General features: G+C 40.6%; 1 protein-coding gene and 1 pseudogene across 1 annotated transcript; both read right to left on the bottom strand.

Moving 5' to 3' along the window:
- Nucleotides 1-40,863: 40,863 nt before the first annotated feature.
- On the bottom strand, nt 40,864-54,489 carry Kbtbd8 (kelch repeat and BTB domain containing 8). Its single transcript, XM_052721003.1, has 4 exons — nt 54,401-54,489; nt 53,649-53,859; nt 47,728-48,842; nt 40,864-44,055 (listed from the first exon to the last, which is right to left on the bottom strand). The coding sequence occupies exons 1-4, from the start codon at nt 54,414-54,416 to the stop codon at nt 43,592-43,594; spliced, it is 1,806 nt and encodes a 601-aa protein (XP_052576963.1). The 5' UTR covers nt 54,417-54,489; the 3' UTR covers nt 40,864-43,591.
- A 7,219-nt stretch (nt 54,490-61,708) lies between these two features.
- Nucleotides 61,709-64,467, bottom strand: LOC128099838 (heat shock cognate 71 kDa protein-like; annotated as a pseudogene).
- Between the last annotated feature and the right edge of the window lie 7,622 nt (nt 64,468-72,089).

Here is a 72,089-nt window from a genome sequence, read left to right as displayed (position 1 = left end):
CACAGCTACTTCAGAAACCAATCTAATCACTCACAATGTGTCTTCTTGGTGATTAAGAGTGTAAATATTACAGCGTCTAAGTCACCCAGCAGTGAAGGACCTTTTAATGTTGTTTAGCACAGAGTGTTCCAGCCACACCACTTTTTTCAAATCTTCTATCCATTCTTAGGAATGTTGCTTAAAAGATCACTTCATATACAGGTAGTCTTGTGTTCCAATGGAAAATTCCCCACATATTCTACGCTTCCCCCAATCTTCTTCAAAATAGGACAAAATTCTCTTTTTACCTACCTACTTATTTTCTGCTTATTAATTAGAGTTTTTTTCTGATGTGTAGGTTCTTTCTGTAGGAAATGAGGAAGTCATGGTTGGTGCAATAAAAAAATCTGGTGAGCTGTGTGCTCTGAACACACAGAAATAGCCACTGTGTTCACATCTGTGCCTACCATGGTACATCACAGCACCTATGGAAATGAGTTAATACTGATGCTTTAAATGTGCTTAAAACTGTAAGGTATTTTAAGCTTCTTTAAAATAACCTACAGGAAAGCAAAATGCAGCTAGTGTTCAGTGTTAGAAAGTTTGAAGAGCAGTGATTATAATCATAATAATCCATAAAATTAGATAGCACTTCTCTGTTTCCACTACACATATGTTTCTCATTTATTTGACAATCTAAAATTAACAAAACCATCCCTGGACACTTTCTATTTTAAAGAACAACTTTAAATTGGTTTTGGATTTTAAAGTTTTGTAGTTCATATTTTGTCTAATGAATCAGACAATATGTAATAAGTTTTTCCACATTTAAAAATTATTATTAGTGTGTGTGTGCGTATGTGTGATGTGTGTGTGTCACTTTGCACATGTGGCAGTCAGAAGACAGCTTTGTAGAACTGGTCCCTTCCTTCTACCTTTACATCGGAGGACCAAACAACTGTGTTTCTGATGAGAGTCACAGAGGTTTTATTGAAATCTTGAGCAAGCCCAGTGGTAGTACATGAATTTCAATTCCCTATTAATACAAATTAGTTTTGCAGCTGACCATAGAGTGAAGGAAACATTATCTATCTTACAAATGATAACTGCCAGGTTTGCCCAGCAAGCAAGCCCTTTACCCAATGAGCCATCTCACTAGCCCCATACTGTATAGGTTTTCAAAGATTATTTTTATCTTTATCAATACAAATGTGATTTTTAAAGGAGCATCTGTAATAAAGTATTCCTACTTTTATTTGATACATATTTTTAACCAACTTCTCAGGGTATGTGTTGGAAAAGGAATCAAATTATGTTGTAACTTGGGTTAGAAACTTAAAATTGTTGATCGCATAGCAATATGAAAAATGAAAGCCAAAATTACCAAAAATTCAGAGCTTTTCTAGCGACTAAAAATACCCGCAATCTAAAGTATCTGTGATTGTTGGGAGCACTGGGCTGATCTGCTGGAATTCTACCTAGCTGCAATAATGAAGAATTCATCCTAAGGTACCTCTGATATGTCGGGACGACTTGTTGACTCCCTGGGCCCCTGATATTTTGGGACTACTTGTTGACTTTCCTTAGAGATCCATTGATTATGTGTTTCTTGTAATCTCAGTGATCATCTCAGTACAAAGAGTGTGGCTGATTTGTGTCCTATTTCTCAGTTCAGTATGGTACTAATAAGCTCATTTGGGAATGTGATACTTTGTTATAAAATTCAGATGTATGACATATTCAGTCCACAGTGACTCCCCTTGGACAGTACTTGGAAAATATCATAATTTTCAAGTAAATGTCAGTGCTTTATGTGTGGAAACACACTTTTAGGAATCATTAATAGTATAGTCATATTTAACGAGGAAATAACTGTCATTAAGAAGGAAGTATTTCTAAGCATGGTGAAGCTTTCTCTGCATTTTGCCTTCAGAAACTCATTTCAACTTAGTTTTAAATCATTCTTTGTACAAAATGAGGTGGCACACACACACACACACACACACACACACACACACACATTTCTTTTAGGTAATATTTTTGTCATCTCTGTCAGAAATTCACTTTCCAGCTGTAATTTTGTGCCCTTTCAACATTATTTCTCACTCATTTTTAATCACTCTGTTATTATAGACCATCATGAACAGAAGAAAATTTCAGAATATCACCCAATTATGACAAGATGAATAAACACATGACTGTAAGATTCACAATGATCTATATTCACTCTTATGAGCTGCAGGAAAAGGTTTAAGTTTAGTGGGTAGAAAATGTTTCAAAAGAAAGTACGAGATTTCTATGTATCTTTAAAAAATGATTTCTTTTGTTTCTTCTTATCTCCTGGTTATGGTATAATATGGAAAAGATATGACAAATTTAAATTTCCTCCAGTGAGTTATGTCTTAGTATCATATGGTAAATTATAAGATTAATTGACAGAATATTTTACTGTATAATTTAATATCTATTTTCTAAAAGACATGTAAGTATAAACATAAAGTAAATAAACATAAGAAATCCAGGAAACATACACCTTGTATATCACTCTGCAAGAACCTCAGCTTTCTAAATTAATTTAAAATCAAATGCAAATCTGTTTTGAGTAAACATCATAAAAAATAAAAATTTTAGAAATGTGATTTAAAATGTGCTTATCACAAATATAATACCACCCATTCTTCTGCAAATATGGGTAGCCATGGACTTACAAGTGTACGATCCATGGCCACCAGCTTTATGAATCATTTCATTTCCTTCAGGAGGCAGATGAAGGATCGGGCTCTAAGATGGGATGGTGTAAGGCATCTGAAAGGCACTTTCCTATAGGGCTCAGACTTTCTACATGCACCAGACCATCTTGTTTGTTCAGTTGACTATTTATTTATCTAGTGTGGGTGTGAGTGTGTGCATATCCACATGGCACACCTCTGAAAGTCACAGGGTAACTTTCAGGAGTCAGTTCTCTCCTTCTGCCACATGGAATCTGGGGCTCAAACTGAGTACTTTTATCTGCTAAGCCATTTTGCAGGCCCAGTATCAGATAGTGTTATAGACAAAGGCCTGCTGTTTTTAATCCTACTGATATGTTAGTCTTCTGTGAGTGGTGGAGCAGATCACATACACTGATGAGTGGACTTCTAGAATGCGTTGTGTGGCTAGACTAAACACTGGGGCATAGAGAAATTCTTTAAGTGGAGGTGTCCTGGCCTCTGGTTTGGGAGTTTATACCCTAGGTCTGCAGCTTTCTCACTGATGTGGGAGTTGCTCAAGTTATTTCTGCATGAGTAAAATGTGCATGACAACAGTAATTACAATAGTTTCAGAGGTTAGGTAAATTCCTGTGAAGCAGGGATAAGACTATTCAACACAGATTTTTCCTACCACAGTTAGCTGCTGTTGCTGTTTTATTGATATTGTCTTAGACTTTCAACCTAAAATACCTGCCCTCATCATGAAAGTGTCCAAGGTGTGGACTGTAAAGGTTTGACTTGAAAATGCAGGTGGCTACCATGATGGATGTAAACATCTCCCGTATATTTAGATGGTCAGTCCCTTAAAATAATTTCAGATACAATACAACCAAATGTGTCTGTTTGTTAGACAGTGAGACTCCCAAAGTCTGTGTTTTGTTATCAAAAATTCTACTCCAATGGATGTTCTGGTTTAAACCCCAGCTGTTTCTGCTCTTGATTCAGTAAATATAACCACTGGAGACTTAAAGAGGAAACCTCGAACTTGAATGACACCGTGACCTATTAAAGCTACCTGAGTCTGGCTGTCATCCGGTGTCATCTGGCTGTCATCCGGTGTCCTCTGGTGTCACCTGTCCTGCTCACCCTCTTTTCTCCCAGTTTCTCACTATGCATTGCTGAGGGGTTATTTTTTAGGTTAATTAAATATCCCAAGCTCTTCCCAGGCTTGTGCCTCTATTCATGCTCTTCCTCTGACTAGCAGGCTCTCTAGAGTGGCCTAGGCTCTCCTCCTTTAGGACTCCTAACTACAGGAGATCCAAACCCTCTCTTTTGGCCTCTTCATGTCACTCATTTCAGCTTGCATTTCAATGTATTCCTGCTGCTTTGAGGGGGATGCAGTAGAAAGAGGAGCTGGACATGACAGCTGGACATGAATATACATGACAGCGATGTATATTCTTTCTTAAATCATCAGGGAATAATATATAGTTTAGTGCTCAAAAAATGTTCAATGAATGGATAAAAGATCAAATAACTATCTTGAAAACTTTGGGCTAGTAAAAAGTTTGTAAACTAGGACTTTTCTGAGATGACATAATGAATAAATAATGATTTACATCAACATAGTAATGACTTACAAGTCCTTGCAGTTTAACTTTCTTTCTGAGGATTTACTTATTCAGTGGATTTGTTTTATACATGTGTTTTAACATTAAAAAAGCAGCAGTGCACTTTAGTTCACCCTTGAGGGAATATATACATCTGAAATCATTGTTATCTGAGTCTACAGAATTAACTTGGATAATTACATAACCTCTCTGAGTTCCTAGATTATTAAAACCACATGTCTTAGGTAGTAAGAGCCAAAGCTTGCTCTTCTCTGCAATGTATAAATTGTATGGCAAGATTAATTATCTTAAATCACAGAAAATATTACCCAACAATTGTCTTTTTTATTAAAACATGTCTTGATGATGTCTATCATTTTTATTTTATGTCTATTAATAATTTTTTGAGACAGGATCCTCAAAGCTCCGACTGGCCTCAAACTCACTATGTAGTCCAGGATGGCCTCAAACTTACTACCTAATCCAGTTTCAAATTTATAATCCTCCTGCTTCAGCTTCTCAAGTGCTTGGATTATAGACATATATCGTCATGCCTGTTATTTTTTATTTTTTTAATATTTATTTTTTATTATTATTTATGTGTGTGTGCCCAGTTGTCCAGATATCCTCAGGGTCATAAGCAGGTGTCCTGTGGAGCTAGAGTCATACACTGTTGTGAGCTGCCTGATGGGGATACTGGGAATTGAATTTGGGACCCCTGCAAGAGCAGAGTTTTTATCCTCTGAGCCATCTCTATAGTTTCCTACCACTTTTAATATAATTAATGTCTTGAAGACCAGCCTGGTCTTTAAAAATGTTTCCCATTTACATTACTAAGCCAACATTAATTTCAAGTCAATATCTCATCTTCACATATTGCTATTTTAAGAAAAAAACATAGCTATTGACTTTTACAGTAAGAAAGAAGCAAGAGCAATTATTTCACCTTCCCTCTGACACATACGGAAGTTTTTCATTGACTTTTGTTTTAAAAATAACAGTATTTTCATGCTGGTGAAATTGCTCAGCAGGTAAGAGCAGCTGCCACTGAGTCTGATGAATCTGAGTTTGATCCCTGGGACCCACATGGCTGAAGGAGAGAACCGACTCCCAGGAGTTGTTCTCCAACCTCTATGTGTGCTCTGTGGAATACACAAGCACACACACACACACACACACACACACACACACACACACAATGTGTAAGTAGATAAAATAATAAAACTAATAAACCTTTGCAGAAAACCATACGGATCTGAGAATAATGATTGAACCTGTTTTTAAATTTGAGATTTTGGTTTCATCCTTGTGTGTGTTTCTGATTAATGTAGTGAGTATGTTCTTTTATTTTAGGAGAGCTTCTTTTATTTGGTCTCTATATTTAGCTACAATTATGATAGGAGAGAAATAAAGTTTCAAGAATGGGTAGTTGAGGCTGGAGAGATGGGTCAGCAGTTAACCTGCGATGTTCTCTTCCCAGCACCCACTTTGGGCAGCTCACAGTCACCTGTAACTCCAGCTCCAACACCCTATTCTAGGCACCACAGGTACCTGTACTCACATGTACCCATATTCCCATGCACATATATTACTACTACTAATTAATAATAATAACTTTTATTTATTATTATTTATGGTGTGTGTACCCAGTTGTTCAGGTATCCTCAGGGTCATAAGCAGGTGTCCTGTGGAGCTAGGGTCATACACTGTTGTAAGCTGTCTGATGGGGATACTGGGAATTGAATTTGGGACCCCTGCAAGAGCAGAGTTTTTATCCTCTGAGCCATCTCTAAATAATAAAAATAAATATTTTTAAGTAAAATTTGGGATGGAGAGATAGCTCAACTGATAAAGACTAAGGTCACAACCAAAACTGCAAAAAGCAAAATATTCCCTAAAAGGTAATTCCCATCAGTGGTTATAGATCAGGAAGCTTTCATTATGGCTGGGAAATGGTAGTCAGCCCATCATACCAAAATAGATATCACTGATACCATATCAAACAGAGAAAAGAGTTTGGAGATGGTGACATGAGGTCCCCCAAGACTAGTCTTTCCAATCGATCATAGAGGACAGTGGCGGCAGTCATGACAACCAATTTTCTTCAAAACTCCATGTATTACCCAAACACTTCAATAAACCTTTGTGTGGGTTTAAGCAAGAACAGCCAGTTCTCACTAGGAACCACAGACTAGGTGGGTTTTATGTTTCCCTAAATTCCTCATCGTCTCCCCAGCCTTACTCCAGCCTTCCTCAACAACACACCCACGAATCCAGTAGCCATGGAAATCCCCTTAGCAGCTTAGCAGCCACTAGAAAAAGACACAACAGCATTGGGTTCCTAGACAAAGCACTGTCTAACATGCATGAAAACTCCCCGGGGAAGCTCCATTTGTAAGGCTTGTCTTTACTTCAGTGTTCAAAGCTTACTCCATGGCAAGAGACCCACGACTAGGGCATTTTTACAAATAAATTTAGCAGTCATTATTTAACATCATACTTAATTGAGGTGACATAATCAGTAGAGGCTGAAAAGAATCCAACAGAGCCGGGCGGTGGTGGCGCACACCTTTAATCCCAGCACTCAGGAGGCAGAGCCAGGTGGATCTTTGTGAGTTCGAGGCCAGACTGGTCTACAGAGCGAGATCCAGGAAAGGCGCAAAGCTGCACAGAGAAACCCTGTCTCAAAAAAAAAAAAAAAAAAAAACCACGGAAAAGAAAAGAAACTAGGGAATCAGATGAAAACCTCTGGCATTCATAGAAGTCTAAGAGAACACAAGCATTTTCAAGCCTATGTGCAGGCTGAGAAAAGACACAAGCCAACCTATTTTCCTCACCTTTGGCTGGGCCTGGGGATCCATGCAAGTAGGAAGTAAAGGCTAAGGAGTTGCAACCTTCTGGTGGAAGCCAATATAAAACAACATAGAAAAAGAAATTGCTTTTGGCCTGCTTGTCCTCACTCTTGCTGACAAGTCCATCTAGCCTGCTGTTGTAACAAATTCCTTTGCCAATGTTAGAAATAATCTCTTTAGGATTCTAATGAAGGCTGAAGACCAGCAGCTCTCCAGTACTCCTCCAGCCCCAGATTGGGACTGCTGAGATGACTAGCCTTATGGACTCAGAAACTATCAGGTTCTCTGCCTTTCCCAAATAAGACAGGCATTGTTGTACTACCTGCACTATAGCCTTTCAGCCAATATAATAAATCCCCTTCTGATACATATATTTCTAAAGGCACAGAACTGATAGATGATAGATGATAGATAGATAGATAGATGATAGGTAGATAGATAGATACAATAGATAGGTGATAGACAGATAGATAAATAGATACAATAGATACATAGATAGATACAATAGATTAGATAGATAGATAGATAGATAGATAGATAGATACAATAGGTAAATGATAGATACATAGATACATAGATACATAGATAGATACAATAGATAGATAGATAGATAGATAGATAGATAGATAGATAGATAGATAGATAGATAGATAGACAGACAGAATAAATAGATAGAAATAGAATATCTATCAGTTATATTTGTTCCTTTTGAGAACCTTGACTGATAAAGTCTTTCAACACAGAGAACCCCAGTAGCCAAAGCTGGGAGGCTTATCTTTTCAAAGTATGTAATCCTTAATACTCAATTAGTAAACTAACAATTACTTACAATTCACTAAACTAACTCAACACAAGCTTTAGTCACTCCACTTAGGTGATTTTTGTATAAAGTAAGCTTGGGTCTTCTGCACATGGATGTCCAGGTTTCCCAGTTCCCTGTGTTAAAGAGGCTGTCTACCCTTCAGTGTGTGGATTTGGCATCTTTGGAATCAGTTGCTATAGATGTGTAGGCTTATTTGGGGGGGGGGGGGCGGGCATCTATTCTATCTTGATCTGCATAACTGTTTTAATGCATTTACCTGCTGTGGCTCTGTGGCGTGTCTTAACATTTGGTACTGTGACACCTACAGCTTTGTTCTTTTTGTTCAAGTTTTCTTTGGTTGTTCAGGATCTTTTTGTGCTCCCATGTGCATTTTAGGATTTGGGATTGGCTTTTCTAGTTCTGTGAAAAATGACTTTGGTATTTCCATGGTGGTTATATTGAACCCATAATCACTCTGGCTACTATGGACAGATTAAAAATATTAATTCTTCTAACCCATGAACCTGGGAGGTTTTTCCATTTTTTTCATGAGTCTTTTTTAACCAGTATTTTTTTTTAAATTTTCATTATAGAAGTGTTCTGTTTCCTTGATTAAATTTATTTCTAGTTATTTAGATCTTATCATTATTATGATACTGCTTTCATAATTTATTTCTCAACCATCTCATTATTAGTGTGAAAAAAAGTTGATTTTATGTAGTGATTTTGTATTCTGAACCACTGCTAAATTCATCTCTCAGTTCTAATAGTCTTTGGGTTTTTCTATATGTATCATATCACTGCAAACAAAGATAATTTGACTTTTTCCTTTTATATCTATGCCTTTTACATCCTTTTCTTGCCTTAATGCTCTTGTCTAAATGCCTGGTAGTATAATGAATAGAAACAGAGGGAGTAAAAAATCCTTATATTACTCCAAATATTAGAGGAAATATAAGAAACCAATCTTAAGTATGTATAAACACATAGATTAGCAGTTAATGGCAGAAAAAGACATACTAACACCAGGCAGAACACCAAAACAACAAAAGGAAACAAAGGTATTGATGATAAAGTTTTATGTAGTGATAGAGATCAATTCTCCATCACACCACACTCCATACCCCCCCCCTGCAAAAGAATTAAAATAATCCTGGCAATAGAACATCAAAATCTATATGATAGAGATGAATCAACCTAGAAAGAGAAACAGAAAATCTGGTATTATAGTTGGAGACTTCAGTCATAAGCAGATAATCAGTAGAGACCTAGCTGAACTAAAACAACACTGTCAATCAATTAGATGAAATCCATATTAGCATACCACTTCATTCAACCACAGAAGAATGCATATTCCAAGATTGTATGTGGTATCTTAGACATTCAAACTACCATACTGTTACCACATAAAATTCAAAGCTGAATTCTATTTGACTTTGCCATTGTTCCAGGACAAGGTCCGAAGACTGGATTTACCCAGGCACTAAGATTACAAGAATTCACTTTACCCACTGATGTTTTGTCCCGGCCTAAAACATCTTTTAGCAATAGTTTTCCTTTGGAAGGAGATACCTTAATTTTTTAGATTTAATTTTTTTATGTATATATGTGAACATATGCAATGTGTATATGGGTGCCAGCACAGTACAAAAGAGGGTATTGGATCCCCTGAAGCTGGAGTTTCAGGCCATTGTGAGCCTCCAATATGGGTCCTGGGGCTCGAACCTGGGTCCTCAAGAAGAGCAGCAAGTACTCTTAACTGCTCTCTAGCCTTAACCTAATTTTTTAAAAATATATTATGTTTAGATGAAGTATGTCACTGTGGAAGTGGACTTTGAGGTTTCCTGTGCTCAGGATATCCACCCAGTGTCTCAGGCCACTTCCTGTTGCTTGCAAGATGTAGGACCCTCAGCTGCTTAGCCAGCACCACATCTGCCTGCATGCCCCATGCTCTCCCATCATGATGATAATGGACTGAACCTCTAAAACTGTAAGTGAGCCACCCCAATTAAATGTTCCCTTTATAAGAATTGCTGTGGTCATGGTGTCTCTTCACAGCAATAACTAAGACACCTCTTAACTAAAACACCTATGAAGCTGTTTTCTTCTTGATGTGCAAGAATTTATTTACCTGTAGATCTTGTGGTTGGTTGTCTTTTAAGTTAATGTGCACCCACTGTTAGCAGACACAAATCTATAATTTTCATGCAGCCATACTTAATGATCTTTCTATTACAATCTTCTCTTGCTCACAAGTCACAAAACTGGTGCCCTGGTATCTAAGACAATTATTTAACAGTTTTGCTCTTTCAGACTTCAGTCTTTGCCCACTTTTTAAAAATGTTATATAAAGCAAAGGGAGGGGAAAGAATGAATAAAATCACCACACCTGTCTATTACCTGTCAAAGATGAAATGCCTGGTGTACAGGCAAGCTTTGGATGGGGTGTCTAATCCACTAGCTAAGTCTTACCTGCAAAATATCATGACAGATTACCCTTTAACTATCTATTTAAAGGTTTCTAAATATACAGAATTTTTTTCCCTTGAAGATGGAGTACATGCCAAAGTACGCCAGTATCCCTACATCATGGACAAGCTAGAGAAATAAAGAAAATGAAATAAAGTCTCTAATGGCTACTGCTTTTCTGTGAGCAGCAGGGAGCCGCGCTGAGTTTGTCAGCATAGAGAAAGCAGGAAATATAAATTCCTTTTCTTTTGAGTAGCTAACATGTACTTTTATTATCTTTTTTAGTAAAGCAAATTCCCAAATTGAAGATCACATTCAAATATGTATGCTCAAATATAATCCAAAAACAGAAATGATTGTCTCGCTGGGATAAGTATGTGGTAGAGCCTTTCTTGTGTGTTTCATTGGAAAGGGGCGCGGGGTAGGGGGCGGCGTATTTTCTACAATTTAAGAATCTGCTTCTGCAATTTCTTCTCATATCTGGGTGTGGAAATGGGCTTACTTAATAGGAATTTCATAAGCTTTTTCTGTTTAGCTGGAAAACAGCTCAACAATAAGGCTGAATTTGACTGATCAAACTAGGTTCTGTATTTAACTTTAGCACAGCAGTTCTGGCATCTTGGCTAATGACTCCTCTAAACTGTTCTTCAAAAGTCCTTTTGCCTTACAGTATAACACTATTCACCATGCCCATGGGGCCACATGCATCCCAGAGCCTCACCCAGCCACTAGAATACAGAGGTAGAAAGAATATAGCACTCCACCCAGTAGTAAACAATTACTGTAACAGAAAATCTTGTTGAAGGAATAGATCTCCTGTTAAATGATTTTACTATAATTATAGATTTTTTGAGTCAAGTTCTCATGTAGTCCAAGCTGTCCTCGAACTCATCACATCACTTCTGGTTTTATAAATTAAGAATCATTCCACATGCTAACCAAGTACTCTACAAACTAACCAACATCACCAGCTCCCACTGAAAACCTTTTAATCTGAAGATTGCTTTTGGCAAGATGGCCATTTTTTCTATGTTAATCCTACGGATCCATGAGCATGGAAGATCTTTCCATCTTCTGATATCTTCTCCAATTTCTTTCTTCAAAGACTTGAAGTTCTTGTCATATAGTCTTTTTGGCTAGAGTTACCCCCAAAATATTTTATATTGTTTGTAACTATTGTGAAGGGTGTGGTTTCCCTGAATTCTTTCTCAGCCCTTTTATCATTTGTATATAAGAGAGCTACTGATTTTTGAGTTAATCTTGTATCCAACCACTTCATTAAAGGTATTTATCAGCTTTAGAAGTTCCCAAGTAGAATTTTTTGGGTTGCATATGTATACTATCTTGTCATCTGCAAATAACGATACTTTGACTTCTTATTTTTCAATTTGTATCCCCTTGATCTCCTTTTGCTGTCTTATTGCTCTATCTAGAACTTCAAGTACTTTATAGAACAGATATGGAGAGAGTAGAAAGCCTTGTTTTGCTACTGATTTTAGTGAAAATGCTTTGAATTTCTCTCCATTTAATTTGATGTTGGCTGTTGACTTGATGTATATTGCTTTTATTATATTTAGGTACGTTCCTTGTATCCCTGATCTCTCCAATATTTTTTTATCATGAAGGAGTATTGGATTTTATCAAAGGCTTTTTAAGCATCTAATGAGATGATCATGTGATTTTTTTCTTTTGTTTTGTTTATATGGTGGATTATATTAACAGATTTTCGTATGTTGAACCATCCCTGCATCTCTAGGATGAAGCCCACTTGATCATGATGGATGATCTTTTTGATGTGTTCTTGGATTCAGTTTCTGAGTATTTTATTGTGTATTTTGCATTAATGTTCATGAGGGAAATTAGTATGTAATTCTCTTTCTCTGTTGAGTCTTTGTGTGATTTGGAGATCAGGGTAACAGTGAACTCATAAAAAGAATTTGGCAATGACACTTGCTCAACTATGTTCATAGCAGTTTTATTCTTAATACCCAGACGCTGAAAACAACCTAGACATCCCTCAACCAAATGGATTAAAAAAAATATATGGTACATTTACACAATGGAGTATTACTTAGCTGTAAAAAAAAAAAAAAAAAAACACTGACATCAGGAAATTTGAAGGCAAATGGATGGAACTAGAAAAAAATCCTGAGTGAGTTAACTCAGACCCAGAAAGATGAACATGGTATGTACTCACTTATAAGTACATATTGGTTGTAAAGTAAAGGATAACCATGCTACAATCCACAGACCCAGAGAGGCTAGGTAACAAGGAGGGCCCAAAGGGGGATGCATGGATCTTCATGGGAAGGGGAAGTAGAAGAGATCTCCTGAGTGGGAGTGGGAACTTGAGGGATTGGTTTGGGAGTGGATGGAGGGGAAGGGTACTGAAAGAGATGACTGGAAGGGGAGGCATATTTCGGGATCAGGTAGAAACCCCATACAAGGGAAACTCCCACAAATCTACAAGGATAACCCCAGCTAAGACTCCCAGCAATAATGGATATGTAGCCTGAACTGACCTTCTCCTGTAATCAGATTGGTGATTACCCCAATTGTCATCAGAGAGCCTTCATCCAGTAACTGATGGAAACAGTTGCAGAGATCCACAGCCAAACACTAGACTGAGCTTGGGGGATCCTGCTGAAAAGAGGGAGGAGGGATTGTAGGAGCCAGAGGGGTCATGAACATCACAAGAAAATCCACAGAAACAACTAACCTGGTTCATAGGAACTCACAGAGTCTGAACCAACAACCAGGAAGCCTTCATGAATCCAACCTAGTTTTGTCTACTTGTGGGACTCCTAACAATGGGAGCAGGGGCTGTCCCTAACGCTTTAGCAGGCTCTTGGGAACCTATTCTTCATACTGGTTTGCCTTGCCCAGTCTTAATACAAGGGGAGATACTTAGTCTTACTGCAACTTGATTTGCCACGTTTTGTTGTTATCTATGGAAGGCCTGCCCTTTCTGAACAGAAATGGAGGAAGAGGGGGTTGGGGAGGGGGCAGAGGGGAGATAGGGAGAGGGAATGGGAGGAGAGGAAGGAGGGGAAATTGCAGTCAGGATATAAAATAAATTAAATAAAAAAAAAGACACCCAATAAATAATAATAATAAACACAAAAACCTTTTAAAAGGGATTTATGTCTTTGGGTCCTTTCACCTATCAAGATTAAGACAAAACAGGATGATAGAAGAAAGTAAACACAGCTCTCACAATGAGCCTATATCAGAGGAAGTCGGAGTGTGGTATTAGATTTCATGGGATGCTTGACAGGTTATCATAATGAACAAAATGAGAAAAGGTTGAGCCTCCACGGCTAAAGTCATTAGCATGAATGCCTTCGAAGCCACTCACTGTTGTACATTGCCTGCTTATGCAAATGAGGTAAGTGCAACCGTTTATTCCAGAAGGGTAACAGGAAGAAGAACAAACGGACTTGACGGTGTTGTACTTTTCAATGGGTTTTACTTTGTGAATTGACACAGAGACCAGACTATTCTTATAAGGCCTTCATAATGTGCCTCTTCAAGTCCAATCAGTCCTGCAGAGGGTACCTGCATCAGGGTTTTTACACTAGGAAAGTCAAGGCATTATACAGAATGGTTTGTGCATGACATCTCCTGAGACAATCCTACAAAATGTGCCCTGTTATTTAACATCTAGAAGGATTTATTTCCTAAAGGCTGGCATTCTTTAGAAAATAAATGTAGTCTATCATGACTAAAAAATATGCAGATAAAACATCATAGCAGAACATTCTGGAGAAATAAACTTGATGCAACTGTGACATCGGACAGACTTGGGCTACAATATTGATTTACAAGTATACCAAACCTGTCCTCTGTGGAGCTCTAAAATGCCCTAATTTAACTCCAAGAATCACTTTGATAATTCTCCCAATGTAAATCTAGATGAAAGACTGGTCCAGGAGTAGACTAAAAGATTTGTGGGTTTTATACACCAATGTGAAAGCTCAGGATTATAGGTTTGTACTAATTGTTTACAACACCAAGTTCATTAGTGAGATATGTTAAAAGATATTTTAATCTCTGACTCCACTATTAAGATATGTTAAAAGATATTTCAAAACTGTGTAAGGAGTCCTGCAATTATTTAATACACCTACTACTTCAGACATCTGTAGACGTGATCTGCAGTGTAACACACACTTATTTACAGGTGTTAACATAGCCATTCTTAACACACACAAAAACAGCATTAACACCTGACACTGTGCTGTCAGGTGAAGCCAGTTAGGTACACATTTCAAAATGTTTGCTTTGACATCTCTTTGCATATAGTTGAGCCTCCTATAAGTATAATTATTAAGTTGAAGTGGCTTTGCATACACATAATTATCCAGGGTCATGGTTATCCTGACATTGCATTATGCACTTTCCATCTGTCTTCTCAATAGTTTTTACAATATGAATGGATTCACTAAGGTCATTAGAATGCAGCGGTGCACCATCTTGAGTAATAAAACTAACTTTTGAACTCAATGGAAAAGACAAAATCCACTTGGCTATTTTGAAATTTTAGATGACTATTTGGTTCAGATGAGCATTGGAGTATACGAAAGATTTTGAATCATGTCAGTTGTCACATTATGTTATGAAATAAACTTTGTATGATATATTTTCCCCTTTATCAACTTCTCTGAGATTTGAACACTCACTCAATTACATGGACAATCGTGAAGAATATTCACAAGTAAATGTAGGAAAACAATCCACCTTCCTCAGGGGTTTTTGGCAACAGTTTGCATTGTCAAGTAGCCAGAGAATGCAGAATAGGTGGATTCAAAGTTGCAACTTGATCACATTTAGTAATTAAGATTTTCCTCCTTGTTGTACAAAGAAAAAATATATAAAAGTAGATGTCAAAGCTGACAAAGACTACAATTGCTGCTAATTATTCTAAACAGGATAATCCTTGCTCTCAAACCATGACTTTGTCAAAACAGGCTATTTTGTCTGACTTTAAAAATAAACAGTTTTATTTTTATAACAGTTTATAATTTATAACAGTTTAGACTGTTATAAATGTGAAGCTATGAAGTAGGTTAGCGCAAAGTTCTATCTTTTGTTTGTTATCTGTATCTAGATTCTGTAGAAGACAATATTTGGGGGGAAAAACATCTATTATTGCTTAGAGGTTTGGAAAGTTACTGTGCCAAATGAACCGATAAAGCTCTCTGGCTTTCCAGCGTACAAGTCAGCCTGGAGAGAGACCCTCCAGCATCCCGAATTTCTGTTTGCTTCCCTTGGTTTCCACGCTCTAAAGATGGAAGATCTAGTTCTTACTTTGAAAACTGCCTGTGGGAGCCATGATCAGTCCTGACCAAAGCAACAGACACAAAAGGTATGTTCACCAAGATTATTCTGTAGATCGACGTGTTCATACTCACACTTTGGTGACCTCTAAATTTCTCCTAATCCTCTGCCTATTTGAATTCCCTGTTTTGGGACAGACACTGCCACCCTGTTCACAAACTCAGGTCTGAATTGTCAGCCTTCCCCACAGGCATGACTAAGTAAGTCCCAGCATTTAGCAAATCCTTCCTCTCAGACTCCCTCAAAAACAGAATTCTCTGCTAAACAAGAAAGTGGATGCATGAAGAATGCTGTCTTAAAACAAAATACACAACTTTAGGGGAAAACAGGCAAACACTAAGTACACTTGGGTATTTTTTTCTAATTCGGCTGTAGCTCTTAATATTCCTTGTCTACTTTGACCTTGGGTTTCTCTTCAAAGCTTTGAGCGATTCTTTTTCTGTGGGTCTTTTTTTTTTTTCTCCCTTCAGTTTTTTTCAGCATTTCTTTAAGGGATTAAAATCTTATCCACCATGGTCAGTTAATCAAAAGCTTTGAAGCCTTTGTTGTTCCCAGGCCCATTTATATTGTAATCTTGTCTCAATTTCAGCCGGCCTCTTTATACTTAAATATTAGAAAGGAAAATGCTTCTTTATTCATTCTCAAGTTACTGGCCCCATTTCTCTGCTTATTTTTATGCTTTTTACCCAATATGGGGGTGGGAGGGCATCACAGTAGTTCTAGAAGGCTGGGTCCTTCCAGGGACTATTGTTTAATGGGAATGGTATTTTATTCACTCAGAGGGTGCTGCATCCTCTGGTCTCACCCTCTATGAATAATATTGGCCTTTCAGAATCACAATTTGCCCAGTTTGAAGAAATACAGTCCTTTCTGTCCTCTCTCCCAGAATTAACTCTTTCAAGGAAACTTAAACCCAATATGAAATGGTTTTGATCAGAATTATAGGGCAGATCTAAAATATTTCATTAACCAAAATTACCATTTATGTCCCTGACTCCTAGAATAGTAATTATCTCTCCCCCTAGCCAATTTCTATTCTGTGTCTTTTGAAATGTGTTTGAGTACATAGGATTCTTGAGAGGCAAGAGTTCAAGAGAGATTCACTGAGACCAAAGGAAGAAAGAAATTCAGAGTGAGGGTTCTGGGCAGTGCTTGGGCAACATGTCCTTCATCTTTGCTAACTACAGCCTGGACACGATTGACTTGCTCAGTTCCTGGCCTCAAAGTCCAGCCTGACTCATCAGATCCCTAAATTTTCCTACAGGATGGGAAAAAATTGACTCAAATTTGAGGTCTTTGCTCTGGCTCCAACCTACTTTTAAATCCCACATGTCCCATATTTGACTAGTCACCAGATGTCCTTATTTCCTCCCACCTTTGAATTTCTAAGCACTCAGATAAATGTTATCTGAAATACTCCTACCTCCATCTCCGCCAAATAAACTTATATCCATGGTCTTAAACCCCATCTAAAGTATGTCTACTAGCTCCAGTTAAACAGCTGTTGCATGGTCGTTCTCTTCAAAATTGTTCCCTCATAGCCCTTTACCTATAGAACTGTACAGGAGACAGCCCTCCTGTGTGGTTAATGTTGATAGTCAACTTCATAGGATCTAGAATTACCCAATAGACAACTTTCCTGGCATACTAGTGGGGGCATTTATTTGCATTAGGTTAGCCTCCGGCCATGCCTGTGAGGGATTATCCTGATTAGGTTCATTGAGGACCTCGCCATTCTCTGGATTTGGGTCATGGACTATACAGAAAGGAGGAAGCTAGGTGTACAGGAATATTCATTGTTCTCAGCTTTCCAGCTGCAGATAACGTGTGACCACCTGCCTCAAGCTCCTACCACCAGGACACCCCTGCAGGGATGGACTGTACCCTTAAACCATCAGCAAAATAAACCCTTTCTCCTTGAAGTTGCTTTGATCATAGCAACAGGGAAAGTAACCAAGTTACACTCTTCCATGCCCCAGGGGATACACACCCTTATTCTTGTAATATATGAGTATGCTGTGTCACATGATCAGGGACTTTGCAGAAGTTAGAAAGGTTAAAGACCTTATAGTATACAGAGTAACCTATCCAGGGACCCACTAAATCATTCATGCCTTTGGAAGCAAAAACCTTTCCCTAGCAAGAGTCAGGGAAATGTTGCAGAATGTGAAATGGTAAGCTTGAGGATTCTGCCCTGTGGCTAACCCACAGGTAGAACCTGCAGTATGAAACACATGAAGAGATGAGATAAAGGAATAACCAATAACCAACAAGCTCAGGATACTTGGGCCCTAAAAGAGAACTAAAGCTTGATTTTTGACCAGTGTTTCCATCCGCCTGACATGTATACACTACACAAAAGCCCATCCTGAAGAACATCGGGGGACATTTAAACCATTACAATGGAAACTGGGCATGGTAGAGCATACTTTAACTCCAGCAATCAGGAGGCTGAGGCAGGAAGATCACAAATGTGAGGCTAGCTAGCCTAAGCTACATAATCAGATCATATTTTTAAAATCATAATGGTAATAAAAAGAAATTGTTAAAATGGTTGGACTCTAATAAGCAGTTTGAATGACCAGAAATTACTGCCAGAACTGGAAAAAAAGCAGACACTCGGATTCTCTGCACAGAGCAAGCAAGTAGAGAAAATAATGGCCATGTTGACAATCAGGAAGGGGAAATGCATTGAGTTAATGGTGATAGAAACAATAAAGATAAGTTTCTCTAAATAATCACATATAGTCTCTTCCAGGGAACTAAAGGGATGTGTGTGTGTGTGTGTGTGTGTGTGTGTGTGTGTGTGTGTGTGTGTGTATGCCTGTATCTGTCTCTCTGTCTGTGTCTGTGTGTCTGTTTTCTTTCTCACTCTGTGTCTGTCTGCCTGTCTGGTGCTGGTATTGAAGAACAGTCTGTCAAGAAGAAGGGAATCAGAACATCTGTGCTGGAAGAGAGTAAAGAAAATTAAGTTTGATATTTTATTGCAGAAGAAAAAAAATGATGAACTGAGGTACATATCAACCTGTACTTTTTCTCCTTCATAAAACAATGAGACATAATCAGAATGATCATTATTTTTGAAGAATGCAATGATCCAATGGAAAAAGATCAGCAGAAAGTACACAGCTCACAGAACTTTTCATCACAGAGGTTATTGGAGCCAGAGCACATACTGTATCCATTATGGATCATGGGCAAAATTACTCTCATCCATAGACATTTTTGTTGTGATGCAATGTTACTTAATTTTATAAGATGATGAAAATGATTTCTTCATCAGCAGTTTGGAGGGAGTTGCTATTGATCAAAAAATGCTAAACTTTCTTTGGGTGATCCTAAATTATGCTTTATTTGGCAAATGTCTGTGGCTATACATCTGGACACTGGATATTTCTGAGAATATCAGCATCATATGAGAAGCCATGGTATCTCTACTGGGTCTGAACTGAAACTCAATGATTGAGGGTAGAGAAGAACATGCTATAAAGTCAGACCATGTCTTAGAGTTTCTATTTATTTCAGCTTATACTTCCAGGTAACTGTCCATAACTGTGGGAAATCAGGACAGGAACCTGGAGGCAGGAACTAAAGCAGAGATCACACAGGAAGGCTGCTTACTGGCTTGGTCCTCGTGGCTTGTTCATCCTGCTTTCTTATACCATTCAGGACCACCTGCCCAGAGGTAGAACCACCCACCGTGATCTGAGCCCTCCCACATCAATCATTAATTGAGAAAGGCTGCCCACAGGTTCCCTCTTCCCAGAAGACTCTGCCTGTGCCAAAGTGACGTAGAACTAGCCAGCACAGGCCTCGAGTGTCATCTAAAGTTCAAAACAGAGACCAGTGAGATGGATCTCAGGGTGAAAGCTGTTGGTGCACAAATCTGAGGACATGGGTGCAAGCCCCAGACCCACATAAAAAATTCAGGAGCAGAGGAACCCATCTGTAATCCCAGGAGCAGAGGAATCCATCTGTAATCCCAGTACTACCACAGAGAGATGGGGATGGGAAATGGAGCTCTTAGGGCCAGCTAGCCTGGAGTACAGGGCACAGAATCAAGCGAGTAGATGCTGTCTCAACAAGGTGGGAAGAGGGAGCTGACTCCCAAAAGTAGTCCTCTGACTTCCACATGCATACACACACACACACACACACACACACACACACACACACACACACACACACACACACACACTGAAAACTAAAAATAAATTTTAAAAGTGTCTGAAGCTAATTTTTTTAATTAAAAAAAGTCTTTGCTCGCATTATTTAAGTTTGGTGGGTTTTGGAAGCAACTTAGGCTGGTCTCAAACTCGCCCTCCTCCTAGTCAACCCACCAAGTGCTGAGGTTATAGGCATGTGCCACTGTGCCCACCTTACAAGGATTTTGATTGACAGATGAAACTATACTTTTTCTCTTGATTCTCAGAAGTGCTATAGAATCACGGGAGTTGACCCTCATCCTTGACCTTGTACAGCTATAAGATAAAATAGACATTGTATACGTGTTTAAAATAAATTTGGACTTACTTTTAAAAACCAAAGAATAAATAATTTTTCCTTTTTTGTTTTTAAACTTTCAGCCATACTTCCACAATGATGCTGTTCCCCTCTTTATAAGGCTGGTATATATATATAATTCATACTGGGCATATTTAACAAATGATATCAGTGGGCCTTAAAATGTTTTAAACACCTAGTTAAAGCCATAATAATAAGAGAGTTGCACACGGACAACCAACATGTGCCTCAAATCCTCCTTTCTAAAGTGCCTAGAGCAACCCCAAGCCCTTCAGTTAGCTGTGTGACTGAACCTCACCGGGCCCATAGGATTATCTTATCAGGGTTTCTTAGCTGAGGCATAATCGACTTTGGGGCCAGGGCAATATTCTTATTGTGGGGTGTGGTATAGCAGTTTCTTGCTAATTGAAACATTCCCTCTTGAAGGAAGCATGGAAGCTTGTCAGACTCAGGAAGCTCAGTAAGTTGAGTGTTCACGAGGCTCCTTCCCAAGGGTACAGAAGCAGTGGCCATTGCTGGGAAAAGAGACTTTCCAGCCTGGCTACGCGCCTCCAATTTGCACAGGGAGCTCTAAAGATGCCACTCTCGGTAGTCCTTGCCCACGTTGGGGTGGGCTTTTCTGTGACACAGCTGCCTTTGAGTCCTCCGGTAAGTATCCCCAATAATGGCTCACATAGGTGGAATCATTCCTCTGGTTTGTCTTTGGTACTGTGTCTGGGGTGAAGAGACCTTTGTCTCCCGGGAAAATGTAACACAACGTAGGTGCAGCCATATACATTACGGAGTGTAAACGGAATCGCGGCCCCTTGCCTGCTGGAGGCCAGCAGCATGCTCTCTGTCATTTGTGACATCTCTCTAAGCATTGACAAATGCCCCTGGGGGCCAAAATCTCTCTGATTGAGAGAATCACCAGTTTAGAGCCCTCAGCCATCTGGAATGTGACTCACTCACCCCAGAAAGCACTTTCCATGTTAGAATGCATACCGTTCTCTTTTACATGTGTGGGGTGTGTCTGTAGCTCCCCTTTTCTCTTCAGGATGCGGTTTAGCAGTCGGAGTTAGCTGGGTACAGCAGCCACCAGCATTTCTCCTTCGGCAGTTTGACCCTCCTGTGTGGGCCAGAGGAGGGGTTATCTCTCTCTGTCTTCTGTAAATCCTTACATTGCAGAAGGGCAGCATGAGCTGCTGAGGCCTCCCCTCCATGACTCCATTACCTGGCAGGGGTAGCTGCAGACCAGAGTGTTTGAATCACAAACATGGGGTCCTGTGCAAATATTAGCCATCAACCCCCAGTGTTGTTCTTTTTTTTTTTTTTTTTTAAATACACTTCCTAATACAGTTATTAAGCAGTAAAAGTTCAAACAAACAGCCTTCGGGGAAACCTGGCACAGCATGTGTCAAAAACCAATCGCTGCTTCAACTTAATTCTTCCTGTGCTTTTGACCTTCATGAATCTTCTTAGCTTAATTCATTTTCTACTTAAAAACTGTATTTCATCACAGTTTGGCAGTTTTTTGTTTGTTGTTTGTTAACACGAGAAAGGTCACACCATTAGATAAAGCCCAGTGGCAGGAAAACACAGTCATTTGCCAATGGGAAACATAAGAAAAGTGACTTCATTTTTTATGTTGTCCTATAACTTTTACCTTGGGGTTGCTTTTAAATGTTATCATTCAAAATTGAAACTTGGGTCTAAAATAAATGCTGCAAAGTGCACACACACACACACACACACACACACACACACACACACACACACAAATTACCTAGAACTCCAAATCTAAAGTCATGGTTATTTTATACAAATAAGGTTTAGGAAGGTGTTTAAAATAGTTACCTTGGGTTTGAAGAGCTAATAAATGAAGCTGCTGCAGCTTATAGACACTAGTATTTGTGTATTCCTCCCTGGTTTTTTAAGAAAATTTATGAGAGGGAGGGAGGGACACAAGCAGGCAGGCAGATGTGAAGATCTAGACTTGATTTTACAGGCTCCATTTTAGGAAAAGGGCCACCATCTCAGACCACCTGCTGTACTCAGTTCCAGAAAAGACCTCAGGAATGTGCCATGACAACTCAAACAGATACAGGGCAGTATGCTCCTGCAGACATTCTGTCTGTGGTTTATGGCCCTTGTAGATATCCAGATAATCCTGCTGAGCAGTCCAGATAATCCTGTTCAGCAGGTTGTAGTTCCTCACCAAAAGTCTAACCCAATGGTTTCAAATGTGGTTTCGTGCCCAAAGTCTTGACCAATAGTTAAAAAAAAAAAATCATCTTGCCCCATGTCCCTTCTACCCAATCCCACGTTGCCAATTCCCGGTTTGTGGTTTTTCCCTATAAAAACCCTCTACACCTGGGCTAATGGCCACTGCCACATTTCCTTCCATCTGCTGTGCCGTGGCCCAGGTTGGACCTGAATAAAAGGACCCTTATGTGCTTGCATCGGAAACCAGCTCCTTGGTGGTCTCTGGGGGTTTTGAGAAACGGGTACAACAGACAGACAGACTATGAATGTGGGGTGTGTGTGGTACATGCGCACGTGTGGAGGTCCATACCAAAGGAGGCTGCGGTATCTGTTGGATGGCTTGCTCTGTCACACTCCATCTTATTTTCTTGGGACAGGGTCTCTCACTGAACCTGAAGTTAGAACCTGAAGATAGCCTGCAAGCTATCAACCGTCAATAACTCTTCAGCTCGGGGGGGCGGGCCTTATGATCTGCCATTCCCAGGCTTCAATGTTGGTCTTGTGTAGGTCTTATACAGGAAACCAGAACTTCAAGTTCCTCAGTGCACATTTGTCTTTTGTCTGCTCTGGTCTTTCCTGGCCTCTGGCTCTTTTCCTTGAATGTCTAATCCAGCATTTCTCAACCTGTGGGTCACAACTCATTTAAGGGTCTCATATCAGATATCCTGCATATCAGATATTTATATTGTGATTCATAACAGTAGCAAAATTATAGTTATGAAGCTGCAACAAAATAATGTTATGGTTGGGGGTCACCACAACATGAGGAACTGTATTAAAGGGTGGGACCATTAGGAAGGTTGAGAACCTTCTGATTAATCTAATTAAATCTAATCCTCTTACTTCCCTCTTCCAGATGTTAGGATTACAGCACTCACCACTGTTAGAACTCTGCCCTCACCCCTGCACACATGCAGTTTGGGGTCTTGTGTCTTACATCATGCAGTATGCAGACCTCACCCTCTCTCTCTCTCTATTCTGCTCCCCTCTTCCCCCACCCCACCATCTTTCTCTCTCTCCAGGCCTGGCTCTCCTCTCTCTCCCTTCTCCACACCCCTTCCCTCCTAATAAAGCTCTGAAAACTAACACTGTGTTCTGTCATGACCGTGATCTTTCCACACAGTAACCAGCGCCACAACCAGCACCGTTTATCATCCTTTCCCCACCACACCTGTTTTATGTAGTGCTGGGTATTGAACCCAGGGCCTTGTATATACCAAATAAACACTCTACCAACTGAACCACATCAAGCCAGTTAACTTTATTTATTCTTTGACAATTTCATATATGTACACAATACGTTTTGATCATGTTTATCCCTGTTATCTTCTCTTATCTCCTCCCACTGAACTTCTTCCCAGCAAGTTCCCTTCCTGTGTTCATGGTGTGTGTGTGTATGTGTGTGTGTGTGTGTGTGTGTGTGTGTGTGTGTGTGTGTGTGTGTGTGTGTTCATGTCCCACTGAGCCTAATAAGGGTTGCTTGCATAAGAATGGGTCTGGAGGAGTTTTAGACTAAAAATTAAGATCAGCAGCCTCTGGTGAGGGCTAACAGTAGGTGATGTCATGGTGGAGTCTGTGAGAAGCAAGACCTTACCTGGCTAGAGAGTGAGACAAGGTTCTCTCTCACAGCCAAGTCTCACAAGAACTGCCTCAGTCTCTTTTAAAATCAGCCCACCCCACAGAGGCTTAAAAGCCTACCACTAAGCCTGGAGATGGTGGTGCAGTCCTTTAATCCCAGCACTCGGAAGGCAGAGGCAGGTGGATCTTTATGAGTTCAAGGACAGCCTGGTCGACAAGCAAGTTCCAGACATCCAAGGCTACACAGAGAAACCCTGCCTTGAGAAAATAAAACAAAACAAAAACCTACCACTAGCTGCCACAAAGTGTCATGGCACGGGTATGTGGGTTCATGTGAATCCATGGAAAGAAGACTCAGAGGCACCTTAGGAATGAATTTAGCCTTCGTGGCTGCAGAAGGATCCAGTCTCTAAGGACTGAAACACTTTCCCTTCACCCACCACAATTTTATTTTTCTCAATATTTACACTTTAGCCAGTTGACTTCCATATGTTCAAAACGACCTGAAAGAAGCCTCCAAAAATACAATGCCAAGGGAAAATCCATGGATTCATAGGGTACCACAGTTTTCCAGGTTTCCTGAACCAAGTTTTGCATAGACCTTTGTATCCTTGGGAGACTCTGAGACAAGACTCGCATTAGGGCAACAAGGGAAACACAAGGTGTCTGCTAAACAAAAGATGGATCAGGGCTAGGTGCTACTCTCTGGAGCCAGGCCAGGAGTAGCCCAGCAGGAATGCAGCCACAACTAGCCCTTACTAAGTCAAAGTCCCAGCAACCCACTCTCACACACTGGAGACCAGCCCTGCAACATGTGAACCCTTAAAAGACAGGCACTGATCTAGCATATACAAGGCCCCGGGCACAGCAAAAAACAATGTTACATACATACATACATACATACATACATACATACATACATACATACATACGCATGAGGAATTCCACATACATTATTTTTAAAACAACAGATGTTTTCATTGTTTGGCTAGTTTTTGTTTTGTTTCGTTTTCCTCTTCAAATAACTTGTTCAACATGTGGCAGTGAGGGACAACGCACAAAATTAAAGAGCAATCAATAAATGCTGGGGCAGATTAGACATATGAAAAGCTAAAGGTGAGGGCTGGGGGTGGCCTTCTCTGGGAGAGCACTTAGCATGTGCAAGGCCCTGGCTCTGGCACTGGCTTTAATCCCCAGCAGAGAAAGAAAGAAAGAAAGAAAGAAAGAAAGAAAGAAAGAAAGAAAGAAAGAAAGAAAGAAAGAAAGAAAGAAAGAAAGAAAGAAAGAAAGAAAGAAAGAAAAGAGAGGGAGAGGAAGGGAGGGAGAGAGGGAGGGAGGGAGGGAGGGAGGGAGGGAGGGAGGAAGGAAGGAAGGAAGGAAGAAAACAAAACAAAACAATAAAACAGAACACAGATGTGGTAACACACACCCTTAACCCAGCCAGACCCAGGAGGCAGTCTCCCTAGGCCAGCCTGCTGTACACAAGGAGTTCCAGATGGACCAGCCGGGGCTACACACTGAGACACCCCCTCAACCAAACAACAAAAGGGACAAGTAAACTCAATATTGTCTCGATTCTTTAAAATCCAGTGGCTCTTTCCAGATAGTATTCCACTTTAAGTAGTGTACCATATTTTCTTCATTAAATTTAAAGAACAATGAGAAAATTTACATGAAAGCCCATTTATTAACTTAAGAGATAGAGATGTGCGGTTTTATGAGACATGAAAGTACCACTTATAAAACATTTCAATTTTTTTTATTTAAAATCTGATTGATAAAAATTAACTACTAATAGAAATAATTTAGGATAAATACTTTCAGAACCATTAAACCCGTGCTCCTATTTTATAATTGTGATTACTGTGTGCTGAGTGATTTAAAATGTTGTCCATATTAACGTGTCCTTTCACAGCTCAGTAAGTTTGGTGTCTTTATTCCCGGAATACAAACGGAATAGAGACACTGGCAGTTCAGATGATTGGCCAGAGAGTGTGGAAGCCAGGAAGTCGGAGAGCTAGATTCAAATTCAGGGAGTTTTAGTGTTAGCTTTGTTTGGTGTCTATGATTAATTTATACAGTCTCTTAATTTTAAAAGGTCAATAGCGGACATTTAAAAAAAAAGTTACCGAAAAAAAATTCCTCAGAAGTGTATCTAATGAAGGACTGGGGGTGTAGCTCTGTGGTTAGAGTGCTTGTCTGGCATAGGTGGAGCCCTGAATTTAACCCCTGCTGGAAAGGGGGATGGGGTGGGGTGACAGGGGAGGGGGGAGGGGAGGGAGTAGGGGAGGGGCAGGGGAGGGGGCAGGGGAGGGGCAGGGGAGGGGGCATAATCAAAGGAAACAGTAAGAGCACTTCTCTGTGTTAGTCCATAGAAGTAAATACTGTGATGTGTATAGCTTATAGATAGACATACAGACAAGGTGTCCATGTTCACATACTACATTTTTACAAATATCGACATACACTAATATAGCTCAAAGGTACCTGTCAGGCATGGTGGCACATACCTATCATCCCAGCACTCATGAAGCTGAGACAAACAGTTTATGTCTAAAAAAGTATAGATAGATAGATAGATAGATAGATAGATAGATAGATAGATAGATAGATAGGTTTTCCTTAATTTCTAAAATATATGTTTCTTTATTTTTAAAACACACCTAGGGGCTGGAGAAATGACTCAGCAGTTAAGAGCACTGGCTGCTTTTGCTGGAGATCCAGGTTTGTTGTACTGGTTTCACGAAACCCCCAGAGACCACCAAGGAGCCGGTTTCTGATGCAAGCACATAAGGGTCCTTTTATTGTCAGGTTCAGTCTGGTCCACTGCCAGGCAGATGGAGAGAAATGTGGCGGCGGCCTCGGGCCCAGGGGCAGAGAGTTTTTATAGGGAAAAACCACAAGCTTTGGCATCTTGGGATTGGGTAGAAGGGATACAGGGCAAGATGATTTAAAAAAAAAAAAAAAAAACTATTGGTCTAGACTTTTGGTGCAAAACCACATTTGAAACTATTGGGCTAGACTTTTGGTGAGGAACCACAACTTGCTCAACAGGATTATCTGGACTGCTCAGCAGGATTATCTGGATATCTTCAAGGGTCATAAACCACAGACAGGATGTCTGCAGGAGCATACTGCCCTGTATCTGTTTGAGTTGTCATGGCACATTCCTGAGGTCCTTCCTGGAACTGAGTACAGCAGGTGGTCTGAGATGGTGGCCCTACCCTTAGATGGAGTCTGTATTACCCTCACAGGTTCAGTTCCCAGCACCCATGTGGCAGCTCACAACCATCTCTAACTCCAGTTTCAGGGATCAGATGCCTTCTTCTGGCCTCCATAGGCACTGCATGTGCATGATATACAGACATACATGCAGCTAAACACACCCATACACATAAAATAAGAATTTATAGTGCCAGATGGTGAATACCTTTAATCCCAGCACTTGGGAGGCAGAGGCAGGTGGATTCCCTGTTTGAGGCTATCCTGGTCTACACAGTGTTCCAGGACAGCCAGGACTCTATAGTTAACTAGTGGCTAGCTCTACCCTCTAATATCCAGGCAAGCTTTATTTATCAGAACACAAACAAAATATCATACAACAGCCCATCATGAGTCCAGGAACAGCTGCACAGATTAATGCTTTTACATGTGTTAATTTTCTCTAGAAGAAATAAAAACTTATTTCCCTAAAGGATGATTTAATTTATTAGTTATCACTAAAAATTAGATTATTTAAAAGTCATCTCAAAGGTCTTGCTCGAATGCTCCAGTATTTGATCCCTCCATTAACAATCATCTACCTCCTATAGTCTGCTCAGTTCACTGAGCTGGGTTAATTACATTTATCCTTTTCAGTTCCATCCCCCTAGGCTTCTTAGGAGGTGGGCCAATCACTCACAAATCATTTTATCTCATTTTTCTTTTCCTACAGAATCTATTGTAAGTTTTACCTTATCTGATTTTGCAGTGGTTAGCAAGATCAGAGGACGGGGCCAGCACTCCTTCTGACTTCCAAAGGAATACCTATGTATCACTCCAGTACATGTTTGGGCAGTTTTCACTAAAACAAATTTATTTCTAGTCCTAATTTACTATTTTTGCTTAGTTTGTTGTTGAAGTTTAGATACTGAAAATAGTTTTTTTTGTTCTGTGTGATTTTCCATTTCTGTCCCCTCTTATCAGCTATATTTCCTAATAATTCCTATGTTATTATCTGGTGCTTTCTGTAACGATCTGAGTAGTTCCCACATCCTCAGGAAGCCTTCTAGGCATGACACCCACCTGCTTTCTTGTCTTCTTACCACTTCTCAGAGTTCTTCTTTTCTGCATTGTATGTGCTTCAGCTGACATGAGACTGTATTTTTTGTTGGATGAAGTAATTTCTTGATCATGCTTTCATTGTTTATAAGTCACCCACTTCTTTCCCTGCCTCCACCTCTTCTTCCTGTCATTTTTCTGTCAACATGGACGTATCCTGGCCATTGACGTGAAACGCCAGAATATGGAGGGATGGGAGAGGTATTATCTGCCAGTAGCTATGATTTAAAATTTTTGTTTTTAATTTTCTTTCTCATCAAATCGTTTGCATCTTTTGATCCGAAGAGAATATCATGCTTCAGTTTTTAGCGTTCATCAGTTTGACATAAGCTTGAGATTACAGTCACGTCTGATGCCATGAACCTTCCATGACTCCATGTTTGCTGACCTGCAAAGCTCATAGTTGTTCTTTTCTCCCTCCTGTCCTGCTGAACGCTTACGCACCTGTCCTCCTAGGAAAAGCATCTAGTTCAGAGTAAACATAACTGTGAGAACGTTTGTTTTCTTTTCTATTCTCATTCCATTCTACTCTGTACTGGATTCCCAGGGTGGTGCTCTTCTCATGGTCTACCATTCAAAATATGTCTATAGTTAACTTCAAGATATAGCCACTTGCTTTTGATGGAAATGCAGACATAGAGGCATAGACCTAGATACAGAGTCATCTCTCTCTGTGTTGTGTGTACATTCATGTTTGCTTGGGTACATCTATGTATGTGTGAATGTATGCACACATGTGTGGAGGCCAGAGGTCAACCTCCATATTGTCCTATCTACCTCGATTACCTCTGTGTGTGTGTGTGTGTGTGTGTGTGTGTGTGTGTGTGTGTGTGTGTGTGTGTTGTCTTTCATTGGCCTGGAGCTACTCAGGTGAGCCAGCCCCAGCAGTCTGCTTGTTTCTGTCTCCAGAGCTGGGGATACAAGCTTGCACCACATGTAGGTTTTTTGATGTGGGTTCCAGGGATTGAACTCAGGTCCTCAGGTCCTTGTGTTTGCACAGTAAGTGCTCCACCAGAACTGTCTCCCAAGTCTGGAGAGTCATTTCCTTGACTTCACTTTTCCACATTGATCTGGAACCACAGGAAATGAAATGGGATATCTATAGTGTACAGCCTCTCTTCCTCCACCTCATTAACTCACTCTCACCACTCTAATCAAATGCATAAGAAAACGAGCTTATAAAGAGCAAAGCTTTCTTTTGGTTCACCATTGGCCCCACTATTTGGGCCTGTGGTAAGGCAACACACCAAAGTGTTAGTGCAGGACAGAGCAAGGCCTCTTCCAGTGTTACTAAAGAGAAAGTGGAGAAGGGTTGGCCTTAGTCCTGACCCACCCCCAGTGACCAGGAGGCCTCTCATGAAGCCCCACTTCCTGAAGACTCCACATCTTTCCAGTGTGCTATCCAAAGGATCCCTAGGTCTCAGGTCTCCCAGACTGACTGCTGTTTGTAACTCTGCTAGGGGAACTCCTCAAATTTCAGGCCACTTTGTTAAGACATTAGATTAGGATGGCAGCTAGCAAGTCTTTGTAAGGTAGAATACAGCATTTTTTTAATCCTGTGTATTGCCCCAAACAGCTGAGCCCCACAGTCAAAAGACCGCCAGACTCCCAGATGACCCTCTTGAGCTTCATTTTCCTTGAGAAGTCTCTAAGAAAAACACATACCTGTGGGTGATGAAAGCATATTACTCCAGTCCTGCTATGATTTTTGGTTCATGCTGAGGTCATGGGTGCCTAGTACCTGTCCCACAACCTCACCCCCAAGGCTCTCCTTGACGTGTTTAATTTCTGTAATAAAATTAAAATCCAGTATATTTTAGAAGCAATAATTGCTCATTCACAAAGGAATAAGTATGAAATGGGCACCAGTCACACAGTAAATGATAGAAGATAAAAGAGAAATATTCAAAGTTCTAAGAGTGAAGGACCAGGTCCCTGAGCACTGACAGTTAGGAAAAAAAAAAATGAAATAAGATTTCAAATGAAGAGCTGGGGTGTGGCTCTGAGGCAGAACACTTGCTTACTAAGCCCAAGGCTCTAGGTTCTATTCCCAGCATACACACACACACACAAAAAGACTGGAATTTACAATGAAAGTATCCAGAAGGAGAGGGGAGAGGGAGAAGGAGAGGGAGGGAGAGAGAGAGAGAGGGAGAGAGAGAGAGAGAGAGAGAGAGAGAGAGAGAGAGAGAGAGAGAGAGAGAGCACTAGGAACAAATATGTCTAAAATGTATAATATCTGACTAGTGGAAATTAGGACTTTCAGAAGAAATCGAGCTAAGAACACAGAAAATTACCTAATAAATGACACAGAAAAACTCCCTAGCGGGCCAGTGTGTCAGATGAAAATACAGACAGGCAACTAGGCATATGTTCTGAGATTTCACAGCCCATGCACAAGAACAAGATGCCAAAAGTTTTCAGAAAAAGATGGAGAGGTTATTTGCGAAGCTTAGTAAGCCAGAGTGGCTTGCAGCTTATCAGTCACAGCTCGGGTGATAAGGAACAAGGGTCAGGCAGCTGGAGAGATGCTTCAGCAGTTAGGAACACTGGCAACATTCACAGAGCATGGAAGTTCAGTTCCCAGCACCCACACGGCAGAAACGCCCAACCACCTGTAACTCCACACAAACATGTGCATAAATAAAAGTAATAAAGCATGAATTGGCAGCTTTAATATATATTAACAGAGATGAGAGATAGGGAAAGGAAGAAATAAATATGTTTTAATCACATGTAGGAGCTTGTCTGAGAGTCTAAGTAATCCATGTCAAGCCCAAAGTGATTGCATAATATTAATCTTATAACTGAGGAACAAAGGAAGAAATCAATATTTCAAATATTACCTATCAAGAAACCGCTGGTCTCCAATTATTAGTGAAATGTCCATTTGACCTAGTAGGTTTAACTCCCTTCAGGTATTAGGTCTTCTGCCCTTTCTCCCATTTCTATTTTTTTTTTTTGTCCTTTTCCTCCACAAATAAAATGTGATAAAGTAGAATTGGAGTAAATAGACCATTCTCTGAGTACAACTGAAATCTTGTTTTTCCAGAGATTTAATAAGCCTTTAGGAAAAGTTCATGAAAACCCAACACCAACAAAATATCCTCTATCTGCCCAAAAGCTCCTCAGTCAGGGGAGGGTATATTCCCAAACAAAAGACAATGCTCTTCCTAACACATGGTAAAACAGCCCAGCGAAGCACAATTGCCATGATCCCATCCTGGAGAGAGCACATGTGGGGGAAAGGCCCAGCCATCCCAGCTATCCCCATCTGTCCATCTTTATCTGCAACTAATTGATTTCACAACTCTTCCGGATTTGAAATGCCAAACCTTCACAGAAGAGTGCTTGCCAATCGCTCCTGAGCCTGAAAATGTATCTTTGAAAAAATAGAGAACAAGAAGTCAGAGCCCTAGAAAGGACAAGGAACCCTGTGCTGTCTAGCAGAGGGATTTGCATGGAATTACTCCTTAGGTAGGAGCTGAGGGACTCCTGTGAGCCAGGCAGCTCAGCACACACTTGGGCTCAAGGGACCAGGCCAGGCCATCAGGAGGCTTTCAGGCCCAGCAGAAGAGGATGAGTGTGCTGTGTGAAGATGCAGAGACCTGAGGGTGAGATGGTAAATAACAGTTTTCTCTGGCCAGAAAATGCCACCCTCTGCACTAAAAATACGGTCATCCTATAAAGAAACAGTTGTTTATCAGAATTTAAGACCAACACTTAACAGCGAGGATTTCATGAACAAGGCTTAACAAGGAGTCCCAGGATTCACCATTAAATTACTCCTTTTCTCCTCGACATGCAGCCTTTTTTCCTCTCCATGCTCTGTTACTGGTTGTCTCCCATCCTGTCTATTCTCAGCACCTTTGAAAGGCTGTCTTCCCCTTCCTGGAGCCTCTCCTGGGCCTCCTAGGCTCGGTTTGTGCTGGGCCTCTCTCCCCTTCCCTCCCCCTCCCTCCCCCTCTGCCCTCTCCTCTGCCTGGATTGCTGACTGGTGTTCTGGTGTTCTGCTCCATACTGTCCCCTGACCTAGATCACCTTTCTTCGGTGTCCTGTCTCCACCCTGGCTGCAGCACAGCACTCTATGTGTAGTTATATGTAGTTACTTATCCTGTCCCTGGAAACTTAGCTCTTCCAAACCTGAGCTCATTCACTTGACATCCCACACTGGCTTTCTGGCCAACTGCCCAGGCCTCTTACACTTCCATCATCTGGTGTTGAATATGCCCATTCAGGCCATCTTCCTGTGTCCCTGCTCACTGCAAGGGAGCTAAAATGTCAGCTTTTGTTGACAGTTTGAGCCTGTGAGTCCTCTTTCCTGTGCATGTTTTCTCAAACAAGGTGTGACAGATGGCCGCTCCAAGATCATTAGCAGGGGCCAAGATGACAACGCACACTGAAGAATTTGAGGAAGTACAAAGTGCCTTGCCAGAATAAGATGTTGACCAACGGCCCCTAACTGGTAAAACAGTTTTCACCTGGTAAGATACTAGAACACAAGTGATTGATAAATACAGAATTTGTCATGTGGAACAGCAAATCAGACTTGTATAGCAAAGTGTGAATAACGTTTTATTCTTTGGAACTGTGAAATGTAGGGTTAAGGAAAACTTCCTATGTTTTAGAAACTGTCAAAATCTTTGTGTCTTGTGTGTGTGTGTTCACATACTTGTGCTTGTACACACATGTATATGCAGAACAGAGGTCAATGACAGATGTCTTCCTTAATCACACTGTCTTTATTTTTTGAGGCAGGGTCTCTCACCGAATCAGGAGTTTTACCACTTAGGCTAGGCTCCCTGGCCAGTGAGTTCTACGGATCCTCCTCTCTCTGCTTGCTCAGTGTTAAGATTACAAATGTGTGTCGCCACACCCAGCTTTGTACATGGGTGCTGAGAATTTGAACTCAGGTCCTCACGCTTGCAAGGCAGGTGCGTCACTGAGCCATTTCCCCACCTCCAAGATATACTTACCTTGGTGCACATATTTTATTATATTTCACATTTATATAATTATAAAAACTTATTTGGGGACTCATCTTTTACAAAAGGGAACAAACTGTACTTTTGTAAACTGTTGGCTAATGCCATGACAGATAACCATATAACTTGAGATCCATGAAACTCCCTACTCTATGGAGCTGGCTTCTGGGTGATAGATCCTGTCTCCCTGGCCTCTTTGCCACACAAACCCTACATGAAAGGGCCCTGTGTTCTCCCGACCTTCATATGTGCATACTCTGATTAGCTAATCCATTCCTCTGCCTGTCACTTCTACCATCACCACACCTAGCTCATGCTTTGGAAGATTTCAGATACTGAAAGACTTATCACACACCAGATGTTTCGGGTCAAGAGTGGGAACTGAATTTGGCTCTGGGGCAAATTAGCAAAAAGCTACAAGCATTGTTACCATTTGCATTCTCAACCAGAAATGAGGTCTCAGAAAGTGTATCTCTCTGGGTCAGGATTTTCTCTTTTCTTACACTGCTCTTCCCAGGGGCCTCATCAGTACTGTCTTTACATGTACTTTTAAAAATGTACCCCTAGTTCTACAGTTTTCACTTTGTAAGGAACCAGAGGTACTGGAGAACCCTGAACTGGGAATATTGTAGAAATGAGATAGGCTATGCTTTTTTTTTTTTGCACGGATACTTTCATTTTCCATCTTTATTGGAAAAGTCTGAATGCTCTTTGTCTTAGTCAACGTTCCATTGCTGTGAAGAGACACCATGATCATGGCAACTCTTATAAAGGAAAACATTTAACTGAGGTGGCGGCTTACAGTTTCAGAGGTTTAGTCCATTATCATCATGGCGAGGAGCATGGCATGGTGCAGCCAGACATGGTGCTGGAGAAGGAGCTGCTATATGTTGACTCAAAGGCAACAGGAAATGGCCTGAGTGTCACACTGAGTGAAGCTTGAGCAAGAGAGACCTCAAAGCCCACCCCCATAGCGACATACTTCCTCTAAAAAGGCCACAACTACTTCAACAAGGCCACACAGCCTAATAGTGCTACTCCCTTTGGGGGCCATTTTCTTTCAAACCACCACACTCTTAGATTTCTATATTTTCATTTCAAATATTATCTTTTCTTGTGGTGCTAGAGACTGAACCCAGGACTTGCACAAGCAAGTGATCTCCCACTGAGCTGGATTTTAACACAATGTTCCTGCACCTCCACATCTCAGTCTCTCCACTGGTAGAGCACCTACACTCTAGCCCACTCTCACCCTCACTTTGATTTCTGCCCTTTCTCACTTCTGATCTTTAAGAGTTCAGTTCCTTTTAGTCTGCACTTTATTCTTTTTGGATCCAGTTCTTGGAATTCTCTGGGTAATACCCTTGCTTTGTGGGTCTCCTCCATTAAATCCTCAGCTGCTACCCTCTGCCCTTTGAAGTGCATTTCTTAAGAAATCTTAGGAAGTCACTCTCTGCTACTTTCTGATCACGCTGTGTCTTTGAGGCAACCCATTTAATCAAACTGAACTGAAGCTGGTGCTATGGAAAGTTTCATGGCTATCCTCGAGTTTAGGAGCAGTGAGGATTTCTACCGTATCTGGTTCTCACAGATGACAGAGAAATACCACAGTGGCTGTGCAGCGTCTCTTGCACAGACAGGCTCAGCAGTCCTCGATCCTACTCTAAGTGGCCCTTTTCACTGTTAAGGACCTGTGCTGTTGTGTTTCAAGAGCTAAACTATGTGACCTGAACTTCATCAAGTGATGATGTGGACTAAATGTTTGATTCCCTGTCATCCACTCTCTTATGTTGGAATCCTAACCCCAGAATAGGGGTGTTATGAGGTGGGGCTAAGTTAGGTCAAGGCCAAGTCTACATGGTAGGATGTGTACCCTTAAAAAAAACACCAGAAGAAGCAGTGGTAGAACTCAGTGATAGAAGGGGTTCCTAGCATGTACAAGTTTGATTTCCAGCACGGCAAAACTGCAGAGCTTCCTTTCTGTGCCTACTTTCCACCCCAAGAAGATCTGATATGAAGGTGGCCTAAACCTGGACCTGCCTACATACTTGGATAAGCCAGGACCCTTTCAGTACCTAAAAATGGACAAGCAAAACTATCTTATTTGAGACAGAGGTTACAAACCTTGTATAGACTTGCTTTAAATGCCATCTGTTTAATTTAAATCCTTTCAACATGCACAGTCCAGAAATGAAAGTGAGAACTGTGTGACTCTAGAACTGTGAAAATTGTTTTCATGTGTGGCTTATGGGTGCAGCCAGAGCCCAGACCGTTAGAGCTCTCGTCAGCATACACTTTGCATTTGCTATTACAGATAGACCCAGCTGTAAGTGTGTCGAAAAGAGAGCGCCGTTACAGGCAAGACAACATACCATCCAAATGCTCACTATAAAGGGGACACTGTGAGAAATGTTTAAAGACCCATTTCCCACAAAACCCTCCGAAGATAGAATCTATTTAGTCTATTTATGCATGGGAAAAAGAATCTGAGAAAAGTGAAATTTGCCCATAGTCACCAAAGACACTATAATTCGTGTTCAGAACAAAGCCCATAAAAACAGCTAAACATTACAGAGTTTCTATGTGTTAATATTTATTATGGTATTTTGAATGTCAAATCATAGCTATGTATTTCTGAAATAGAAGGGAAGAAAAGGGTGGGTTAAATCTTATTTTTCAAACGCATCAGCCAATAGAAAAAGCTTCATATAAATATAATTTCAATGCTGATACTATAATTTCAATTCAGTTAAAAAAAAAACTTCACGACTGATGACTTTAATTAAATTGTATCATATGATTTCAACTTGGTCCTAGAGAACTGAGTTATTGGTTATGAGCGAGTCTACATTCATTGAACTGTATGTCAAATAACTTCATGAACATGAAAATTACAAAATTCTTGACAATGAATATGGACAGGTTTTAAAGTCTTTTGGGTTTTTTTATTATGAAATACATCAAATGTTTATAAGCAGGGTTAAAGTATGGAAGAAAAATTGATTCATTCAACCAAGACAAAAACACAAGAAGCTTTATTGTAGAGACTCCTAGATTCAGCACTGAAATGTCAAGAAAGGCTACTCAAACTGCCATCAGTCACTGTTCCTGGACCCCTCAAGAGTCAGGGTTCCAAGCAGTCACCTTGGCAGCTAGCACTGTGGATCCAAAGGACCACAGATAAGGTACTGGTTATTTATATCTGAAGTAGCTAGATAGCTAGAGCTGTAAACTGGTAGGATTTTTTTGTTTTGTTTTGTTTTGGTTTTGGTTTTTGGTTTCTCAAGACAGGGTTTCTTTGCGTGGCTTTGGTGCCCGCCCTAGAGCTCACTCTGTAGACCAGGCTGGCCTCGAACTCAGAGATCCTCCTGGCTCTGCCTTCCAAGTGCTGGGATTAAAGGTGTGCGCCACCACCGCCCTGTGGGTAGGATTCTTAAATGGTTATTTTGGTGGATTTCTAGAGGCTCACACAAATGAGAAAACTCCCAGGAACCTCGTTCTTACTCTTTTGGAGACTGTATATTTTTGTGCATTTTATCCTCTGGAATCCCACAAGGGGTGGGTTCCTTGTGGCAAACATCTGAGAGAGAACCCCTTGTGGCTCTGTCTCGAGCACAGGAGAAATGATTCTGAAGCACACCCAGAACCTGTTCCGATAACTGAGGCCGATTCCCTAGGAGCATGCTAAACATGGAGAGTGGTATTCCTTCCCTCACCCTTACTCTCCCAATAGGAAAAGGATTAAATAAGTTCAGCAGGTGCAGGGAATGGAGGATGGACCAGAGGAAAATAAATTAAGAAACAACACACAAAGGTCCACTACTTAACTGAGATTTAATCACTTTGAAAATGAACACACATGAATTCTAGATCCAGCAAAATCATCCTTCAAAGTGGAGGAGGAAAAAAAGACTCTCAAAAAAACAAACAACAACCAACCAACCATCTGAGGGCATCCATCACTTATAGACCTGCCCTGCACACAATGTCCACTAAAAAGTAGTTCTCTGGGAAGGAGATTGATACAGGGCAGATACACAAAGAAATGTACGCTGTCTCATAAGAAATAAATGAAGGTGAATCTTTTTTAAAGTAAATGTATCTGAAAGGATAGTTACTTGAGGTAGAAATATAAAAACATAGTAGTTAAAAGTATATTGAGCCAGGTGGTGGTGCACACCTTCAATCCAAGCACTTGGGAGGCAGAAGCAGGTAGATCTCTGAGTTCAAGACCAGCCTGGTCTACAGAGTGAGTTCCAAGATAGCCAGGGCTACACAGAGAAACCCCATCTCAAAATATATACTGTACTGCACCTAAAGTGTCATGGCACCATTTAAACAGGACCTTGGATTAGATTAAAAACAACTGAAAATCTAAAGCAACCATGGGAGAGGGGTGTTAAATTAATTGCTGGGCTAAAATGAGATACAGTAATATAAAATGCTCAGTTAAAAATGATGGTGCAAGCCAGGCAGAGGTGGCGCACGCCTTTAATCCCAGCACTCGGGAGGCAGAGCCAGGCGGATCTCTGTGAGTTCAAGGCCAGCCTGGTCTACAGAGTGAGATCCAGGACAAGCACCAAAACTACACAGAGAAACCTCGTCTCAAAAAAAAAAAAAAAAAAAAATGGTGTGAAAGCAGTGAAAAATGAACAAGGGAAACAGAAACACTAACAAACTTATCAATTACTACTTTAAATGTAAGAGGTCTAAAAACAGCTATTTAAACAAAGAAATTTCCATGATCCACATCAAAGTCCCATCTGTAAGGGACCTATAGGAAATTTACTTTGTATATACTCAGACAAGTTAAAAGAAAGATGAAAATAAACTAAGACAAATTAAATCCACAAGCTTTCTTAACTCTAGCCAGGGAAGACTTCAGAACAAGAAAGATTAGTTGAAAAAGGCAGATGTGGTGGTACAAGCCTGTAACCTCAGAACTGCAAAGGACTGAGAATTCAGTGCCAGCCCGGGTTACAGGGCAAGAGTTCACATTTTTTTTTTTTTTTTTTTTTTTTTGGTTTTTTTCGAGACAGGGTTTCTCTGTGTAGCTTTGCGCCTTTCCTGGAACTCGCTTTGGAGACCAGGCTGGCCTCGAACTCACAGAGATCCGCCTGGCTCTGCCTCCCGAGTGCTGGGATTAAAGGCGTGCGCCACCACCGCCCGGCAAGAGTTCATATTTAAAAAACAAAACCCAAGTCAAAAAGCTGTAAATGCATGCTACTTGTTCACACACACACACACACACACACACACACACACACACACACACACACACCACCAGCATCAGAAATGAATGAGGGGGTGATCAATACCAATTCCAATGATGTAAGAAAAATATGAACATGTCCATGTCACACACAGATAATGTAGGTGAAATGGATGCATCTTTCAAAAGACAAAACGCACACAAGGAGAAATATATAAATGGACTATTCTCATACATTAGCGAAACACAGGAAACCTTCAAAAACTGAGCGTCAGGTCAGTGGTTTCACTTGTAAATTCTATACTGAAGGTAAAAAGTATAGCCATCTCCCATAATCTCTTCAGAAACTTTGAGGGACAGAACTCATACTGGTGGGCTTATTAGTGTAATAGAACAGTGCTGTGGGATGTTCTGTATGGCAAATGTGTTGCTGATTGGTCAATGAATAAAGCACTGATTGGCCATTGGCTAGGCAGGAAGTGTAGGCGGGACAAGGAGGAGAATGGAGCTGGGAGGTGGAAGGCTGAGTCAGAGAGACACTGCCAGCCGCCATGATGACAAACAGCATGTGAAGATGCCGGTAAGCCACGAGCCATGTGGCAAGGTATAGATTAATGGAAATGGATTAATTTAAGCTGTAAGAACAGTTAGCAAGAAGCCTGCCACGGCCATACAGTTTGTAACCAATATAAGTCTCTGTGTTTACTTGGTCGGGTCTGAGTGGCTGTGGGACTGGCAGGTGAGAGAGATTTGTCCTGACTGTGGGCTAGACAGGAAAACTTAAGCTACAGAACAGAGGAGCAGGCGGGATAACAGAGAAAGGTTCTGCTTGGATGAGAACAATTCATAAGTAACATTAGGTATTTAACATAGTGTTGGGGCAACAGAACCCGCTGAATGTGAAAATCCAGAGTACTTACATGACCTTCTCCAGTTCAACTGGTCTGTGCTTCTGAAACAGCAGACCTACCACTTCTCAGCACACACAGACACTGAACTGAAAACTCACTTCTGTCAACATTTATTAAATGCCAACTGTGTGCCATCAATGTAAAGCCCAGGAGTAGGGGCTGGAGAAATGGCTCGGTGGTTAAGTGTGTTTTTCATTGGTTCCCAACACCCATGTCAGGTGGCTCACAACCTCTTCCAAATCCAGCTCCAGCTCCAGGGCCTCCACAGGCAGCTACACACACCTGGCCTACTCAGACACACATATGCAAGTAAATAGATATAAATCTTTTAAAAAAGAAACAACTTTAAAAACTGCGGCAGTAAGGCAAAATCTTTGACTTCACGACATTTTATTAAGGGGAAAAGATGTGAAAAATAGAGCAGAAAGAAATAGGCAGAAGAAAGAAATGAGAAAGAAGGACCTGGAAAATAGAACCATCGGAAAAGTTTCTCTAGCACGTTATGTGTTTTCCTGCATGTATATCTTTGCACTGTGTGTGTTCAATACATGTACTTCATGCCTCAGGAGGCCAGAACACCTGGAACTGGAGTTGCAGACAGTTGTGAGCTGCCATGTGGGTGCTAGGAATCGAACCCAGTCCTCTGGAAGAACAGACAGTGCTCTTTAACAACTCAGGCTTTTTCCAGCCCAGGAAGGTGGTATTTTAAGTGAAGTGTATGGCCTTTTCTGATCAGTAACATGGCAAGGGCAAAGGCCCTGATGGTGAAGATACTTGGCATGTCTAAGGAAGAGCATGATTAATGTGGCTGGATCCAGTGAGTTCAAGGAATTACAATAAGGTCCAAGAGATAGTATTATTGGGTTGCAATATTGGTAAGGACCTCAGTTCCTATAGGGAGTTAGGATGCCATTGGATCTGAGCAGAAGGACACAAGCCTGACTTCAGAACCACCCAGACAACTGCGTGGAGAAAACGATCACAAGGCATCAAGGGTGTTAAGTAGAAAGAAATCCTTTGCAGTGGTAACTGCACACAGGCAGATGGGACAGGCTTAGACCAGGGTAACACGGTGAAAGCGGTACACAGAGTATGGGGATGCTCCAGAGGAAGCAACAGCATTTTCTGGGATGGGGTATGAAGTGTACGTAAAGAGAGGCAACGAGGACATTTTAGGCTAGATCAGAATAACAGAGTTACTGGTAATACTAACTAGTTCATTTTAGGTCACAAGTCAGATATTTAATGGGTTAAGATAGTATTTCATTCTACTATGACATAAGTTTATGATTTTCACCAAATTTTAATTTTTCAAAATTCATTCTTCAGGTCAGTTTACAACACTGGCAGTTTTCAATCAGAAAAGGTTTTATTACAAGAAACAATGACATCAGGTAAAAATGCAAAAAATTGTGCAATTACGGCAAAATGTTTAAAAATATCTACACATTTGCCCCATAGGACTACAGTACTTACTACATACCTGAGCACTGAATATTAAATGCCATTTTAAACTTTACATGGGACTCTGGTTCCTTACAGATCACATCCACTTTTCCTCATGCACCAATGAAATCAGCTTGACGCTTACACATCAACTTTGTAGGAGAACAAGAAACAAAGACGACATAAATAATTTCTTCTTTCCTACAACATAGTTACACCTAGCCCAGTTTTCATCGTATAAAAACTATATAGGAAAAGTGCTACGTACATTCTTCAAACATAGTTAAAGTGGGATTGGCATTTGTTAGATCTTTTAATTCTGTAGTAGCATTGTGCCTTCTACTAATATTCTCATACTATGAAAATGTACCTTAAGTATCTACACATAAACCCACACGTATCACTAATCTTAGTTTCCTAGGACCTTTTCTGAAATCATTTTAAAAGTGGCAAAATATCCCAGCTATGTAATGTAAACAAATATTCTTCATACAAAATTCAATATATATATATTCTACTCCCATAGCAAATTCTAAACCTTGGCTTTGACACACTATACTTAGATGATACCCTCAATATACACTGTTATAACAAAAGAACCAATTGTTGTACAGATCAACAGAATAAATCTAGCGTAGATTAGCCACAGTGTGTTGTTCTTTTATATATCATATGGAACATGTACATTGCTAACTCAATGTTCTATGTCTTGTTTTCAAGTAATACATTTTCCTAAATACAGAGATTGTCAAAGTGGCAGGAAATCTTAGATACTCAACAAAGCTTTCAAAAATAAATTACATGGATATCTCTTGTAAAAACTATTTTTCCCTCTCATTTGCAATGCAAAACTGTAATTCAAAAAATTCACAGAAATAACCCTAAAACAGCATGACGCAAAAGGAAACACAAGGCAAACTAGAGAGGTAAAAAAATATTGGTTGACAAAGTTGACAGAGATTAGGAGGAACCGCACATCTATCTGTGCAGGACACAAACACACGCATTCTGTGAATGCTGTCCACTTGACTTCCTGCTTCAGAGAACCAGCTCTACTTGGAGGGCCTTTGTAAAGCAGTCTACAGTTTCTGGAAAAGGAGGTATGTGATGCAAGAGGCAATGTTTTCAATTTGTTTCACAGTATCACCTTACAATTTGTGCAAGACTTTTTTTTCTTTTCTTTTCTCTTCTTTTTTTTTTTTCTTCAATACAAACCATGCCAGTTTTCTTCAAGAGAATCAAACCTCCAACTGAGGACAGACTCTGATCTTATGTGTGTATTACTTATCAGTTATAGTAAGCATAGTAATGAGTACATTATCAATCCAAATACTTGCCTTAGGTACAAAAGGACTTAGTTAGGAATATTAACATGAAGGACAAACCAACTGAGACACCTATCAATTAAATATGAACAGCTCCTTAGAACCCACAGTACAGAAAGCTGTGATTCTGTTCACTCCTTCATCCTTCCTTCCATATCACCTTCACCGAGAACAAGTGTTTCAACATAAAAATATTCACCACTGTTGAGTGCAATAAATAAAGAGGTTATAACTGTAATATGAACCTTAAAAGCCACTAAACTATTAGAGTACTGCAAGATTCATTTCTAGAAAACAGAATTTTAAAAGTAGGTGTAAAACTTCACATTTTAAGTTATATAATTATAACTTTCATGGTACCAACAATGACTGGACAAGTAGAGGATGGAAAAAGAGGTTGGGCCACAAAACAGCCCATGTTAGTGCAAACTTGGGATTGTAAAACTGAATCCAGTTAGACCAATGGCCATCGGCCATATCCTATCACACAAAGAGCAGACCTCGTGGAGTCACAAGGCAAAGTGCCACAGCCATGGAACTAGCATGCTAATCTGAAAGAGAAACACAGACTCAAACCATTTAAACCGGTCTAGCTACACATGAATTAACTTATACGAGCACCAGTCACCTGCAAATCTGAGCCCTTTCTGGGATTTTAAAAGATGAGACAGTAGCACTTGAAAAAGTTATGGACAGAAAACTGCCACTTCAAAGTTTTAACTTAAAGTTACATGAGAATATGAAACAACGTGACTGAAAGTTCTTTCTGAGACTGAATTTTCCTTCAGTTTGACAGAGCTTAAAATCTCATACACTTGAAAACAGTACACAAAAATAGATATGTAAATACATATAAATAGTAAGAATGAGGATCTAAGTTAGTGCTTCTCTGTGTTAGAGAGATCACAGCTAAATAAATGATATTGCCTCATATTGTTACCCGTATTTAAAATAAAAAGTCACGTTAACTAGTTTGGATGTCTCTACCCAGGAATACTCAAACTGCTTTTTAAGAGTGCATAGTTGTCTTGATTCACCTGGTTTCTCAGGGACTATTTATCACAAAATTCTAGAATGATACTTTTATGCCAGGGGTGGAAAAATGCTGATAATTGCACTTTGTTATCTTTCCTTACTGAAATGAAAATATCATGAAGATAAAAGCAAATCCCTCCCCACACCACAATCTTTACGAGCACCCATTTCTGTATACAAAACTCTCAGCTTTCATCAATGTTGACATTATTTCCTAAACAAGGTTCCTTAGTATGAGATGCCAGTGACGTGCTGAGGCCTGCTACTTATTACAGTACTTTCTGAAGACACTGAGGATAGAGTTTAGCCACAGCACACTCAAAATGGCGGCCAAGGTCCCACAGCCGATCTGGGGTCTCATACACTTTCATCCACTGGTCAGCAATATCATCATACTGGTAAAGAGAATTTTTCCTGCTGGTTCTGAAGATATGTTCTTCAACAGTCACTTGAGTAGCTCGGACAAATAAATGGAGTTTATTCTGGAAAAGTACCAGCTTAAGGTATGGATTTATAGACTGATCACATGGAAAGTCCTTCTTACGAGTCCATTTATTTAGCTCTATGTCATAGGCTTCTACAGTAAACACACGCTGATGATTTCCACAGGTTCCAGCTATGTAGTAGATGGAGTCCTTGTACACAGCCGCCAAGCCCTGGATTCTAGGCACAGTCATGGGGGTTAGAAATCCCCAGTAGTCTTTTTGAGGCTCATAGAAGAGGAAAAATTCTCCTAAAAAAAGATAAAAAGAAACAAATATGTAAAATTTCAAGTTTGGTTGCATCTTTAATTCCAACCTCTGAAGACTAAAGAGCTTATGTTTTCCAAACATTTGCCTCCTAAAATATACAGAGTAACAGTAATATTATAGTCAACCTGTATTGGTATATACGATCTGGGGAGAATAAGGCAGGCAACATGCACACATACAATTTAACCATAAAAACCCATTACATATGTGTGTGCTATTTGGTTAGAAAATAGCACATAGAATTGTTTAGATTTGTGCTTGTGGGTCACTGATGTGTTTACACGAATACTGTTATAAAGCAAAGATAAATTTCAAAACAATTTATGGAACTGACATTGAGTCAGTTACTATTCTAAACTGATAATAAAAGGCTGTGGTGAGTCAGACTGCCAATAGGAAAATTTCGGCAAGAATTAAAATAATGAATTACAAGATCTTGCTAATGATATAGCATTGCTTGTTTTTTTTGAGATAAGGTCTCCAGCCTGAGCTCAGGCTGGCCTTAACTTAAAATCCTCCTACCTCACCCTTCAGAGAAGTGGGATTATAGGCATGTGCAGCTATGCCCAGCTTAATGAGAACACTGTATAATGTCTTTGTGTTAACAATATGAACCTTATGGGCAGATTAAATTTATACTTTAGCAGTTATACGTAGAGCAGGTTGAACATTTTTTATCCGAAGTGCTTGATACTCTAAGTATTTCAGCTTTTAGAGTATCTGCATATACATAATATGTTACTTTGGGGATTATTCCAAGTCAAAACATGAATTACTACAGCATCTTCATTGCCTGTGCTTCGACTGTCACCTGTTATATAAGGTCAGGTATGGAATTTTCCATGTGGAGAACCACAACAGTGCTCAAAAGTCTCAGATTTCAAAATATTTTGGCTTTTTACATTAGTGATGCTCAACTTATAAGACATAACCTTCAACAGTTTTCGTCAGGTTACATATATAAAGAGGCTTTGTTGGAGTTAGTAATCAATACCGGATTCATACAGCTTCCCTTTAAACTATTCTATTAGGGATACTCTCATCTATAAATTAAATTGCCTGCTTAATAACAGTGACATTTCAACTCCAATTTTATTTAAGTCTCAACTTTTGCTTACACATTACTTCTCCTTATTGGCTAACATATTACAGTATTCTTGATAAAGAAAATGGAGTTAAGACCTTTTACATGTCTCAATTCTCTACAAATTTCTTTTAACAAAAAGTTAAATTTTAAGAAATCTCAACTCAGTTGATGCAGGACCTCCTTCCTGCATCAAGGCTGAGCAAGGCATCCCACCACAGGTAATGGACTCCATAAAGCCAGCTCATGCACCAAGGACAGATCTTTATCCCACTGCCAAGGGCCCCTCAAACAGACCAAGTTACACAACTGTCTCTCGTATGCAGAGGGCCTAGTCTGGTCCCATGCAGGTTCCACAGCTTTTGAAGGAGGGGATGGGGGCAGGTGGTTGGAGGGGAGTAGGAGGAAGGTTGAGAGGGGGATCTGTGGCTGTTATGTAAAATGAGTAAAAAAATTTAATTAAAAAAAGAAATCTCATGCTGGGCGGTGGTGGCGCACGCCTTTAATCCCAGCACTCGGGAGGCAGAGCCAGGAGGATCTCTGTGAGTTCGAGGCCAGCCTGGGCTACCAAGTGAGTTCCAGGAAAGGCGCAAAGCTACACAGAGAAACCCTGTCTCGAAAAAACCAAAAAAAAAAAAAAAAAAAAAAAAAAAACCAAAAAAAAAAAAAGAAATCTCAACTCCTCTTTAATAAACTAAAATCAATGATAAGCAATTAAAAAGACTCAGGGCCTCAGATTCTTCTTATGTAAAAGAAAACCTCCAGTTAAAAACTATTTGTTTTGGTCCTGATAATCTATTAAGTCATTGCTGTTTTGATACAGTATTTGCATTAATATACAGCCCACACATTCCATTGAGCCTTAAAATTATCTCTATAAACTACTATGCCAGTAACATACAGAGATAGAGACAGAGAGAGAGGAGCATACTTCATCACACTGAATGATATAACCATCTTGGATGAATTATACATCCATTTTTATATTTTACAAAGATAAGCCCAAGTCATGCCAAGTTTTCATTTAACTAAAATATGGTACCAGACAGTTTACTTCTCCTTAGTTAATTCTGCAAAATAAGCAACATACAGCAAACATATCCAGGCATCTCTCAAAAATTTTAAGTCAAAAGATTAGAGCAAAAAATTTAATTTTTTTTTAAAAATGGGATAGGGCTTAAAAATAACCATATATATCTTCATAAAAACTTACATTGTTCCTGTTTTATTCATGTAGTCATATAAGGAAATCATTTAAACATAACCCATTAAGAAACACGGAAAGTGAATAAGGATTTTAGAATTATCCACACTGCATTCAAAATTCCAGCAAGTAAAACCTTTAAGAAAGATGTTAAAGGGAAAGAGCTTGCAATACAAGCAAGAGGATCTAAGTTCAGATTCCCAGGAGCCACAAGGAAGCAGGGCATTGTGGCATACAAGTAACCCCAGCAGTGAGGGAGTGGAGGAAGTCAGATTCCTGAGGGGCTGGATGGCCAGCCAGTTGAGACAATTGGTAGGCTCCAGTTTCAATGAGATCCTGTCTCAGAACTAAGGTGGACAGCAATAGAGAAAGACACCCAGTGTTAATGTCTGATCTTCACACCTGCACATTCATATACACACCATTTAAAAAAAAAAAAAGGTAATATCTAAAGATCATAACTTCAAGCCTTTGTAATTAAGCTTCATAACTATGGAACCCTTTGTGGGGGCTGGAAAGTGGCTCAGTGGCTAGAAGCACTAGCTGTTCTATTAGAGGACTCAAGTTCGATTCCCAGCATCCACACAATCATCTTACTCTAGTTCCAAGTTACTCATCCCTCTTCTGGCCTCTGCAGTCACCAAGTAGGTATGTGGTACACAGACATACATTCAGGCAAAATACTCATATACATAAAAACAAACAAGCAAAAAACCCACAAACAAAAAAAATTGGTAGGAGTTGGAAATATAGTTCAGTGTTTAAAAGCACTGGCTTCTCTTCCAGAGAACCTGGGTCCAGTGTCTAGAACACACATGTCAGTTCACAACTGTCTATAACTCCAGTTCCAGGGGATCCAACACCCTCTTCTGATCTGTGGACACTGCATGCACACGGTGCCCAGACATAAATGCAGGCAAAATGGTCATACATATAAAAGAAAAATAAATCTTTTTTAAAAAAATCCTTGGTAAATGAATAGTGTAATTCCAGTAAACTCATTTGGTAAGTTCCATAAAAAAGTAGTTGCTACATCTCTTGATTATATTATTGAAAAACAAAAATGATTAACCTTTGTTTGTTTAGACTTTTTAAAATGCTCTGAAATAGTAAGCAGTAGTTGAACTATTACTTATTAAATTGTTTTTAGAAATACTTTATATGATATCCAAACATAACACAAAACAAAGGACCATTTCAGTAACTTAAAAATATCTTAAATTTATAAACTTTTTTACCTTGATTTTCTCAGAGTGTTCTAGTATATAGTTCATGGTTAGGAAACCAGAAATATGAACTGCTAGGACTGTTACCTGCTTTACTATTAAGTACCCCACCCTTTCGTGAAGAATCACTGTCACCTACCCTGTAAAACATAGATCTTCTCTTTGTGCTCCACAGCATTATGAAACTCCATTGCAACCGGCATGGCACAAACAGTCATCCAGCAGTTCTCTCTGCTGTCATAGCACTCCACGGACTTGAGGGGGTTTCTTCCGTCACCTTCATACACACGCCCTCCTATTGCATACATTTTACCAGAGCAATGCACTAGTTTGCAGCCTATTCTGGCTCGAAGCAAGGATGGCTTGGATAGCCATCTATTGGTGGAATGGTCATACATCCAAAAATCATTTTCTGCCTTATGATCGATGGAGACCTCACTGCTGCTTGGCCTGTACCCTCCTGCAATGTAAATGTCATTATCTGGTGATACCAGAATCCCAACTTCTCTTAGGTCATTTGGTGGTTTGCATAGTTTAAACACTCTTCCTGTGACTATATCTAGACAAGGCACTGTTTGCTTCTTTCCTGAGTGTTTGTGTGCAGCATCAAAACAGATGATCATTTCAGAAGCAGTCATTCCAAGCCTCTGCGTACAGCCATTGGTATTGGATAGTCCCTTTTCTTCATAGCTTTTGGCTATGGCCTGTGCAAACTGAGGTGGAATTTTCTTGATAAATGTATCTTCCATCAAAGGAAAACGTATACATTTGGCAAAAATTTCTGGAAGATGTACTTCTCTTTCATTTTGCTCATGTTCAAACCACCTTATAATGCTTTCATAAACATGTTCTTCCCGGTCTACATTTAAATCATCACTATCTAGTATGCTTATGAGTTGGTCTTTCGTCAGCTGGAGAAACTCTTGTTCTTTGGTGACACACAGAAACTTTTTACGGATGTATTCTTTTGATCGATCTCCAAGTTCCTGATGACCATAATGATCAGCAAAGATAAAGACCCCAATAGAATTTTGTGGGTCCAAATGACTAATCATATACTTAGCACACTGGTCTTGTATGGAAGGAATTTGGAAGATGCTAGCTGTAGTGAACAAGGCTTGAACATTGGCCTCTGTCAGAATAACTCTAGAGGTATAGGCATAATTCAATACTAAATCCATTGATTCAGCTTCGACACCAATGATTCGAACTTCTTTCTGAGTACTCTCTGTAAGGCCGCTAGTGAACATGGACCTAAGAAAGAAAATGTGGTTAATATTTTATATGTACCACAAATGAAAATTTTTAGAAGTATAAAGTTGTCACACAGATAAGTCCTTCTGAAGCAAAAGGAATACATTCCTCATGTTCTGCACAGGGTTGAACTAGTACAAGGACTTAAATCTAGTTAATCTCAAAAGCTCTGTTCTCAGGGCCATTCCATCTTGTGCCAAGAGTTAAAAAACATACAAAATAGGTACACTGGTAGATTGCTTCAAGCTGAAATCACCTGGGGAACTAACTAAAGCTGATGGAAGGGCCATGTGGCCTGTCTCCCTCTATGCAGCAAATCATGGAGACTCTTTCAGGATGGTGGTCCTTCACATACCAAGGCTAGAAAGTAGCCACGATCACCAGAGTAACTGGGTAATTGTGGCTGGAGTGAGCCTGATTAAACAAACTCTGAAGTCACTCTTTATCTCTCAAATGCTTCTACAACTCCCCCACTCCCACATATCCCTAAGTAACATCCTAAAATTTATGGTCCCAAACCAGATAGCCACTTACCCTGACATTCCTTGACAAATGTACTGTTCTTTGTCTAACAGATATAAATGCATCATGCTTCAGTTATTTGTGTGGACTTTACTTTCTTGGAAAAATCCCTCCGTGCATATAAAATTAATAAGACTCTTACAGGCATCTCTTGTTAATCAGACTGTGTGCTAATTGGGTTCCTCAGTCTCACCAGAGTCCACATAAGACCTGGGAAAGGGAGAGGGGCAGGATTCTGTTCTCACATGCTAACTATGGGAAAAGGAGAATATTGGTAAGAAAGCAACGTAAGTGACATATTTCAGATCTGATTGTCCTTGGAGCACCTACTCAAGCCTCTAGTCAAGATAGATAAGGTCTCTAGATAAGAGACCTTAAATTGTCATGTCCCAGAAAGTTCAATATATCATCAGGATAGCTAAATTATCCTAAGCACATTGAGCCAATCTAATAAAATCTTTGATGGCTCAGTGAAAATTATAAGGGAACTTATATACACAAAATAAATTTTCATCTCAGAAAGAGAATAGCATTCTTCAAAGGTACATATTTTTCACCTATACCTTTAAAAACTGAAATCCTTTGAAAGACCATTTTACTTATTCTTTGACACTTTGAAAACCCTTTTTTAAAATAGATATACTTCATTTTAAAGTTAAAGTTCCTGTATTTTACCTATTTATATCCATATAAAAAAATTATGATAGGGTTAATATAATGCCTTTTTCTAAAAAGAGTTTCACATTTAACACATTGCTGATTCCATGGAAATTATGTTTAATTTCCCCAACTTATACCCTCAGGACTAAGCTTCTAAGGTGGGTGCAGTGGTGTATGACCCCAGTTCATGGAAGGCTGAGGCAAGAGTGTGACCACAAATTCATAGCGTCCTGAGCAACAGTAAATCTGAGAACAGCTTGGGCATACTGTAATATTTTGCTTCAGTTTGGTTTTTATTTCTTTTTTAACTGAGTATATTTATGAAACCTTTCTCAAAACAGTAAGCAGATAAAACACTTGGACTTTTAAGTAAACATCATTTCCTTTCTGTGAGGCTTCATTCTAAAGAACTTTTTGTTGTTGTTTTGAGACAAGGTCTTTTCATATAGCCCTGGTTGTTCTGGAACTCACTACATAAACTAGGCTGGCCTTGAACTCAGAGCTCCTCCTGCTTCTCTCTGATTCCCCAAGTGCTGGAATTAAAGGTATGTACTACCACAACTAACCATTCTAGGAAACTCTTAAATAGTAAAAGTCTTCCAAAAGCCCTATGAGAAAAGATGTGTGTACTTTTATTCTTTCTGAAAAGCATCTGGGGTGCTTAATAAAATTGAAGAAATCTATGTGGTAAGGGGGATAAAAGCAACTAGATCTAGACACTTTGAACTTGTTTCGTTATCCTGTGAAAAGTATCCTAACTGGGAAAATGGGCAGACACCTGTGAAATCCCCATCAAATACATGGGGGCTTCATTTTTTAAAAAGATTTTTTCTTTTATTTATATGTATGTATGTGGAGGACTGTTCACATGTGAGTGCAGATGCCTGCAGAGATTACAAGAGGGCATTGGATCCCCCTGGAATTGGAGCTACAGTGGTGGTGAGTGGCTTGATATGGGTGTTGCTAACTAAATTTGGATCCTCTGCAAGAGCGGTTAGTGATCTTAACCATGGAGTCATCTCTCCAGCCCTCAATGCGTGAGATTTTAAAAAGCAGAATGAGAAACCTGGAGGGTGCAAGGGCTCAACTTGGTATACAGACTACTTATCTTTTTCACTTCAATAATGTAAGTTTTAAGTTTAATATTACTACAGGGTTTGATGACTACAAATCAGATGTTCCTACACTTGAGCTGGTTTCCAGTTCAGGTGCAGAATGATTCACCTATAAAGCTACCAAATAAAAAGAAAAACCTGGGCCTTCATTAGGTAGAAAGGGAGAATGTCATCACATCTCTCTTTATCCTGGGAGCCACTCTTGCCTTCAACAGGCTAGGCTAACACATGGGAATGGCCTGATACCTCGGTGAGTTCCCTAAAAGGTTCTTCATGTACTCTAAATACATTGGGAGTACTTCCTCGCACAGAATCCCAAGTAGCAAAAATATTTCATAGTCATTAATTTTGGCAATCACTGGATCAGGAAATGGCCAGATCACATTCCAGCTGTTCTAATTCTTTCACCTGTGTTGCCATGCAAGGTTTAGAAACTATTAAGTATGATTTCTGAGATCCCCATACCAAGATAGCCAAGAACTTGTGTGCAGAAAAGAATTTAGTTTTTTAGTTTTCTAGCAACATCTACATGTGAATGGAATGTTCAGAAATATTCCCAAGCATTTTTTAACTTCTTAGAAACTAAGATCTACTATATCCATACTTCTTTTGTGTAGGCATTCAAATCTAATTTTAATTATATGTGACATTTACATGGCATTATCTACAGAATAAGGTTTCAGTGAGAAAATTTTTACTTTGAAGCTCCAATTTATTTTACTATCAAAGATAACAGTTTTTTTTAACACAAACTTTAATGAAGACCCATTTCATCCTTTTTTGTCCTATAAGTGTCACACGGTAAGTCTACTTTTAGAATAGAATCTAGCTCTGCCACTTGAATGACTCAGATAGCACTCATCGAATCTTTTTTCATATGTAAATGGGATATGTATGTATGTATTTCATATGTATCTGATTAGAGATAAGATTATTAAGATTATAGAAGTCAGTTTGGTAAGGAGCAACTGTGGTAGATAGTCCAACACATACATGAGGAACAGCAGTGGTTTCCATTGCCAGGCTAGCTTACTACCCCGTGTTAATTAACACTTAGTAGTTCAACGACCTACCCACAACAAGTCTAATCGGGTTTTGTCTGTTTGTTTTTTGAGACAGGGTTTCTGTGTGTAGCTTTGGAGCCTTTCCTAAAACTCACTCTGTAGCCCAGGCTGCCTCGAACTCAGAGATCCTCCTGCCTCTGCCTCCTGAGTGCTGGGATTAAAGGATTAAAGGCCTGAGACACTGCCCAGCTCTAATTGGTTTTAAGATCAGACTGAAGCCAGGCACTGGTGGCACACTTCTTTAATCCCAGCATTCGGGAGGCCAGGTGGACCTCTGTGAGCAAGACCCAGGACAGGCAAAACTACAGAGAAACTCTGTCTTGAAAAACCAAAAAAAAAAAAAAAATCAGATTGAAGTAACTACATTCAACCCAGCATTCTGAGAAGGAGGAACAAGAAACTCATGAATGCAGAATTACAGCGGGCTGTGCCCTATAAGCACCTCGAAAGATAAAGCCAGAGTGTGGCTGACAAGATGTTCTTGCTATCATTCATAAACCACTTCTGAACACCAAAGGACTTTTAGAAGAAAATACTTGAAACAAAACATTTATGCTCAGGAAGAAAGTTACCTTTTCCAATCACCTGTTCTCAGAATAAGAATTTAATTTTCAGACCCAACTTTAAAATGTTCACTTTTCAATAGTATATGATAAAAGTAAACAGAAAGTGAAAAAAGCAGTTATCTCTGGGAATCTTGGAAACAAAGACAAACTATTTCATTTATTCCACTTTTTTTTTTTTTTTTTTTTTTTTAGGTTTTCCGAGACAAGGTTTCTCTGTGTAGTTTTGGTGCCTATCCTGGAGCTAGCTCTGTAGACCAGGCTGGCCTCGAACTCACAAAGATCCGGCTGGCTATGCCTCCCAGGGTGCTGGGATTAAAGGAGTGCACCACCACCGCCCGGCTCTTTCACTACTTTTTACAAACTCCATGGCATTAAAACAATCTACTGTCCTGATTTACTCGTAAAGGAACAGGTTCCTGTGTTTTGTAAAGGAACAGGTTCCTGTGTTTTAAACTCTAAAAAAATGTTATACATACTTTAAAAAAATCATGAATTTTTAAAAATAAATTGTAGATCATTCTCTAATAAAACTTCCAATGATTGAAACACTGTATATCTTCGCTGCTGCCCAATATAGCAACCACCGGCCCCACGCAGCTACTTGTGTACCTGTGTACCTGTCATGGCGCCTTCTATATTGGGGAACACCTCACACAGAGGTCCATGAACTTAAAATCCAACTATCTGATCTCTAGAATCCCACAGGTCAAAACAAGGGCTTCTTAATAAGACAAGGCCTGTTTCCTCCTCGCAGAAAACAAACTCATTGTTTACCTTCATTTATTTGTCCCAACTCAATATCATAACCAGCTGGGCAATACTGGGGATGAAAGGGAATCTTGGTACGGATAGTAATACAAGTTTCTACCGTCGTCATACCTGAAGTAGGGGCTGATTGCAGCAAGAACGTTTCTATGACAGGAAAATGTTTTCCCGTGATCCACTTCCACTACAATGTCTGTCAATTGTCCTTCATCGTACATTGTTTTGAGTTGCTTAAGAATACTGCAAGCATGGAAGGGGTCCATGGCTTCGTTGGTTGTGTCTGAAGATGGGATCCCATTCGTTGCTGGGGAAGACTTACTTAAATCTAGGGAAAAAAAATCGTTCAACCACAAGAAGTTCGAAGCCAGTTACGGCGTCGTGGGTCCTTTCCCCCCAACCCTTCACACAAACACCCCTGTCTAGGCACAGGACCGCCGACGTGGGCTCTGGGAGCCGAGCGCCCAGCGAGGGCGAACAAGTTCCCAGGCCAGCGCGCTCCTCGGGAGCCCGGCGAGCCCGGACCGCCTCGAGGGAGGGTGTGAGGCGAGCCAGCCGAACCGGCGGCGGCGGTGCGCGGGGACTCGGCTCGGGGCCGAGCGGGGATCGAGAGCCTCCCGAGGGCAGCGCGACTGAGGGCGAACGCCAGGGCGACTCGCAACCGCCTCGCGGGCGGCCGGTATCCAGACGCCCCGTCTCCGCGGGCGCGCCGCCCACCGCCCTCCTCCCCATTCATCTTCGCCCCCGCGCCCGCCGCCTCTCCATCCTTCCCTCCTTCCCGCCTTACGGCCGCCTCCCCAGGTCGGGGCCGACCACCGCGCGCCTGCTTCCCTCTTCCAGCACCGCGGCAGCCGTACCACGCCACCCACCTGCCGACGCAGCCATTACTCCAAGGGGCCCCGGCTCCGGTTATTTAAAGAGGAAATGTCATTGCGCTTCGCTCGCTCCCGGGTTCCGGCTCTACTAAGCAGCGCCTAGCCAATGAGGACGCCTGACCAGGCCGGCTCCTCCCCAAGCCTCGAAATGCATGGCGCTGATTGGTCAGCGTTCGAATAATTGCGCATCGGGAAATGTAGTTTTAGTGCCCCCGTTCCCGCGTGCTCCTAGTCGGGCAGAGGCCCAAACCAGGTGTTCCTATTGGCTAGCTGGGCGGAGGTGGAGAGTCCGGAGCCCGCCAGCTTGTGCCTGTGAGATGCGCAGCGCCCGCCGGGAAATGTAGTCCTCTGGCTGAGGAGGGCTGTCAGTCTCAGGCATGAGGAAGGAGAAGCTCTTGTAGCCCAAATTTCCCTGGCTAAGGCCTCTCGCCTAGTCTCGACTCCGTTTTAAAAATCAATTCTTCATTCCCCAAACTCCCTACCTGTGACTAGATTCCGGTATGAAACGCGCTCTACGTGAGAGCTTTCAAACTCTGAAAAGTTGGGAATGGTCAGGAGGGCTGTTATCCAAAAATGCAAAGGAATTAAGACACCCTACCCAGAACAAAAATATCGGTAGGCCCCAAAGCAAACCTCTGATGAGTCACCTGTGATGTCCACTTGAAATTGCATCCCCTTAGCCACATGCCCTGCTTTTTCACAGAAGAGCTGGATCTGGTTACAAGGCCACTCGGGATCAGAATCCACTTGGCTTACCTTTCTAGCACACCCAGGAAACACCTGTCTCACTCAAGAGTACAGGAGGGCCAGGCGGTGATGGCGCACTCCTTTAATCCCAGCACTGGGGAGGCAGAGCCAGGTGGATCTCTGTGAGTTTGAGGCCAGCCTGGTCTACAGAGCGAGATCCAGGACAGGCACCAAAACTACACAGAGAAACCCTGCCTCAGAAAAAAAAAAAAAAAAAAAAGAGTACAGGAGTGCTAGCGAGATGACCAGATGCTTGATTTCTCCTGGGCCCCTTGAAAGTGAAGAAGTCCTCTGGGCTTTCCTGGGGAAAGATGATGGAGAGAGGGTGAGCCTGGAGCTCCCCGAGACAGTGCTAAAGTCCTCTTGGCTCTTACACAAGCTTTTCCAGTTCTTTTTTGTTTGGTTTGGTTTGGTTTTTCAAGACAGGGTTCCTCTGTGTAGCTTTGCGCCTTTCCTGGAACTCACTCTGTAGCCCAGGCTGGCCTCGAACTCACAGAGATCCGCCTGGCCCTCCCGAGCGCTGGGACTAAAGGCATGTGCCACCACTGCCAGGCGCTCTTCCAGTTCTTGAACGTAGATCCTTTACCCTAACATATAAACAACAGTTGGCATTCAGTCTACCTCATAGTCTTTTGCAAGAAAGCAGGAATTTTATTGTTGACCTATTTTTTTTTCTTCTCCCATTTTTTTTTTTGCACGTGTATGCATGTTTTTGCATGGGTGGGGGTGCGTGTGTGCTGTGCGGGTGGTGCACATGCACATGTGTGCATGTGGAGGCCGGAGATTGATGTTGGAGATCCTACATTGCTTCTCTACTTTATCCAGTGAAGCTCTCGGTGAAACCCAGAGTCCACACATTAAGGCTAGTCTTTCCACCAGCTTGCTTGTCCCTGCCTTCCTAGGTTGGGTTCTGAGGATTCCAAAACCTCTCCTCACACTTGGCGTGGCAAATTCTTTAATCACTGAGCCATCTCCCCAGCCTTTGTTGGTCTTTTCTGATTTCCTCATCCTGTTTCTGGTATCTTACAGGATGTCTGACGCTTTATAAAAACTTAAAGAAAAAAATAAATGTAGAACCAGCGAACAAACACTGGGAATACACTATGAATCGATGAATGGTGAAGAAGCATTAGTGGAGAGAGACGTAGTTCATGGTGATAACTTTTCCTGGTTATTGCAAAGGTCAAGAAGTTGAATATTATTTATTTATTGTAAAGCTGTAAATTGAACAGAGGCTCAGGCAAGCACACTATCAGCCCCAGCTGAACTTATTAAAGGGTCTTGAAATATCACCTATAATTGAAAAAAAAGTGGGGATGATTTAAAACAGTTGAGTTTCATTCCTTAAGTGTGCTAGAAATTCAAAGTTTCAAGTACTATACTGCTATGCAAGTTAATGAGATGTGCTTCCTGGAGATTGGGGCTTATAAACATTCTTCACAGTCCTTGCTGATGAAACATGAAAGGCTTGCTTATTATCTTAGTCTTTGCATAATGGATTTGATTTCACTTGTTATTCTAACTTTGGATTTGCATTTTTCATGTATTCAACTTAAATTATTTTGCTCACAATATTGAGGGCATTAAGAAAAATGGCATTAATTCTCAAGATAGATTTAGCAAATAAAATACAGAGCATGTATTTTGGGGGGAGTACTACTGACTGTTTAACTGAAGTTCAAATTTAATCAACAACTTTTACAATCCTGTTAAAATAAGGGAAATTATACTTACTCTTTAAGAGACACTTGACCAATTTTCTATTGTTTGTCTATTTTATTTATTTTTTTTTGAAATGACAAGAGTCTAACTACACAACCCATTCTGGCCTTGAACTTGATCTCTTCCTGATTCAGCCTTCCGAGTGCTGGGATCACAAAGTCATGTCTCCATGCCTAACTCAATTTTCTACTTAATTCTGTACTAATTAAACAATACACTTTTCCATAGTGCTAAAGTAACCAAAAGAACACTTCATCTTCCTTTAATGGGCAAAGATTTGTCAACTTAGGAATGGGGCAGACTACAAAGTACAGACAGTAAATCTAAATTTGAGAAATACAGACTTGTAATTACAAGCTTTTCATTTATCTGACACTCTATAAATAGACCCCACTACTGGTCAGGTGGTGTTGCCTAGTGAAGATTATTATTTTGATGCACTTTTTAAACAGAGTAAGTAGAAGAATCTCAAAGTTGAAGGAATAGTTCTACTAATCCTCAGTGCTTTTTAAGAATACAAAGACGATTCTGTTTCAGAGTAGACAACAAATGGCCCAAAGCTATAATTTTATTTTTAAATAAGATAGCTCTAAGTTTAAACTTGACAAAAACCTATAAAGCCTGTGTGGTGATATTGTGTTCCCCAAAATATTGTGCACCCCAATAAATTTATCTGGGGTCAGAGAACAGAACAGCCACTAGACAGACATAGAGGCCAGAAAATGGTGGCACACACACCTTTAATCCTATCACTTGGGAGGCAGAGATCCATCTGGATCTCTGTGAGTTCAAAGCCACACTGGAAACATCCAGGCATGGTGACTCACACCTTTAATCCCAGGAAGTGATGCCAAGAAGCAGAAAGGTATATAAGGCATGAGGACCAGGAACCAGAGCCTGGTTAAGCTTTTAGGCTTTTGAGCAGCAGTTCAGCTGAGATCCATTTAGATGAGGACACAGAGGCTTCCAGTCTGAGGAAACAGGATCAGCTGAGGAAATGGTGAGGTGAGGTGGCTGTGGCTTGTTCTGCTTCTCTGATCTTCCAGCATTTACCCCAATACCTGGCTCCCAGGTTTGATTTTATTAATAAGACCTGTTAAGATTCATGCTATAAGCCTAAGCATAGCCTGAAAAGACAGCAGCAAAAGTAACCCAGCTTTTTTAATGTATTCAGTACTGTGGAGTCGGGTGGTGGTGGCCTTTAATCCCAGCACTTGGGAGGCAGAGCCTGCCAGATCTCTGTGGGTTCGAGGCCAGCCTGGTCTACAGAGAGAGATCCAGACAGGCACCAAAACTACACAGAGAAACCCTGTCTCAAAAAAAAAAAATCAGTATTGTGTTGCCCTTTGAAGCAATTTTTCTACATAGTTACAGTTTAGAGTAAAGTATGTAAAGGATGGAAATTGTAAAAGCAACCCCAAATAAGAACTGCACTTAAGTTAGACACTGGAACTTTCTTACTGTATATATTACCTCAGAACCAAAAGCAAAGAAGACCACTGTGATAGCAGCTTGAGAAAAGTCTTGACCTTTAAGTTATAAAGAAGATGAAAGATCATGAAAGCAACAAATTTGAAAAATGAGGGGGAAAATGCAGTCACCTTTTTGTGTGTGCCTTAACATTTAGAGAATGACTTTTAGCAATTATCAGTTGTGCACAGGCGACTGTCGATAATGATCCCACACAACACAGAGACAATCACAGCTCTGACGGAGGAGGAGGGAGAGAAAATAGAACCTCACTCCTGCAAATCGATTCTGCGGCTTTCCAATTTCCTCGTTCAGTGCTGTGGGGGCTGGGAGATTAACCAGTGCTGTGTCAAATGAAAGAAAGGAAGGAGGAAACTGAAGACTCTTACCTCTCAGCCAATGACATCCTGACAAATTTATCTTTCTCAGCGGCAATCTACTTGATGTGTCCAAAGTGACATTTTCCTTGTTTTTTGTATTAACTGGATTAATGCCTGGAATGAAGCAACAGAATGTTTTTTTTTCAATATAAATTTAATATAATTGCAGGTACTAATTTTTTTAAATTCTGGGACCTATATGTTGCATACGGTTTATTTTAAATACACGATCTAAGCAAATATTAGCATTAAGTCCACCTACTGGGTGTTTCTCTACTTTATTGTATCTCTTGTGTAATGGTAATAACTAGAAGACTATATATTTTTTCAAACATTGAATTTATTATACCAGGGGATACTAAAATGCATTAATTTGTCCTGTTAGTGCTTGGAATTTAGCCTACATAAGAAGGAAAATGTGTATGGATGAACGTAGTGGTATGGCTGGGCTGTGGTGGCCCATGCCCCAGCACTCGGGAGGCAGAGGCAGGTGGATCTCTGTGAGTTTGAGGCCAGCCTGGTCTATAGAGAGAGTTGCAGGAAAGGCACAAAGCTATACAGAGAAACCCTGTCTCAAACAAACAAACAAACAAAATGAAACAAAACAAAACAAAAAAGAAAGTAGTGGTATGAATATTTAATTTCTCAAAAAAAAAACCATTTTGTTTTTTGTGTTTTGAGACAGGGTTTCACTCTTTGCTCTGACTGTCCTGGAACTTCCAATGTAAATCAGTCTGGCCTCGAGCTCACAGAGATTTGCCTACCTCTGCCTCCCAAGTGCTGGGAGCAAAGGTGTGAGCCACCACATCAGTCTTCAAAATTACTTTTTTCCTCTCACCACTACTGTATTCTGGGAAGACACTGTGTGCTAGGGTAGGATGACAAAAGGAAGAGAGGGAGAAAAGTGGGAGGGGAGGGGGGAAGGAAGGGGAGGGGAAGGGAGGGGGAGGAGGAAAATGAATTCCTAACTTAGGACCTTATTGTTTACAGAGGTAAAACATATTCAAATGAAAATCAACTACATCACGAGAGCTGAAGGCACACTCTAGTTCAATAAGATGAACATCTCAGACATGTTACAGATTTCAGAAGTGCTAAGAGATCATGTTCACTTGTAGGAGTTGAGCAGAGCATCAAAGCAGAGGGAGTTACAGAAATATTTACCAAAGCAGTAGACACTTTCTTATTTCTCTTAGCTTGACCTCAAAGGTAAAACATCAACTATGTGTACCTTACTATTGGTGAGACTTAATTAAGACCTGAACAAGGAATGAGAATTAATAGCTATAAGTCACCTACTTTGTTTCACTTAAACTAAGGGCTTTTAGTTAAATTTGATATGACTGTTGCTGTGAAAAGACTAATGCTAACAGTATTTCAGTAGTTGTGTAAGGGTCTTTGGCTCCAGATCTTTTGATTATACTGAAAGGTCCCAGGGACCAGCAGTGCTGAGAAGGATATTATAACATTTCTCCTCATTAAACATGCCTACTTCTGTGTCAAACACAAGGTAATCCAGAATCTGCCAGGAATAATGATTGCATAGGTTTGAGAAACCTTCATTAAAAGAATAAGTAAAAACCAAAATACAGAAAGTAAAGCCACACTGCTAAACTATTTTGACTTTGTCAGGCAACACTCATCATTTCAGAGATATGATGATTTACTATTTCTTGATGGTATATATAATTTACCATGAATAGTTATTAAGTTGACTATGCCCCACAAATCTACTGTAAAATTGAATTACTGTACTGGTCCCTGAATTAATTCAGTCACACTCAAACTGATTTTTAAGAGCCAAAGTCATTGTCTGCACATGGGAAAGATATCAACACTCCCCTCTCCTTGAAGGTTAGCTTATAACCCACATGAAGCTGGAGGAGTTAAACAGTAATTCTTGTTTCTTTCTAACCCTAATTATGTTCTGATACATTTTAAGTTCATGGATTAACTAAAACTCATAACTAGGAACATGTAAGTAAGCAGCAATCTTCAGACTGCAGATATGCAAGAACAGAAATTCATAGAGAATAGGCACCAGGTATTTTGAAAAATACACTTTAAACAGAGCAGCGAGAGCATAATTAAATATTTATAAGACAAAGCTATTGATGTGTTCATAATACTTTCAGGAATAGTTAACTTTTATGTCTGGTTGTTGTACCACGATGTTTCGAGCCAGAAGCTTCTTTCTAGTGGCAGGATGGCCCCAGGTGTTGTTGGATGATGTAGAACAGCATCTCTGGCCCCACCCATTAGGGGACAGGAGCACACCTGACCTCCAGATGTGAAACCAAAAATGTTTGCAGACATTGTGAAATATCCCTTTAGGAGAAAGCTCCCTCCAGCTGTGAGCCACTATTTTTTCTTTTTTTTATATTTTAAAGTTTTTTTTCATTTATTTTACATACCAACTACAGTTTCCCCTCCCTCCTCTCTTCCAGTTCCCTCACCCAACCTCCTGTCTACCCTCCCCCACATCCACTCCTCCATTCATAAGGGGCAGGCCTCCCATGGAAGTCAACAAAGCATGTCATATCACGTTGAGACAGGACCAAGCTCCCCTCCCCCCTGCATCAAGGCTGGGCAAGGCATCCCTGCATGGGGAATAGGTTCCAAAAAGCCAGCTCATGTGCCAGGGACAGGTCCTGAACCCACTGCTATGAACCCCACAAACAGACCAAGCTACACAACTGCCATCCAAATGCAGAGGGCCTAGGTCAGTCCCATGCAGGCTCCCTAGCTGTCGGTCCAGAGTCCGTGAGCTCCCGTTAGCTCAGGTCAGCTGTCTCTGGGGGTTTCCCAGTCATGATCTTGGCCCCCCCCCCACTTATTTTAAGTGTGTTCCTGCTTTTCTTCCTCTGGGCCATAGGTGCTTTCACTTTGTTGATAGCTCTGTTTCACTTTTCATAAATATAGTACCGTGTAATTTTAAACTATTTCATTTCTTTTCTTTCTTCTTTTTTTTGGTGTGAACTTAAATAATTTTATTAGCCATTCCATTTTCCACCCGTTTTATTAGACATTGCATTTTCCATTTAGGATACAGTGCTTATAAAGTGCAATGTTTTATTTACTTCCTCTCCCTGTGCACATGTTTCATGTTCAAGTATTGAGAATGTCCAGTAATTTATTGTAGCAGCTTGAATTTAAAACTGCTATGAAACTTGCTAAATTTGGGTCCTTCGATTGTTTCCCTGTGGAACAATGCTACACCTCTACTTGGATTGACTTAATCCATCTCTTCAATGGTGGGCCCTGAAGAAGCACCACCAGATGGAGGAGCTCCTCCACCAAGGAAGCCCCCAGGCCTTCCTCCAGGCATGCCACCAGCACTCTAGTACAGCTTGGTAGTGATGGAGTTGCAGACTTTCTCCAGTTCTTTCTGCTGGTGTTCAAACTCTTCCTTCTCTGCAGTCTGGTTCTTATCCAGGCAACTGATGATTTCATTACACTTGTCTAGAATCTTCTGTTTGTCCTCATCGTTGACCTTGCCTTGAAGTTTCTCATCTTCAACTGTTGTTTTCATGTTGAAAGCGTACGACTCCAAGGAATTCTTGGAGGAAACCTTGTCTCTCTGCTTCTCATCTTCAGCTTTGTACTTCTCAGCCTCCTGGACCATGCGCTCAATATCCTCCTTGCTCAAGCGGCCCTTGTCATTGGTGATGGTGATCTTGTTCTCCTTGCCTGTGTTCTTACCTACAGCAGAAACATTGAGGATGCCATTGGCATCAATGTCAAAAGTGACTTCAATCTGAGGAACACCTCGGGATTGCTGGAGGTATGCCTGTAAGTTCAAACTTTCCAAGCAGGTTGTTATCCTTGATCATGGCTCTTTCACCTTCATACACCTGAATGAACACACCAGGCTGGTTGTCAGAGTAGGTGGTGAAAGTCTGTGTCTGCTTGGTAGGGATGGTGGTATTGCACTTGATGAGGACAGTCACACGACTCCGCCAGCAGTTTCAATACCAAGGGAGAGAGGAGTGACATCCAAGAGCAGCATATCCTGAACATCTCAGACTTGTCTCAAGACAGAATGATGGCCTGGACAGCTGCACCATAAGCAACAGCTTCATCGGGGTTCTTTTCCATTGAAGAAGTCTTGCAGAAGCCTCTGAATCTTGGGGATTCTGGTAGAACCACCCACCAGGACAATGTCATGGATCTGTGACTTGTCCAGTTTGGCATCTCGAAGGGCCTTTTCTACAGGGTCCAGAGTGCCTTGGAACAGGTCAGCATTTAATTCTTCAAATCGAGCATAGGTAATAGAGGTATAAAAGTCAATTCTCTCATAGAGAGAATCAATCTCAATACTGGCCTCGGTGCTGGAGGAGACGGTGCACTTAGCCCGTTCACAGGTAGTACACAGACACCTGGCAGCTCTCTTGTTCTCACTGATGTCCTTCTTGTACTTTCGCTTAAACTCAGCAATAAAATGGTTGACCATTCGGTTATCAAAGTCTTCTCCACCCAAGTGGATGTCTCCAGCTGTTGATTTGACTTCAAACATTCCATCCTCAATAGTGAGGATTGACACATCATAGGTACCACCTCCCAAGTCAAAAATCAGCACATTCCTTTCAGCTCTAATTGTGGTGATATTGTGTTCCCCAATATATTGTGCACCCTAATAAAATTATCTGGTGTCAGAGAACAGAACAGCCACTAGACAGACATAGAGGCCAGAAAATGGTGGCACTCACATCTTTAATCCTATCACTTGGGAGGCAGAGATCCATCTGGATCTCTGTGAGTTCAAAGCCAGTGTGTAACAAGAGCCTTTAATCCCAGGAAGTGATGGCAGAAAGCAGAAAGGTATTTAAGGCGTGAGGACCAGGAACCAGAGCCTGGTTAAGCTTTCAGGCTTTCAAGAAGCAGTTCAGCTGAGATCCATTTGGATAAGGACTCAGAGGCTTCCAGTCTGAGGAAACAGGATTAGCTGAGGAATTGGCAAGGTGAGGTAGCTGTGACTTGTCTGTTTCTCTGATCTTCCAGCATTTACCCCAATACCTGGCTCTGGGTTTGTTTTTATTAATAAGAACTTTTAAGATTCATGCTACATCCTGTCATTGAAAAAAATATATTCTTAGCTCATATACTTCTGGTGTGCAAATTAACCTTAAGCCAAATTGTGCTTAAACACATACATTCTTATCTAACCCATAAGCAATAGCAGCAGCAGTTGGTTCATTGATAGTTCGAAGCACATTGAGGCCAGCAATAGTTCCAGCATCTTTTGTTGCCTGTCACTGGGAATCATTGAAGTAAGCTGGCACAGTGACCACAGCCTTGGTAACCGTCTTTCCAAGATAGGCTTCTGCAATTTCCTTCATCTTCGTCAGAACCATAGAGGACACCTCCTCTGGGTAGAAACTTTTTGTCTCTTCTTTGTATTCTGCTTGGACCTTGGACCTTCCTGCATCATGCACCACCATGAAAGGCCAGTGCTTCATATCAGACTGACTACGTCCAATCAAACATTTGGCATCAAAAACTGTGTTGGTGGGGTTCATTGCAACCTGATTCTTTGTGGCATCCCCAATTAATTGTTCTGTGTCAGTAAAAGCAACATAGCTCAGTGTGGTTCGGTTACCCTGGTCATTGGCAATTATCTCCACCTTTCCATGCTGGAAGACACCCACACAGGAGTAGGTGGTGCCAAGATCAATGCCAACTGCAGGTCCCTTAGACATGGTTGCTCGCATGTAGGCCTTTGCTGTGCTGGCCACGAGACCGCACAAATCTCCCGAAAGCTGCCACCACGTTCTTTCATTTATTTTCTTTAAAAAGTTTTTTTTTAGATATATTAATTTTGTCTTGTGTGTATAAGTGTTTTGCCTGCATGCATGTCTGTGCACCACATGCATGCCTGGTGCCCAGAAGGGGAATGTCAAGTTCCCTAGAACTTGAGTTATAGATGGTTATGAGCCACCATATGACTACTGGATCCAAAACACAGAACCTCTGCAAAAGTAGCAAGTGCTCTTAGCCACTGAGCCACCTCTCTAGCCTTCTTATCTTCTCATTGTGGAGTATTATTTTAAGATGTGTTATATTCCTTTATGCTGGGAACATTTGTCTTAATGATTCAAAGATGTGTTGTTCTTTTATGTTGCATTTGTTTAACTCTGTGAAGTTGTGTTACTTTGCCTGTCTAAAACACCTGATGGTCTAATAAAGAGCTGAATGGCTAATAGCAAGGCAGGAGAAAGGATAGGTGGGGCTGGTGGGCAGAGAGAATATATAGAAGGAGAAATCTGGGAAGAGAGATCGAGGAGCAAGAAAGAGGAAGAGAGGAAGACTCCAGGGACAAGTCACCCAGCTACACAGAAAGCCACAGAGAAAGAAGTAAAGGAAAGGTAAAAAGAAATCAAAAAAGGTAAAAACCCAGAGGCAAAAGGTAGATGGGATAATTTAAGTTAAGAAAAGCTGGCAAGAAACAAGCCAAGCTAAGGCTGGGCATTCATAAGAAAGGATAGGACTCCGCGTAATTTATTTGGGAGCTGGGTGGTGGGACCCCCAAAGAGTAAAGAGCAAAAGAGCCAAAGAGTAAAAAAAAAAACCAATCAACTACACTTTTAAAATATGTATTGTATAGTTATTACATGCTTTAGTTTACAACACATATAACCCCCTAAGTCCTACCTCCTGCTTTATATATTCTATTTACTCCTGATTATCTACTGTTATTTTTTCCCACTTTAAATATCATTGTTATGGATTTGAAATCCTTCTTTGCACAAGTATATATTGTTGTAAAAAAAAAAAAAAAGTTTGTGAGGGTTATGTACCCTGGGAATTCACATGATAATGTTGGGTTCTGGATCTTATTATTTATTTATTTATCTATCTATCTATCTATTTATTTATTTATTTATTTATTTATTTATTTATTTATTTTGACTTTTAAAATCTGTGCTATATTTTTAAGGTTCATCCATATTCTTTGCCCTTTTTTCCATTTTACCTTCTCTAAAACCCACTCACTGTCTGTCTGATTTTTTAATCACTCAAAAATGTCGTGCAATCAGTTGCATGGAGGAATGTATTGGCAAAGGGCAGGTATAATAGACAAAATAATTACTGTTCAAAGACTTCTGAGTCTCAGCTCCCAAGGACTGTGAATAGGTTATGTTATATGATAAACAGGACTTCACAGATATGGTTAGTTGAGGATTTTATGACAAGGAGGTCATGCTGGATTAGCTCTGTGAGACCAGCATGAGGACAAGAGGCTGTAAAGAGGAAACAAAGCACTGAAGAAAGACGATGGAGATGTGATCTTAGAAGCAAAGGTGGAGCAATGTACCCCGAGGAGGTGTGAAGAGACAGGAGCCAAGGAATGCAGGCAGTTCTCCTCTAGAACCAAAGGAAAAGGACAGTCCTGGCAACGTGAAGGTTTGGGGACATTAGACATCCAGTCTATAGGATAATTTGTGTCACTTTAAGCTCCGACACTAGTAGTAATTTGTTGCAGGAGCAATGGGAAGGATTACAGTGGGTGAGTTTAGATAAAAAAGCATTTGCCAATCTTTACAACTCTGAGTAAAGAATTTCAAAGCTTCATTTTTACTTTTCTCTCTTTTCTCCTCCACCAAGTGTTTAATATTAAAAAATATTGAGGGCGTTCTCAACATTTAAAGGAACGTAAATGAATAATAGTTTGAAGAACAATGAATAAAGGGACAATTGCATGGTAAATAATCACCCTGATCTGTCTGTGAACTCTGTAGATAGCTTGACTGTAGGGTCCTCCTGCAAGGAGAATGAGATAAGTAAAGCCTGAGAGACAAGGGCCAAGGGTCTGAACACCAGGATGCATGGGTATTTAGGTACCATCTTTATCTCCTTTGCTGTTTTTTTTTCTGAAGATAGTGGGTTCATATGATTAGATGCCTCAAACCCTTCTCCTACTTGTGGCTGAGTACTAACTGGTTCTGGAACCATAATTATCACACTCATTAGATGAGAAGCAACACAAGGCCAAGAAAGCATCTTAAGCAACAGATGTTTCCTATGCCACTCTTTTGCATACTCAGCCTCTGAGAAGGAACTATGTTCACTGGAACAACTCAGCTTCCAAAAACACATGGACCTAAATGGCCCTCAACCAAAGAATGGATAAAGAAAACATGGTACATATACACAATTGAGTACTACTCAGCAGTAAAAAACAATGACATTTGAAATTTGCAGGCAAATGGATGGAACTAGAAAATATCATCCTGAATGAGGTAACCCAGAACCAGAAGGACAAACATGATATGCACTCACTTATAAGTGAATACCTGATGTAAAGCAAAGGATAACTAAACTACAACCCACAGCTCCAGAGAAGCTAGCTAACAAGGAGGACCCAAAGAGGGACACATGGATCACCCTGGGAAGGGGAAAATAGATAAGATCTCCTTGAGTAAACTGGGAATGAGGTGGGGGAATGGAGGGCAGGGGATGGGGGATGAGAACATAAGGGAACGGGATAGTCAAGCTGGAACAAGGACAGAGTGAAAGAGCAATGAAAGAGATACCATGATAGAGGGAGACATCATGGGGATAGGGAGAAATTGGGTGCTAGAGAAGTTTCCAGGAATTTACAAGGATGGAGAGGGTGCCTGAACTGGCTTACCCAATAATCAGATCGGTGAATACCCTAACTGCTATCATAGAGTCTTTCTCCAGTAACAGATGAAAGCAGATGCAGAGATTGACATCCAAGCACCAGGTTGAGCTCCAGGAGTCCAGTCAAAGAGAGAGAAGGGATTCTATGAGCAAGGGGCATCAAGATCAGGATGGGGAAATCTACAGAGACAACCAAACCAAACTAGTGGGAACACATGAACTTTAGACCAACACCTGTGGCACCTCCATGGGACTGGACTAGGTCCTCTGCATAAGCCAGACAGTTGTGTAGCTTGATCTGCTAAAGGGGCCCCCTGGCAGTAGGATCAGGATCCATCCCTGGTGCATGAGCTGGCTTTTTGGAGCCCAATACCTATGGTGGGACACCTTATATAGTCTTGATGCAGGGGGAGGGGCTTGGACATGCCTCAACTGAATGTACCAGTCTCTGCTGACTCCACATGGGAGGCCTTACCTTGTCGGAGGAGGTGGGAATGGTGGGTGGGTTGGGGGAAACACTGGGAGGCAGGAGGAGGGAAGAGAGGGGGATCTGTGGTTGGTATGTAAAATGAATAAAAAACTTCTTAATAATAATAATAATAAAAACACATGGATATGCAGTTGACTTTCACTGATCTTCCACCATATCAAATATAAAACCATTTCTCTCCAGTCATTCTCAAAGTCCTCATTGTTGGGCAAAACAGAGCTCAGCTTGTGTGTCTGGGTGTACAACACATTCTCACCTGGAAGTGTGAATCACTTTTTAGGAGGCAGAGTATCATCACTATAAAGAGATACATTCTCTAGAATTAGGTTAGACTGCCCAGGTCCAAACGCTTCCTGAACCACTTTTGATCTGTGAATTAGGGCAAACAAATGACATCCTTTAAAAGTATTTTTAATTGAAATAGAATCACCTCACTTTCCCTTCCCCCCTTCCTCTTAAGCCCCTCTCAGCTACCCTCCCTCAAACCCATCCCATGCCCCTGACTCTCAAGTTTATCACCTTTTTCTTTGATATTATTGGTGTGTGTGTGTGTGTGTGTGTGTGTGTGTGTGTGTGTGTGTGTGTGTGTGTCCAAAGCCAGCCCCCTAAATGGCAGTGCTGGTGACAATGTTCTAAAAAGAAGGACTCTGACTGGGTAAAGGATTGTTATTGGCTAAGCAGAATCCTAAACTCAGCATTCTGTTTACCAGGAAAACCACTAACTTCCTTACCTGGCCCAACTGGTCAACTGCATCTAGTTACCGATTAATTGGAGCAACCCATATCAGCTCAAAGATCCCACCCTACTATCATACAAAATCTGCTTGCTTTCCTGATGAGTTGCTTCTCTCTAGTCTCCACGCTATCTGGCTTTCCAATAAACTTTGCTTTCTACTCATGGAGTGGTCCAGTTCAGTGGTTTCACTGAGTCCTTGCTTACACTATGTATGTATGTATGTATGTATGTATGTATGTATGTATGTATGTAAGTAGTTTGTATGTATGTGTGTATATGCACAAATATATATAAATACAACTTGTTGAGTCCATTTGTGGTATTTGTGTGTGGATGATTTCAGAGCTGACTGCTCTGCATTGTACAACCAATAGGGGGCTCCTCCCTGGGAGTGGCTAATTTTTCTCCCAGCAAACTAATAATATCCCAGTGCTGTTTCCTCAGCTCTAAAGCAGAGCTAATAAGAGAACCATTACGGAGACTAAATATGCAACTTTAGATTTATTTAATGTATTTAGTTTAATGAATGGCACAGAGAAAGAAATATCAGTTAGCAGCAGTAGTAACGAGCTGATAGTAAAATGAAAATTCTGTTTAGTTTACCAAATTATTATAACAAGTAATTTGTTGTTCTTCCTGGCTAAGTAGCCAGTTAGCAGATTAAATATAGCTCAGCTGGAGCAGGAGCCTAGAAGCTGCTGTCTTTCCAGCCTGGTATCTTGGCAACCACTCAGCACCCGTAGTAACATCTAGTCTTATACAGGACAGGAACAGAGGAGCCCAGCACTCACAGGTGTTCTGAATCTTAACACCAACAACTTTGAATCAGCTTGTACCTATAGGCTAAGATATGCCCTAGTAAACACTTTCACACTTCCTGTGATTTAAATCATCAAAATTTTATTTTTCACTCTGGTTTATATCCAGAATCAGCAGGAGTAGGGAGTGGGGGTGGGGGTGGGGGGCTCTGTTCACTGTAATTACTCAGAGTTCGAACCTGATGGAGCAGAATGCATCGCAAATGCTCTCTGTTACCACATGAGAAAGAAAGGAGTATGTGGTCAGTTGCTCAATGGCTTCTTCAACCCTGGAGCCATAGGCCTCACCTCCAATCCCATTTCATTGGCCAGAATAAACCATATGACCAGTTTTACTGCAAACAGGATGCAAAGTTCACAATGTAGCAGTCTCAGAATGAAGAAAACCAGGAAACTTGGAAATCAGTACCAGGGGTAAATGTACTATACCAGGACTATGCTAGACACTGGTAATGTTTCAGGAAGAAACAAAACCTTGCAGGCAAGTAGGTAATCTATGTCATATGTTCACACGGCTTTAAAAGAAAGCAGGTGTTACCAGGATTGATTTTTCTCTAATAAAATGGGGGAAGTAAGTCCAAACCAGGGTTTTATTCCACGGTTCTTCATTGGGATCATTGTGTCCTCCAGGGAATGCATAAGAACACCTAACATTGATTTTGGTTGTTACAGTTTGGAGTGTGGTGTTGCTCTTGGTACCTAGTGAACAGAGGCCAGAGATGTGGCTAAATATACTAATATTCATAGATTATCTTCCCACAACAAAGAATTGCTCAGTTCCAAATATTCATAATGCTGAAGCATGGGAACGCTGATCTGTGGTAAATTTTCTATTTATCTCACATACACCTCTCAATATGCTGAAATGAAAATTTGTAGTCTGGCCAGGCGGTGGTGGTGCACACCTTTAATCCCAGCACTCAGGAGGCAGAGGCAGGCGGGTTTCTGTGAGTTCGAGCCAGCCTGGGCTACAGAGTGAATTCCAGGAAAGGCTCCAAAGCTACATAGAGAAACCCTGTCTCAAAAAAACAAACAAACAAACAAAAAAAAAGTAGTCTGTAGTCTAGACTATATATCCCAGTGTTTCTGGAAGGAAGTCCAAGTCAGGCCTTGTAGCACAACTACTCAAAGACTAAGGCAGGAAAATTCTCAAGTTCAAAACCTGCCTGGACTACAGAGTAAGTTTAAAGCCTGCCTAAATAACTTATCACAATCCTGTTTCAAAAAAGAAGGAAACCTGGGGCTATGGTTCAATAGTGAAGTTCTTATATAGAAGGCCTGGGTTTGATTCCCAGCAATAAAGGGAAAAAAAGGAAGGAAGGAAGGAAGGAAGGAAGGAAGGAGTCAAGGAAAGAAGTGGGGAGAGAAGAAGAGGAGGAGGACAGGAGGAAGGTAGGAAGAAAAGAAGGAAGGAAGGAAGGAAGGAAGTCAACCAGCTCAGTGTGCTCTACCATCACATACTGCATGTCTGGGCAGAGGGTACTTTTATTTGGAAATGTAAATTGTTCTGGCTACTTTAAGTTCCAAACATTTTTTTTCTTTTTTCCAAAAGACTTTGAAATTGAGACTAAAAATACTGATCTTCAAGCAATACTGCAAACATTTCTGCCAATTTGACTAAGCAGAGTTTAGTCTTGTAGAAAAATATGTGACATATCACAATTAGTGACAGTGGATAATTGTAGCATGAATCTTAAAAGTTCTTATTAATAAAATCAAACCTGAGCCAGGTATTGGGGTGAACTGGAAGATCAGAGAACCAGAACAAGCCACAGCTAACCTCACCTGGCCAACTTCTCAGCTGGTCTTGTTTCCTCAGACTGGAAGCTTCTGTGTCTCATCCCAATGGCTCTCAGCTGAACTGTGCTGCTTAAAACCTAAAAGCTTAAAGCCGGGCGGTGGTGGCGCACGCCTTTAATCCCAGCACTCGGGAGGCAGAGCCAGGCGGATCTCTGTGAGTTCGAGGCCAGCCTGGTCTCCAAAGCGAGTTCCAGGAAAGGCGCAAAGCTACACAGAGAAACCCTGTCTCGAAAAACCAAAAAAAAAAAAAAAAAAAACCTAAAAGCTTAACCTGCCAAATGCTTCTAGTTTCTGGTCCTCATGCCTTATATACCTTTCTGCTTTCTACCACCACTCCCTGGGATTAAAGGCTTCCTTTCTGGGATTAAAGGTGTGTGTCACCATGCCTGGCCGTTTCCAGTGTGACCTTGAACTCACAGAGATCCAGAGGAATTTCTACTTCTGGAGTGCTAGGATTAAAGGTGTGAGTGCCACCATTTTCTAGCCTTTGTATCTAGTGGCTGTTCTGTTTCTGACCCCAGATAAGTTTATTAGGGTGCACAATATTTTGGGGAACACAATACCACCACATTCCCCCTTTTTTGTCTAAAAATAAAAAAGCTTATAACTAATACAAGAAAAACTATCCAATAAGTATATACAATATATACAGCCAAAAATTACATTAATGATGTCTAGTCCATTAACATTTGACAGATTTAGATAAAAAACTCCATTATATATATTACCAATGTCCAGTCCAGTAACATTTGATAAACTCAAAAAAATTTCATTGCTTGTCCTATTTAAAACAAGTAGTTCCTTTTTAAAAGTAGATTCAAAAATTGACCTTTTTATCTTACCATATTCATATTTTCATAAAAGTTTCAATAATGTACCTTTTGTCATTTTTATA

This window comes from Peromyscus californicus, unplaced genomic scaffold (genome assembly GCF_007827085.1).
Source record: "Peromyscus californicus insignis strain IS unplaced genomic scaffold, ASM782708v3 Scaffold_6__1_contigs__length_162567912, whole genome shotgun sequence".
In the NCBI taxonomy this organism is placed as follows: Eukaryota; Metazoa; Chordata; class Mammalia; order Rodentia; family Cricetidae; genus Peromyscus; species Peromyscus californicus.
This window is presented reverse-complemented; position numbering and strand designations above follow the sequence as displayed.

What these genes read in the sequence shown, in the direction of transcription:
- Kbtbd8 (XM_052721003.1), bottom strand. An exon ending in GCAATCAGCCCCTACTTCAG is followed by an intron (nt 48,843 to 53,648) that starts GTATGACGACGG and finishes TTTCTTTCTTAG; the next exon opens with GTCCATGTTCACTAGCGGCC. An exon ending in GAAGATCTATGTTTTACAGG is followed by an intron (nt 44,056 to 47,727) that starts GTAGGTGACAGT and finishes ATCTTTTTTTAG; the next exon opens with GAGAATTTTTCCTCTTCTAT.